Below are 72,089 nucleotides of genomic sequence, written 5' to 3' on the forward strand. Positions count from 1 at the left end.
ACACTGAGGAGATTCCCTACAGAGTCCGGGCTTCCTTTGTGAGGTGTGAGAGGGCATCTCCTGGGGCAGCACTCGCCTGAATCCCCTGGGGAGGCCGAGGCTGAGCCCCTCACCCAACGCTTGGTTCCAGCTGCAGTGCTCAGCTCTGCATTTGTTTGCAGCGGGTCTTTGCCTTTTGTATGTGTTTACTGGTCTCCATTGACATTTCAGCATTTGTATTTTGTTTTGTCTCGTGTTGTCCTTTTAGACTTAATTCCCATTCTGAAGACTCCAGAAATACAATGAAAATTGTCTTAAGCAGGAGCTATATTCTCAAGTAAGAAGGCCTTTTGGAGTCTCTAATCTACCATACTGCCAATGGTGGATGTTTCGGTGATACTTTGTGCTCTGAGTTTACAGCTATGCTCCTCAGTGCTGCGCTTGCCAAGAGTTGAAATTCCTAGAGAAATGGAGCATGGCTTAAATTACTTTAGATGTAGAACATCAGAGTAAGAACACTTAACTTAGACTTTCTTGCTCAAAATGGACCTTACATACATCAGAACTGATCTGCGTAACTGACTGACGCTCCATGCTACTGAGACCATGTGATTCAGTTAGGTTTGCTCTGCCTACAGGCCACACATAAACCTGGTACCGCTGCTGAGAAGGTTACTCAAACTGTCAAATGTATTGAATGATGAGGTCACCATATAACCTCATGTAGAAAGGCTAACAAAATTACAATCACAAATACTTGGCTGGTATGGCTTAGTACTAAGATTTCACTATAACTTCATTTATGGTAAGGACACTGCTTGAGTGAGCATGGCCTCAGCTGGCCTGCTATCAGGAGTTTGGGATTCTGATATTTATTATTCTATAATTTATCTTTTTGAGGAAAGATCTTGTCTATTAATATAATTCAGTCTTTGAACAGCACTCGGTCTTTTTCCCTCAAAACAGAAAGTGATATGGAACAGCTAGTGGGTCAGGTTTTGTGAATAAACGACTAGCTCGATGGTGAAAGTGAGAGGTGTTCACAAGCCTTGTCTGACGTTAAGCAGAACGAGTGCTGAGTAAATATCTTGATTGAAAATATTAATTCAGCAAGATGGTGAATTATAGCCTATATGAAAAACAATCACACATTCTGAAAATGTGTTAAAATCAGGATTTTCTCACCACATTAAAAAAAATTACATTCTGGATTTCAGAACTTATATGTAACAATGGCTATGAAGGTGTGAATAAATGTGACAATCGAAGCTAAGGAAATGCCCCCCCCCCACTCCCCAACACCTGGAACGAGGTAATTACTACCTTCTGTTAATAAACTCCCTAGAATTTGCCAGAATTGTTGTGAATCATGCCATATAATAAATACTATATTTACATGAGGTTTTATATTGTTATTGCCACAACTCTGAGTGCTACCCATAGGAGACTGGAAAAAAGAAATGAGTTGATTCAGGCAAGGATCAATAAATCGTGAGAATCTGAAATTTGTATGTACGGATGAGTCAGTTTGTATGCTCCCTCTCAGCTTTGCAAGAGGCTCTCTCTGAAGCTTCCTTACCCACTGTGTTTCTAAGGAAAAAGTAAATCCATTCATCCTAATTTAAACATACACGCGTATATTATATCCTTGTGCACATTCCAACCATTTCAGCTTCAGTTCAAAAGTCTGGAGATTCACACTAGGTAAATTCAAGTTGAAACATATTAAATGAAACATGTTTCAATACTTGTACTTTCTGCCTTTAGAAACCAATAATGAGCCAGAGATGCTCTTAACTATTATTTATAATTATTGAGTTCTGAATTTTTTCTATTAATATTTCAAAAGGTAACTTTGAAAAGCCTAACACAAAGGGATGATTATTCAACTTTTTAGTAATTTAAATGTATTCCTAAGGCTTAATATTCACAAAGAAATCTAAACTAAGGACTTTGAAATCTTGACATTTCTTCTTTCTCCAGAAATTATATTTTCACGGAACATATATTTAAACTTCAAATGGAGTTGTGATGGGCAATTCATGCTATTAAATTGCACTTAAAAATTCATGCTCGAAGTTTTAGTACCAGGAACTACCATCCATCACCTTGGCATCTTACACAATGTAAGAAAAACTCATCACCCTGATTTTTTTTTAAGTTAGGCAATTTTAATCTAAAAGACTTTGAGGTTATTGGGGAAAAAAGGTGTTTGGAATGTAAAAAAAGATCTTGAAATATTTCTTCTCACCTTTACTTTATTCTCTTTGTTGCTCTCTCTTTTGGTTTGAAAAATAAGATGAGAACCCATCTAAATGTATCTGGAAAGAGTCTTGGGGAATTCAGTTCACTTCTTAAAAGAGAAAAGAACTACATTATAAATAAAATATTTTCTATTTAAAATTCCTTTTGAATAATTTTTCCATCAAAAGTTGGAATGAAAGAAAGCACAATGAAAACCCCATCTCTTATGATTTGTGATGACAATAGTCAGTCACACAGGGGACAGTTTTTCAAACAGTATTGTGATGACGTGATTAATAAAATTATATAAGAGAATCATTCACTTACAAAACCCTCAGTTCGAATCAGGACTACAAACTGTTTCATATGTCTATATAGACATTTCCCAATTAGTAAAATAAGTACTCTGACAATGAAATTCTACAATGTCTTTTCATAGAAATTTTTATGATTACACTAGGATCGACTGACTCCTACAACCAGAAGTCCCTTTCTATACTTTAACTTGCTCTAACTATGCTGTTTTAGAAGCTGCTTTCAGGATGTGAGGACTAAATTAAGATTAATGTTTTCTAATAGGTGTGCAGCATGAAATTGAAAGGGAGAATAAAACTTTCCATTTTAAAAAAGGAATAAAATTCTAGAGGAAGTAAATGAGGTTTATAATATGGTGTAAATGTTTTACAGTAAGTAACTATTAAACACAAGACCATATATTTCAATTATTATTAACTTTCTAGGTGCCATTTGAAAACATTTAAGTGCATTTGAATAGGAGTAGGTGTTCTTCGTGTATTTACCAGTAAGTAGCTTTTTGTCACTTGCTTATTGCATGAAAAATATGCTTGCAAAATGTTTCATTACCTATTCAGTGTAAATCTACATCCCTTCATTTTAAGAAGCTCTGTATATGTTTGGGTTTAAGTAAGAGCAAATGTACTACATGCTTTGAGGGGAAAAAATATAAAGTGATTTTTTTTAACACAGTGTTTCTTATCTAAGAACACCAAAGTCTTATTTATGTCTCTCTGTACATACTATGATGAAATAACGACCAAGAATACAACCGAAGATTTAAAATACAATGAAACAAGAAAGACAGGCTGCGTAGTGACAAAACACGGTCTTTCCTCATGCCAGTAAAGTTCAAGCTCTGAGCATGCTCAGACCATCGGGAGGCACCAAAGTGACTCCATCAGAACTCCTTCTGAGGTGTAAGGAGGACACATCTAATAACTCAATTGCTGTAAACCTGTTGTTATTATTCTGGTATTAAACTTCTCTTCAGCTGCAGACTGACTGAAATGTTCCTTCTACTTCATTTCGTTGTTCTGATAGACGTCAAAGGTAAGGCTGCTGCTTTCTCGCTTAAATTAGTTCAATTCCAAAAGAATATAACATTTCTGTGTGGTCCTATCACATTTCTAATGGAGTCATTGCACTGTTTGATAAACAGACAACCAGTCTGTGTTGTCATCGTCATTACCACGAACTGCTTAGTTAGTGGTACCTACCAATTTCTGGGTGCAACACATTTTTCATGAAAACTTGCCTTATATGTTATTAAAATTGGAGACAAAAATATATTTTTAAAACAATGCTGAAGAAATCGATTTTAATGGAGAAAATATTTTTAACATGTGGAAAAAGGATGACAAATTAATAAATTAAAATTTTGTCTTATGAAATTTCAACGTGTTGACATACGTTCATAAAATGTAGGTAATTGTGAGTTGCTATGTTTTGTTGGTAACGTAGTTAAACTGGGAACTGCAAAGTCACAGGCAAATCAAAAATTAGTATCTCTCCCAAAGAGCAAACCTATCTAAAATAAAACCACTAAAAATGTACAAAAGTATCCCCACTTAGATAACTCTCTTTTCTGTTTTTAATCTTAAACATTTTTATTTTGGCCAAACTGCTAATTTTAAAGTTAGTGGTATTTTTATTGTAAAGCTGAGATGAAAAAATAAAACCGAATCTTTACCTGGTTTTAAAGGAAAATATATATTTGCTTTGTTATGAGTGTATACACTTGTAAATACATAATCTATTCATCATAGCCCCTGCATGTTGAGGTTTATTATTATTATTGAAAAATGTATCTATTGAAGTTTATAATCTTTCTTAGAGACTCTTGATAAACTGAATAAAAGGTAGAATTTGAAATTATTTTTATTTTCTGAGAAATTCATTTTAAGTTTTTAAAATATTCAATTTTTTAAATGAATTCAACTGAGTATTGTTACTCTTGAAATAAAATTCAGTATTTATGAAAAAAAATTCAAGAACTTCAATAAAATTTTTGTTTCAATTTGAAATGCTAAAACTTTGTTTCAAATTATTTTAAAATATTATTTTAATACACTTAGCACAATTTTTGTTTTGTATTTAAATGTCTCTTACATGAAAACTTAAGTGTTATAAAAGGAGAAAAAAATATATGAACTCATTTTGTACGAAACACAGTTGTAGAAAACTGTCTATTTCTCTGAATTAGAAATAATTCCCTTGGAAGTTCATGTCTTATGCATAATTGCAATATTCAGTTTTATGATTTTTAAGAAGAAAAGTAGCTTCTTGAATTCATCATCTCTCATAGAGGCTATCTGTACCTTTAAAAAGTTCTTTAACATACAGAAATGTAACTATAGTTAACCAATTTTACTATAGTACTGCTTATACTTGTGGTAATGCAGCTAATTGATTTTGCTTAGAAAAACAAAATCCTTATGAGATGAAAACATCTATTACTGAAATAATGTCTTAAGCTTTACCACAAAGTAATGGTGCTCTTTAAACAAACAAACAAAAAATGGGAGGGGAGGAGGAGTTTTAAACAGATGGTTTTTGTTTCTTATTTCTAAGTAAATGACATATTTTAGATCCATAGTAGCAACCTGATAAGTATTTAATGATTAATTATAATTCTCTGGAAATTTTTACTTTCTAATTTTATTATACATTACTTTTGATGGCTAATTTAAACTTTCATATTTAAAATTATTTATTTTCAAAATTAGACATATTAATAATGTTTTGATATCTTACTCTTACTTATAAAAATAATAATTTGCTATGTGATGAAGAAATTTTTTCTTTCTCACAATAAAATTATAGAGAATTAAAGCAGTAAGACTCTTTATAATAAACAAAGAAAAGTCATTTACAATTATGTAAACATAAAGATTACTTTTTAAATCCAAATAAATATTTGTGATAGATTCTTAGGCCAGATCTAAACAAAAGGAAAAGTTAGAAATTGTATGACAGTCATTTGTCTTCTGGCCATGATCACCCTTGAGTGCCTAACGAATGAACGCTATGGACTATCTAAAACTACAGGCATTAATTGATAAGTCAAGATAAAATATCTTATTATCACTTTCTACATGTATTTTATCATCAATTTATTTATTGACTGGGTTTCTTTGCTAACCAGCCTCAACTCCCTTCAAAACAACAAAAAAAAAAAAGATTTTTTTTTTTTTTTTGTGGACTATTATGGACAATATTCCAAACCCAAAACATGGGCTTCTACGGGAAATTAAAGCATGAAACATGTACACCGCTACTTGGTAATTACGAATTGCTCCTTTTCAAATAATTTGCTAACCTTGGAAAAATGCAGTTATCTTAAAGGCCTGCGCGCTTTTTGAAGTGAGCAGTATGTGACTGCCCCCTAATGGACAAGTTCAAACTTGGACGGGCCTTTTTAAAGTCACGACGGTTCACCTTGGTCGCTGTGACTTGAGAAAAGGTTTTCCGACTAAATTTTAATTTCACACAATTACGTCCATGCTGCTGGTAGCTGTGAAAATCAATTCCATCGCTGGTCAGTCAGACTGAGAGGCTGACGCAGCACCACTAATGAAGCCCGCTGTGGGGGGGAGAGGACGTACCCGATCCTCAGAAATTAAAGCCACTGAAATATTTTCTCTCTGAAGGTGCCAACTAGACATATCTCGCAACAGCTTTATTCATTTGTTCATCTTACTGTGAATAACTATGACCAATGTAATAAGAGCTTTAAGGCTTCTCACTTGAAGTGACAAAACTGGCTCTCAGCTAATTGTAGAGACAAAATTGGGATGCTGCTTTCAAATAAGTCGATATTGAAAAAATAATCACACTCTTATCCTAGAAAAATCATGGCCTGAATAAAATTCAACTAAGACTAGTTTTTATGTACATAGTTCTATAATGATAAATGCTCCTAATTTTTAGGACTATGTATTTGAGAACCCGACACTGCCCAGTAAATATATAACTTAATATTTGTCTTGCAAAATGAATGTGCTTGTTTTCCATAAGAAATAATAGTAGAATCAGGGGCACAATTATCTGAAAATGAATTATCTATCTTCTATGCTTTATTCACATGCACCCCTTTCTCACCCCTATACTTCCAGAAATTTTTTTCTACAGAAAAAAATTAAACTTGCAATAAACACAGTGCTCACCAGTGTTGTATGACTATTTCCTTCACCCAGGGATGCTCTGTGTAAATAGAATACCTGCTTGATGAGGGAAAGATAAATTTACCTAATTCTCCCTTTCTCAGATCCCAGTTTATGTTTTACTCAAGCTATAAAGTTAAAAAAAAAATTTTCAGTGACTATATTTTTCATTCCCATAATTCCAATGGAATTTAAAGTTGTCTTTCTGGGTTTACAAACTTCCATTCTGATCACATGATGTACTCCCTTGCATTATTTCTTTGAGAATTTCAATCATCCAGGTTTTAAACTGCTTTTTAAAGAACTGTCATCTCCTGGGTCCCCAGGTATAAAATCTCTTTGTTGTAAGCCCAAGGCACTGTCATGAAGTTGGAGGGTGTTTTCTCCTGCACACGTTCCCCTATGACTGGTCTCATAATTGCCTCAACAGAGCCTGTCGGCAGGCATCTGCCGAGCTGAGCTGTAGTTTACATTGGTGTCTCAGGAATTTCACCCTGTGTGTGATCTGGTTTTGAACTTCATGCCCAGTCTGCAGAGGGACCCTTTCCCTGCTGGCCACGGGCGAAGGGGCAGTACTGAAATCACAGCCTCGGTGGCCAGGCAGGGCTATGTCATCCCATTCACTGTCAGGGGCTCAGTCCCTGAGTGTGGCTTCCTGTGGGTCCCAGCCTCTGGGTCGGGCTGCATTCAGCCCCCTTCTCAGACAGGCAGGAACCCGGCTGTGTATCTGGTGTCAGCCCTCTGCCAAGCAAGTGGCTTTGCTCCTCCAGTTTTTTTCTTTGTTCATGTTCAGTGGACAGTTCTTTCATCCATGAGCTGAATCTTTTAATGAAATAACATAGTATCAACCTTTCCCTGTGTCTATGGAAAAGATAAGTTGTGGAGAGCATATTCAGGATTTGCTCCCAATAGATCACCTTGACCCAGAAGCTCAGAAAAGAAGATAGATTTTATTCTTCAGCTTTCACTTGATCAGAGATGGGACATGAGAAGGCATCCACACCAGTAGATCTGGAACCGTGGAAAAAAGCGCGTACAATGTAAGGGGTTAGGACGGGAGAGGCAGCCGAATGGCAAGGAGGCTGGACTTAGGGTTAGCGACCTGTGTTCAGGCCGCAGCCCTGATCCTTCCCAGCCTTTGGCCGTCAGCATAACAAATAACCTCTCAGCCTGAGCTGTCACACTGGTACAATGATGGAGTATGCCAGGACCACTTGCAGTGGTGTTAAACAAATACATTCTAGGACTCCAACCCCCACAGATTCAGTAGGTCTAGGGTGGGGTGTGGGGCTCTGCACCCCAGGTAATCTGATGAACCTGTCCCGTGGATCACACCTCTGCAAACACTGGTGTTGCAGTTAGCGCATCAAAGTATCGCGACACTTCTTTTTATAAGAGAGGCCAATTGGGTTCACCTGGATTACGGAACACATTAATTCTACCTGAAAAGTTTCTGTTTTAATTTTTTGGGGGGGGAGGTTATAAGGACAAATTAAGTATTCAGCAAAGGAACAGGTGAAGCTACATTTTCTAAAGATCAGTATACAACCTCTTGATGGATAATATAATTCAAAAAAGTAGAATTAATATGTAAGTTCAACTATAAAATCATCTTGATGTTAATCACCACTCCCTCCTTAAGGAAGAAAAAGAATTAGCAAACCCATGACACAAATGGCTGGGGAAGAATCTTCTGACTTGGAGCAAGATTCTCTTTCTCATTCGTCAACTGGTTGTCTTTATCCACTGTTTTGTTCAGTTATGGTCCTGCCAGTGGACACTGGACTAGCCATTTGTCTGTAGCAGGACAAGAGTGATAATTCAAGGTCCTCCCTCATCTCCCATCTTCTTCACCTCCTCTCCTCTCTGTCTCTTTTTTATTCATACCTTGCCTGAGACTTTCTGCCGTAACCACAAAGGCAAAAATAGTATATCTATTGTGATAGATGTGTGAATATTTCTCCTCTTCATTTCTTTTTATGCAAATTGATGAAATGTAAGAAACTCAAAAGATATTGATTCTTTTCCATTCTGCCTTTGAGGGCCATTATGCAAAGCTTCCCTCAAAAGCCTCAAATTCTGTCTGAAGGTGACATCAGAGAGTCTTTATGTAAACTCACACATAGGCAGGCAACGGAACATAATCCATGCTGAGGGTTCCCAGGAAACCATTCCCTATTACGAAGTCATTCTGTTATGGCTGTTTCTGTTTCCCACTTAAAAATGCCACTGTCACTGTAATAACTAAAGCTAAAATTATCTACTGGGAGACAGAAAGAAGTTGCCCTCCCTGAGAGCACAGAATTTTGAGCATGCTATGTTTTCTCTCCTCCACTGTATTGTGAATTTTAAGACTTTTGCAGAGCAAACATGAGATTACCTTTAGACGTAGAGCATACAGTAGCGTACCCATGAGCTGGGGTGGGCCACCTTACCTCACCTACATGGACACCATCAGGATTTCAGAAGAGGCCTCTCCTCTTTCATGGTAGATAGCTTTAAGCAAAAACGTCAACATAAGAATACTGAAGCCCTGAAACAAGATAAAGGAGAAAAGGGAAATGAGCATAGAGCTTCTGTATGCACCTAACCCACACAGACGTCACATCCAACACGCATACACCCAAGTTTGGCCCATGCTTCTGACGTGGATTGTCACTGGAGTACCCATGGGCTCCCCACTTCCATAAACAGGGAGTCAGGTAGATGTGGCCCAATTACGGAAACAACTGTTAAGCTTAGATGATTTTGAGGCTCATGGTGTGTGCTAAAAATTGAGAACTTTCTCAGGCATTGGGAGAACCAAAATTATTTAGTTTCCTTCCATGGGTGGGGCACAGTGAACTATGGGGAAAAGGAAAATATCTGTAATAATAATAAAAAGTCACAAATACTGCAGTAGAGGTATGTGCAAGATGCTTTGGGAAGAAACATCACACTCTGGAGCGGTCTTAGAGGGGATCGGAAAGTGTTCACAGGATGACTTCTGAGACGAATATCAGGGAAGGGATGACGTGAAAAAGGGGAAAAGTTGCATTTCACATAGAGAGAGCCCTACAAGCTAAGTCTCAGCATCTCATTACCATCAAAGTAATGAGGCTGCTGGGAACGTCCTCCTGAGGAAACACAGTCATTTGAAAAGGACAAGAAGTGCCCACAGGTTATGCTTGATCTGAGATCATCGCGAACGACTCAGTTCGTTCATTTTCAGCCCTGTATAGTAACGCTGTCGATGACTACACCACAGTTTTACCATTTGCTTTTTCCAGCACTTTTGTATTGTTTCCAGTTCAGGGCTGTTATGAGTAATGCAGCATCTATGTAGATCCCTGTCTGCGTCCTTCAGTGCACCTGTGCACACGTTTCTGTGGGCAGATCCCAGAAGAAAAACTGCTGACTCAGGAGGTTGGCAAGCTTCAAGTTTGGTGGACAATGACAAACCGTTTTCCAAAGCATTTGTTCTAATTAACACTCCCTCCAGTTTATGAGAGTTTGCATAGCTTGTCATCCTCGCTAAATAGTGTAGGATTGGTTGATGTTTTAATTATAGGGTAATACGGGTAATCTGTGGTGATATGTCCTTGGAGTTTTAATTTGTATTTTCATGGTTACTAATTAGATTTAATCCCTTTTCAGAAGTTATTTGGCCATTTGGATATCCTCTTGTTTAGTTTCTATTCACATATCCTGCCCATTTTTCTATTTACTGTTCATCTTTTCCTTATTAATTTATAGGATATATGTATATATTTATATATGTTAATTACAGACTATTTCGCAAACATCTACTTGGCAACTTCCCTTTACACTTTCTTTCTTTCTTTTCAATTTGAAAGCAGTCACTGGTTATCAACTGACCGGATTACAGAAGTACCCAGGTAGATACCTTAGTGTATCCTCCGAATAAGCCTGTTGATCTAGTCTGCCCTGTTGCCAGCATCTCCCCACTCTACAAAGTGGGTGGTCTTTTTCTTCATTCCACCTCGTGGAGGAGATCCTTTGAAGGGCCACAGGAAGTTGTTTGCTTCTTTGAAGCATTATCCAACACTATAGATCTCATGAATCAGATCCTCCATGCACATGACGCCATACTTACCAGGAAATGGAGCGAGCAACGCGTTATCTGCCAGGGCCATTCGCTTTTTGTTGATTTTGCCATAACCTCTTGTAGATCAATTCATGTACTGAGTTCAGGTTTGGGTACCCCCATGCAATATGTGGTTCCACAATCCTCAGCATGTTTTAATGGTGATTTCTTCCTCTTTTTAAAACAGAAGGTCTTAATTTTAATGTAGTCTCATTTAGCACCTTTCCATTATGATTAACGCTTTTGTTTGTTTTTTGTTTCTTGTATTCTCTTTAACCCCGAAGTCATGAAATTTTTTCCTATATTGTCTTTCAGAAACTCCATTGTTTTATCTTTCATGTTTAGATCTATAATCCACGTAGAATTGACTGTCCCTCACCACTGCCACTTGGTCGTAAATCAAATGTTTATATGTGTGTCTGTCTTTTTCTGAACTTTCTACTTTGTTCCATTGGTCTATTCTTTTTTTATCTTTGCACCAATATCATACTGCCTGAATTATCATTCCCTTATCATAAATCTTGATATACTCATACAGGTAAGTTCTCTCACCTTGTTGTCCGTCTTCAAGACACACCTGGCTCTTCTAACACATGCCTTTTAGAAACAACTTACCCATGTCTACACGCACTCTCCTGGGGTTTTAATGTAATTGCTTCGAACTTATAGATCAGTTTTGGGGAAGAATTAACATCTGTAAACTATTAAGTCTCCATTTATTTAGGCATTTAATGTACCTCCCAACCATTTTATATACTTTGCATAAATGCCTTGCAGATTTTTGTTAGATTTATTCCTAAATACATGACATTATTGATACTATAATGAAAGGTATGTTTTATTAAACACTTCATTTTCTAATTGTTTGTTGCTGATATGTAGATTTTAAATTGATTTTACAAAAACTTTGCTAACCTCACAAATACGGGTAATTCATTATTTTGGATTTTTATGTTCACAATCATATCATGAACGATGACAGTTTTATTTCTTCTCTTCCAATACTTACACCACTGATTGACTCACCTTGCCTTCCTACATTTGCTAAGCCCTCTGGACAAAGCTGAACACATGCAGTGATGATGGCCATCACTGTCCTGTTCTCAGTCTCAAAGGGAAAGCCATCAAAATTCACCATCAAGTGTATATCATATGCTATGGGGTTTTATAGATATCCTTATTTAAATCAAGTAAGTTACCTTCTATTTTAGTTTGCATAGTTATTTTAAAGTCAAGATCTTATAGTTCCATTTCTGGAGCCCCTGTCATAAGCACAGGTGAAGACAAGTGACAAACTGGGAGAAAATATTTGTGAGTTACAGAGCAGAGGGCTAACTAACCTCCCTAAAGAATTCTGGTAACATCACCAGATCCAATTTTCTCACACATACTTCCTTCCAAACACCATGTTCCAGGCCACTGCTGCAGGAATGCAGTCACCAGCCCAAGAGCATAAATGAGTGAGTAAGTTTTTCATAAAACAAATATTCCTTTCAAAGGGTTATCTTTTTTTCTGTGGATATGGTCTAAGTTTTAACAATTAAATAATATGTTTCTAATACATCATTATTATAATACATGGTAATTTAGCATTTCTTAATGTTCTTATTTGACAAACTAAAATATTAATCACTTTTGCAGGTCCCTCTAAATTCTTTAATTGACTCAATTAGTCTAAGTAACCTCTGACCTATGTGTATGGGGTATGGGTGACATTCAAGATAATGACAAAGAAAAAGGAGCCAATGCATTAAGGAGATAAGGAGGCAGGGGAACCTTTAGAAAATATGGAGAAGGAGGGCATGAGATGTCACCAAGCCAAGCAACAAAAGGTTTCAACCTGGAGACTATAGTTGTGTCAAATACTACAAAGAACTAAGTAAAATGAAGACTATAAAGTACCTATTGTATTTAGTAACAAAGAGGATATTTGTGATTCTGATGGGAAGGATTTTAGTGGAGCAGCAAGGCCAAGACCAAATGTAGTGGATCAAAGAGAGAAAGGTGGTGAGGAATGCAGACATTGACTCGTTTCTGAGGAATTTAATTTTGAAGGGAGAAGTGTTTCAGTTCTCATGTGGATATAGTAGGATCTGGGTTGACTGGTTGCTTGGTTTGTTTGTTTTGAAGATGAGAGCTGACTGAATAAGATTAATGTAAATGGAAAACCTAGTGGAGATACAGGGATATTGAAAATACAGGAGGTAAAGGAAATAATTAACGGAGAGAAATTCTGAGCAGATGAGGTTAAATGGAATACTATAGAACACAGACGGAAGGCTTCACTGAGGGCAGGAAGGAAAGCCTTCTTCTTTTCATTATGAATGAAGCATCCAGGGCTTCTGCCTAGGACATGGGGCTTCTACACAGCTCAGCACCAGCCATCTGTGTAAGGTGCCCACACCTGTGTGAGGTACATCCTGCCCAGTCACAGGGGTGCAGAGAAGGTTGGAAGTCTACGGGACTAGAATTGGGGAGACTTGCCACCAAGAGGAAAAATAACCAGCAGAAGTCCCTTGAAACAGAGCGGTCATCAAATGAGAGAGGAATTAGATAAGAGAGAGATGAAGGGAGAAAGGGACCACTTTCTCCCCGCTCCGCATTTGCCATGCTAAAGTTCCCTCAGGCTTCACGTGTCTCCTTTACTGTCATCCTTTCCACGGTCTTCTTCCTTTACCCACCGGAGTGTTCATTCTGTGAGCTCATTGTGCTCAGGCAGGTTTTAGGAAGAAAGCTGTCTCTCAAACTCATGCAGAACAAAATAGGTATTTAAATACTAAAAGACAAGATTTTAACCCAAAAGAATGCATCCCTAAAGGTGAATTTAAGCAGTTTACTGGTCAGTAGCAGAGATCTTTTTGGAAGAGAAGACTTTCTTGTGCCTTCATATAACTTAGAAGCCATCAAGGACCATGCCATTCAGTGTGTGACCCAGGTAATAGCACCCAGCCCAGAGGGACGTGGCCTGAAATACACCTCTGGTGAGGGTGATGTCGACAACTTGATTTTCTCTTTATTTCCAGTTTAAGATGTATTCCAAGATGTATTGAGACTATTCTGTTCCAGAAAATTTAGCATCATTTCCCAAAATATATCTGTTCAAACATCAGGCAATCACCTGAAGAGGGAGATGGGGTGATGGTTTCTGCAGAAAATCTGTGAGTAGGACCCTGAGGGACAGGCTGAGATGGTTGGTTTTCCCCTCAAGGACATGACAGAAAATGCGGACTTGGAGAAACTCAGGTAAGGCAGGAATCTTTGAAGTGGGAAGGAGGTGGAGTAATTGCGTGCATGGACCCAGACCTGAATCCTCTATGTACTGACTCATATGGCCACACAATCCTTTCAGGGCCTCCACTCACTTTAGCATAAAACTTTGTAAGGACGACTTTACTAGTTTCCTTCAAACGAACAGTACGTCGTCTACTCTGTAAAGGCGGGCTTTTAGTGAAGCTCAGCCTCTTCCCAGAAGTAGGGGGGCTTCTGTAGGAGGACTCAGCAGATGAGCTGGCTTCACCGTTGTATCCTGAGTGCTATTGCTGCCGTTCTCGGAGCTCCTAGCCCCTGAGCTCCCGGTGGCCATGGCTGTGGGCTGCCTTGTAGAAATAGCACAGGATGCATTCCGCTAACATTTGCTGGATATTAAATGAATATTTCTTCTGGTGCTGCAGTACTTGGCTCTTTAGAGTAAATAGCAGTGGCTCCATCTGTGTCTGAACTGGATTGAACTCTAGGAGTGGTGCACTCTGGGTAGTGTCCTCATTGATCAGGACACGGTGTGCTCCCCCGGGACCATGGTGTCAGTGTGGAAAGTCTCAGCCAGAACACCAGGCTGAGGGGATGAAGGCTCTCTTCAGCTTCATGCAGGTCCAGAACAGGTGAGAATCAGAGAAAGCAAAGAGCGATTTGCACATCTCCATGGATTCTTAAACTCAGGACCAAAAAGATAGTTCTCACCTGTTGTTTCCTAATAACACAAGGAAGGTATTGGTGCACAGCAAAAAATGTCCTTGGGCAGCAATCCAGTTGGCTTCAAAAGCCTATCAAGGAAGCATTTTCAAACCCCATTGCTCAGACATGTCCAGAATATTGACCAGAAGGCAGGAGGAGGAATACTACTGAGCAATTTTTTGTTATATATTCCAACCCTCCTCAGCTGTGTGTTTGGCAGGAATCCCACAGAAACTCCTGCAAAAGCTACCAACCTAGCTTCTCTGTAGGCCTGCTCCATTTTTATAATCCCCACATTTCCATAAAAACTATCTCCTTCTACTTCCACAGACGGGAGGAAGCATAGACAGCAGAACATGCTTTCTACGGACGGCAATTGATTCTTTTTCAGTATATATCAAATACAGCTGGGGTTCTTAATTATTTTTTAAACTGTATAATGACAGAAGAGAATGATTAATGGAGTATATAGGAGACTAATCAATACTTTGTCATCACAATAAAAACATACGCCTGCAACTTTGGGAAGTCTACATCTTGAAAGGGGCTCTTTCTTCGATACCTCTTTTATTCCTAAATGAAAACTCAAATGAAAACTTGAGAAAACTCAAGTTTAAAGAGGTTAGGTAGCTTGCTTGAAGTCACACAATGAGTGAGTGATCGAGAGAATGCTAATCCAGGCAGGTCTGATGATCTCCAGAGCACACCATCACTAATCGATAGCATTTTTAAAAAATTTTATTACATTTATTGGGGTGACATTGGTTAATAAGATTATATAGGTTTCAGGTATACAATTCTATAACACATCATCTGTACATTGCATTGCGTATTAAACACCCAGCGTCAGTTCTCCTTCCCTCACCATATAGTTGATCCCCTTTACCCTCTTTTACCTCCCCACACCCTCTTTCCCTCTGGAAACCCCCATACTGTTGCCTGTATCTATGACTTGTTTGTTTGTTTGTTCATCCATTGCTTTCTGTTTTGTATCCCACATATGAGTGAAAGCATAAATATTGGGTCACATCCCATGAGTGGATGGGTCATGAGATTCACTTAGTGGTTTGTGATCCCTTTTCAAGTGAATGAGATAGGAGAGCAATGATCAGAGTGCATCACACATAGTAACAGGCAGAGTAATATTTCCAGAAGCTTTGTTTTCAGTCTCTGTGTATGTGGGTTTGTGTGCTGAACTGTGATACAGAATATTTTTCTAACTGTAAGTTACTGTCTTAAAAAAATGTCAAAGCTACTACACTAAGATATATTGACTCTCATTCATGTTCCGGACTACTAGTTTTCATAAATCTGCCCTTTACAGAAATCTTAGGAAGAAGTTACGAGATTTACATCTACAAGGAAGAAGTTAAGAGATTTAAAAATCTACAACTCAAATGTCAACTGTAACTGAAAAATGAAAACTAAAATAAAAATTTTAAAAACTACCTCAAAAAAAATAATCTATCACTCAGTGTGTATGACCCCATGTGAAGAGACTTCACAAGCCAACCCCTGGAGCCACATGGCAAAGAAAATTTTCCTAAAGTTGTGAGACCTGACTGGTCCTATGTCTAGTTGCCGACAGTAAATCATTTACCCATCACCGCAGCGATAGTGGAGAAAATACATTTTTCTTTTGTAAGAACAAAAATCCAGAGGGTAGAAAAGTACCCAAGGGTCACTGGCCCCAATCAGAGAAGGCCCAGCATCCTCTTGGAGAGAATGGCACTGTTACATCCAGCTGTCCTTAAGAGAGGCAGACTCTCCTCTTTCACGTGTTTGCTGGAATTTGATGGTCATTATGACTAAAGCACTAAAGCTGAAAAAATCCAACACTCCACGCGTCCTCTACTGATATCACTAAAAGCTCAACAGGCGCTTGTAAATCACACACGGCTTCAGTGCCTAAAATCAAAACTCCCGCCGTAAAACAGAGGCAGTATTTGTTAAACAGTGAGGGCTGGCAGGCTTTGTCTACTTTAGGAGCACCTGGTGCCTTGTCTGGTGGGAGGGCACCTGACTGCAAGGTGGCATGTGTTAGAGGACCCAGCTGTCACAGGGCATTTCCCCAAGAACCAGAGTGCTTTCACTTCTCAGACTCCATTTCCTCACCTTCACCTAGAGAGAGTAACACCAACCATACCAAGCAGCCAGTAAGTGCAATAATTAGGAAACACCCAGCAAAAGGTCGATGGCGCTCCACAGAGGTTTGTTCTCTATCCTTCTTCTAAGTTAAAAGCCATCGTAGCACCAACCCAAGGAAATTCCTGGCCATGATGCCAACCTTCAGTGGCGTGGTAGGGACACTTCAAATACATCCGTTGCTCCCTTCAATGAGTCATGACGTGTAGCCACACCCGAGTCTACATGCTCCTATATCAATTTCTGTGACGTTTCATGTTGCACTCCTTTTAAAAAAAATACACAGCTTCCACCATTTCACTAGAATAGTTACAGAAAACACATCTCTTTATTTTTTGGAAAGTTCTCTTTCAAAATTGAAAAAAATGTCTCTTATATCTAATTTCTGAGATTTTTTGGTCATCTTATCCCAGATACAGTAATTTTGTACATGATAATTAATCTTTCCATTCTGGGTTCCCTCATTCAACCCCATAATTTTTCAGCTCTCATTCTTCTTTTCATGTTCCCTGCCCAAGAAAACTGTTTTGAATTTGTCCTCATAGGGGACTTATGCTCCTTGAAATGCAGGTGTCTGATTCAACTGATATCCTCCTAGCACAGTAGTTAATGGTGGGCCTCTGGAGTCAGAGGATAGATGACTCGAATCCAACCTCTTCCAGATGAATGACTGCATATACTCCTCAAACATAAAGGATAATATCACCCATACATAGATTTATCTCAGGAATAACAGATAAACCAGTGTGGCAACTGCCTGGCACAAAGTGAGCTCAATGACATACTGTTATTTCCTTTTCTCTCTCCTTATTCAAACGTGGTTCTGGGTTTCTCTCTGATTCACACTTAAACTGTTCTTTGCATACATTTTTTTTTATTGTAACTCACCTCAAATACTTCTTGTAAAAGATTAATAAGTAATTCAATTCATCTGTTTGATCCTTTGAACTCATGGTTTTGCTTTTCTGTTTCCAGGAGTGAGTAAATCTTTGATTTCCTAAAAAGTAGGACAATTGCTCTGGTTTTATTACTATTGCCTTCCTGAAGTGAACTCAAAATAAGCCTTGATTCCTTTCTTGGTGTAGGTAGTGTTGGGTATAATCACAATTGTTTGAAATGTAATTAAGGATATTGTTCATAGAAGTTATGCACTAAGAATAACACCAGACAAATTTAACTCACAGGTGAAAATTGAATGGGGTAACATGAAACGAGTTTGGCCATATTAACACTTTCTTGCTATTCCCTAAGATTTTTATCCCCTTTTCCACCTAGATTTCGCACTGACCGAAGGCAGTACAATCACTCCTCTGTGCCAAAAAGGATATTTTCCCTGTGGGAATCTGACCAAGTGCTTACCGCGCGCTTTCCACTGTGACGGCGTGAACGACTGTGGGAATGGCGCCGACGAGGAGAACTGTGGTGAGCCCCCCTCCAGCCGTACATGTGTGCCCCGCCTTATGAAGCCCCAGAGCTGTGGGCAGATCAGATAATTGTAATGAACTGGAAGAGATGGCTTGGTATTCTATAAGGAATCCTTTTGTAACACAAATAATTGGCCCCCAATTTATTTGTGATAATTACCTGAATTTTCAGATATAGAGGTTGCTTAGAACAGAAACGCAGTATTACGAAATGTGATAGTTGATAAAAATCTAAATTAGCTTTTAAATTCTACTTGGATACCCATATTTTAATTTCAAATGGCTTCCTATGACTTCCTCATTATGGCTTGGTCATTTGGGTCCATTGCAAGATCACCCATGACGTGAAAATGGGCCTGCCCAGAGAATTCATCTATTTGACAGACCTTTATGGATATGCACCAGGTGCTAGGTGCTCTCAAAATCATCGGGACCCTGCAGGCTCAAGGGAAACAAGAGTCTGGCCCTCGTGAAGCTCATATGGACCAAGTGAACAAGGAGGAGGATAAACTTGTAGCTAAATAAATAAACTAAATAAGTTCAGAGTGATAGTGCCATGTGGCATATAAAACAGGCTAATGCACAGAAAGTGACTGGAGGGGTGGGCTACTTTTTAAAAAAATTTAGTTTGTATCTTTTTTTTTTAATTTATTGGAGTGACAATTGTTAGTAAAATGGCATAGATTTCAGGTGTACAATTCTGTATTACATCATCTGTAAATCCCATTGTGTGTTCACCACCCAGAGTCAGTTCTCCTTCCATCACCATATATTTGACCCCCTTTACCCTCATCTCCCACCCCCCTCCCCCCTTACCCTCTGGTAACCCCTAAACTATTGTCTGTGTCTATGAGTTTTTGTTTCTCATTTGTTTATCTTGTTCTTTTGTTGTTTTTGGTTTATATACCACATATCAGTGAAATCATATGGTTCTCTGCTTTTTCTGTCTGACTTATTTCGCTTAGCATTATACTCTCAAGATCCATCCATGTTGTCACAAATGTTCCTAAATCATCTTTTCTTATCGCCAAATAGTATTCCATTGTGTATATATACCACAACTTCTTTATCCATTCATCTATCGAAGGACATTTTGGTTGTTTCCATGTCTTGGCCACCGTAAACAAAGCTGCAATGAACATTGGAGCACACGTGTCTTTAGGTATAAATGTTTTCAGATTTTGGGGGTAGATACCCAGGAGAGGGATTGCTGGGTCATATGGTAATTCTATTCGTAATTTTTTGAGGAACCTGCACACTGCCTTCCATAATGGCTGCACCAGTCTGCATTCCCACCAACAGTGCATGAGGGTTCCTTTTTCTCCACAGCCTCGCCAACACTTGTTACTATTTGTCTTGTTGATGATAGCCATTCTAACTGGGGTGAAGTGATATCTCATTGTGGTTTTTATTTGCATTTCTCTGATGATTAGTGATGTTGAGCATTTTTTCATATGTCTATTTGCCATTTGTACGTCCTCTTTGGAGAAATGTCTGTCCATTTATCAATTGGGTTGTTTGTTTTTTTGTTGTTGAATTGTATGAGTTTCTTGTATATTTTGGATATTAGCCCCTTATCGGAGACACTGTTGGCAAAAATCTCCCATTCAGTTGGTTGCCTCTTTATTTTGTTGATGGTTTCTTTTGCTGTGCAGAAGCTTTTAAGTTTCATATAGTCCCATTCGTTTATTTTAGCTTTTACTTCCATTGCCTTTGGAGTCAAATTCATAAAATGCTCTTTGAACCCAAGGTCCATAAATTTTAATACCTATGTTTTCTTCTATGCAGTTTATTGTGTATTCTTATGCTTAAGTCTTTGATCTATTTTGAATTAATTTTGGTACATGGTGACAATAGCAGTCCAGTTTCATTCTTTTGTACGTGGCTTTGCAATTCTCCCAGCACCCTTTATTGAAGAGGCTGTCTTTCCTCCATTGTATGTTTTTAGCTTCTTTGTCAAAAATTATCTGTCCATATTTATGTGGTTTTATTTCTAGGTTCTCAATTCTATTCCATTGGTCTGTGTGTCTGTTTTTCTGCCAATACCATGCTGTTTTGATTATTGTAGCCCTGTAGTACAAGCTAAAGTCAGGGAGTGTGATACCTCCAGTATTGTTCTTTTTTCTTAAGATTGCTTTGGCTATTCGGGGTCTTTTGTGGTTCTAGTTTGTATCTTTAAATAATTTTTTTATTAAAATATAGCTAACATACAATATATTAATATCAGGGGTACACAATAGTTATTCAACATTTATATACAGAAAGAAGTGATCACCATGATAAGTCCAGCAACCATCTGACACTGTACCACGCTATCACAATATTATTGACTATATTCCCCATGCTGTACATTACCTCCCCATGACTTATTTGTTTTATACCTGCAAATTTGAACCTCTTATTCCCCTTCACCTATCCCCTCCTTTGTAATTTTTCAATTACAGCTGACATTCAATATTATTTGATATTAATTTCAGGTGTACAGCATAGTAATTAGATATTTATATAATTTAAGAATTGATCCTCCCTGACTAGTCTACACTCACCTGGCACTATACATAGTTATTACCATATTATGGACTATATTCCCATGCTTTACTTTGCACCTTCATGACTATTTTGTAACTACCATTTGTACTTCTTAATCCCCTCACCTTTTTTACCCTGCCCTTAATCCCCCATCTATCACCCTGATAAATCTAGTACCCATCTGACACCAAATATAGTTATTACAATATTATTGACTACATTGGGAAGGCTACTCTAAAAACATAACCAGAGAAAACCTCTCTGAGATGATGACATTTGAATTGAATATGATATGAAAAGAAGAAAAAAACCATGAAATATTCTGGAGGAACATGGTTGCAGGCAAAGGAAACAGCAAGTGCAAAGGCCCTGAGGCTGAATGAAACGAGACAATGTATTTGTGGGACAGAAAGGCCAGTATGGCTTAAGAAGAGTGACCAAGAATATAGGGGAGTAAAGACATAAGCAGAGACCAAAGCACCAAGGGTCTTACAGGCCATATTAGGTCTGTATATTAAGACTGTATATATTGTCTAATCTTACCTATGTATTTTTCTCTCGAAGAAACTGATGCCAAGAGAGAATGACATGTCTCATTAGTCATAGACTAGACACTAGAACCCAGATCTCCTGAACCTGAAAGAATCCTGTGTGTTTCGTGCCACACAGAACGGCCATTCCTTGGCACTGCCCAGCTCGCAAAGCTACACAGCAAAGGCCAGGGATGCGGGGCGTCTGTCTTTAGAATCTGCACTCCTGCCCCGGGTTCTCGTGCATGCCTCCCGCTGATGGGACCTCCTGCCCTCACCTCCCGTGGATCACTCCTGCTCATGCCTCAGAAAGCAGCTAAAAGTGTCCCTCCGTCACCTGAGAAGCTTGGCTTCTCTCCACCCGGAAGCTCTACCACCAGTCTAGGACAAGCATTCTTCCCCTGCCGCCATGGCACAAGTGTACCTGTGTGACTGCATGACGAACTGCCTCGCCTTTTCGCTGTACTTCTCTCACTAGACATGAGCTCCTGCAGGAGTTCTTGTCTATGTCTCGTTCTGGTGGCACCAGAGCTCAGAACAGTACAGTACACAGTGGGTGCTCGATCCGGGGCAGTAACGGGGCAGCTCTTTGGATGCCAGTGTCACCTGCTCAAATTCTTGGCTTTTCCGCTTCGCTGCATGGGAATCAGAGAACATACGTGTCTATCTACCTCACGAGTATGTTCTGAGCACAAATTAAATAATTTGTGTAAAGGCATCGAGTAGAACCACTGTAAGAACCATGAAGGGCACTAGTACAAAATAGAATTAAATTTAAAAGAAAAAGAACTAAATTAAAGATTGCAAGGATCAAAGGGACCTGTGGGCAACTATTTAAATTTACTTTTCTATCTGTATTAACTTCAGTATCATACTTTACAATGCCTATCTTATTTTGTTAATAACATATACTAAAGTGGGGATATTTCAAAATCAGGTCTACTTTTTAAAAATATATATAATTTTACTGCAAAAAAAAGAGACAAAGAAACTTGGCAAATAAACAGATCATATCCTGTAACAAATTGAGAAAATATTACTGCTTTATTAAAAAGGTCAGGTGACAAATATTATGAGAACCCATTACATCTATCAAGTATGTATCTACATATACATATGTAGCAGTATGCAGATGACGAAATAAAATTTAGATTAGATCTTCTTTTGAAAACCTCAAAATTAAGGTCAAACTTTAAAATGTCAGCATTAGAAATAGGTGATAGTTTTCAGGATGTGCATAAAATAATTATCTATTTTCATTGTATGTTTTATGATACATACATTTAGAATATCTGTAATTGCAAAGAAGAGAAAAAGTCTAGATGTCTGCCTACTCTTTTCTCCCTTACTATTGATGTTATCATCCTATGATTTAAACCAATTTTTTAACTGATTTCATTATCAAATTTGTATACTTCTGCTTTGTACTTTGACTTATAGCTCAAGTGACACACATACATCACCATTTTGCAGGGGACACTAGTGGATGGGCGACTATATTTGGCACAATCCACGGAAATGCTGGTGAAGTGGAATTCACACAGGAGTGCTGTAAGTGGCATTGGGTCCAAGCCTGGATCAGCTTGCAGGCACCACGGTTTGCAATGCATGGATTTATATGGAGAGTGTGATCGATTTCCTTTAGACTTCCATTTCAGTTCAATGTATTTTAGAGGTCAACTGGTCTACTGTCTGCTTGGGGACTGAAAAGATAGAGAGGAAAACATGACATGACATGCTCCATTCGTGTTCATTTCATGTATTGGGCTATGATTGCAAGAATATATAGCTAATGAATAACTGTGAAAAATAATGAATATCTTATTGCCTTTAATTACTTTCTTCAATAAAGGTACTGAACACCAATTACTTTCCAGTCCCTAGGCTAGGCACTGAGAGTCCAACGATAAGATGTGGTCCCAACCCACACCTACCGCACATTGTAGCAGGAAAGACAGATCCTTACAGAAGCAGGAATGATGCAGTATTAGTGTCCAACCAGGGGATGGTGTTTACAGAAAGTAATGTGGAAACCCATTGGAAGAAATGATGGCTCTGCCACGAATGGGGAAAGACCCACAGAAAAGATGACATTGAGATGAACTTGGAAGTCCTTCGACAGAGGGGAGGGTAAGAGGTAACAGGATGATCAGAGAAGCAAGATCAGCAAACACGGGGATAGACAGGTGCGGCGCGTGCTTCTCAGTGCCTTTTACAGCGGTGGGGAGTGCCTGGGGGCGGGGCAGGAGCTGTACCAAAGGGTGGGGCCCGCCCACTAGTGGTTTTGGGTGCACTTTGGAGTCTGGCCTCTATCCTGTCGATGGAGTTATGTCTATGTATGGGCATATATGTGATAATATAATACATTATATTACATGTAATATATGTAATGCATGTACACTCAGACCTAATTATGTAGGTGTAGGTACAATCAAATACTTACATTAGTATGCATATATACAATGCATGTATATATATTAAATGTTACACTAACAGTACATTATGCACTTCATAATGCCAGGTTATAATTATCACTTATATACTTTATTATACACAAAAATATCCTATATAAAAATTAGAAATTAGACTACATCAAAGGATTAAGAATAAATATAACTGCAAGTTCTGATATCTTCTTCCTGAACCACAATAGGTCACCCTGCACACACCCTGTTGTGGAGATCGCTACCACACGTATGGGCAACCACTGAAGGTGGGAGCTTATTTTTCTTTAATGAAGAGGAAGAAGCACATCTAAGAAGTGTATGTGAGGATGATGCTCCCATCAGAATTGGAGAGACTGGGTTAGAACAGTGGTTCACAACCTGGGACAACTCCCCCCACCCGCCGAGAACATTTGACAATGTCTGGACACATTTTTCATTGTCGCCCCTGGAGGGAGGCAGGTTAGACACCCCTGGCATCTAGAAGGGAGTCTTAGGATGCTGCTGAACACCCTACAGTGTATTCAGTGCACAGGACACCCCACAACAGAGCATGATCCGACACAGATGCCAATGGAGCCGAGGCCGAGGGGAAAGAATGTGACAGAGATAGTGGTTATTCTGTTTCGTGCAATGCTCCAGACCAGTGTTAGGAACCTATAGTATTAACAAATTACTATCAATTGTAGCACCATTGGGAAGAGTAAGTTACAGATTGATGCAAGAGCCACTTCAGAAGAATCCACAGAGCTTGGGGAGGCCTCAGCTGCCTGGCCTGCAGCTGAGGGCGTGCAGCGCACAGTTCCTGTTCAGGTAGCAGGCCCAGCTTGGACTGTGTGGAATTCTTTTCTGGGTAAATACGAGTGTCCAACCACAGGTTTTCAATCCAATAAAGCAGCCGCTCGTCTCAATGTCAATAAATATTGAAGTAAACATTCTAAAGTTGTCTATAGGAAGGAAGTGGACTAATTAGCAAAAACCTATAAACAACATAAAATACTTTCCAAAACTTTATACACGAGAAGATACCTTTTGTACTACGCAGGTACTCAACACAAGTTTGCTGAATTTACTAAAAGTCGGTAAAATTGATTTTTAAAACAAAGTTTGGATAAAAGTGATTATAAAAGAAGCAGAGCAATTAGAAATAACTTATAGTCAGATTTAAATAAGTAATGATAAAGTTAGAAAATTGGAAATAACTCTCATTTTCTTAGCTCCATCAAAACACACATCCACGGGATCAGAGGCAATATCAAATGCTTCATAAATATCTCCCCTGACCCCACACACATGACTGTCCCATGGACCAATCTGGCCTATTTTCACCATATTTTCTCACCCCTTTACATGCCATTATCCTAATTATTATGAAGATTCCTTCAGAGTACATTCTGAAGCCTGTTTTTCCTTCTGCATGCTTCTGATAGATGGATCTTTGGTTTTCTCACCTTTGTATCCTCTCTGTAACTTTTGCCTTCCCCTTTAACTTCCTAGTTAATGAAAAACAAAGAACCAAAATGAGAGCACATCTGACTTGGTTGATTTTAATAAAGTGCAAAGGTGGCTACGGCAGAACCCACATCTAATTCTTCTCACAGATCTAAGAGAAGTCTGAAAGGGAAAAATAATTGAATTAAATTTGAATCAACAAGAATTTATTGAGCAACCTCATTGTGCCATTCGATTAAATTGAATTGACTCTGCTACACCCATTAAAGATTTACTCAAGCGGACTGTTTCTCATTGAGGCGGACTTCATCTTGCTTCACTATTTGCTTTTTCCTATTTAAACATTTCTGTGGTTTCTTTCTAATCACTTGTTAAATGCCTCTGAAATGACCACTGGAAGCTAGAACTGAGATGAACACATTAATCTGTATTTGACTAGGAGAGAATTCTTATTTGCTTTATGATGGGCTTGAATTGGTTCATTATTAACATGTAAATGTTATACATTCAGAGAAAAGAGAGCAATGTCAGTTATCAGAGATAAAGTCATCATTGAAGCATTTTTTGCCTAGTGACATCTTCCTATTTTTGCCCCCTAGTTCTAAACCAGTATCCACAAGGCTGTGACTGCAAGGAAACTGAACTGGAGTGTGTAAACGCCGGCTTACGGTCTGTGCCCACCGTGTCCAGCAACACGACGTTACTGTGAGTAGAACCCAAATCTCGATATTGGCCCCTAAAGTCCTTGGAAAAGTGTGTAACCTCATCTAATCTGCATTTGTTCTGTTTGATGCTACTTGTACATTAAAAAAAGATAGAAACTCCCTTTGAAAGCACGAGCCATGAGAGAATTCTGCATGCTGCTTAAACACTGTATGTTATTATACATTAGCCAGGTTATGCTTTAGCTCACAAACGTCTGCCGTCTGGATTTCTTATTTTCAATTGCTTTCTGACTTGTGTGTCGTTACTAACACGGCAGTACTATATCGTTAAAAATCAAACTTAAACAAGGAAGAATTCTCATTCTATCTTGTTGTTAATAGTGGTGATTTGTTCAAGACCACCAAGGTAGAAGAGATCCATGAAGCTTCGAGCACGCGTTTCTGTATTTTGCAAAATGTTTTGAGAGCCTCTGGAATCTGTTGTCCTATCATAATTTGAGCATGCCTGAGTGGCTTGGGATGCTTGTTGTTTTGGGATTTTGTTAGTTGTGTTTTGTTAGATTATCCAGAGAGTAAAAGACAAAGGAAAAACACTTTAGATGTTCCAGTCTATTATACTAACTGGCTAAGCTGGTCAAATGTCTGCAAGTTGCTTTAATTTTGCTCGACGGACTTTTCGTCATCATGTGAGAAAGTCCCCCAGTACCACATACCTTTCCTCACGTGTGCTAAGTGGCCTGCAGGACCATCAGAGACTCTCTCCTCCAGCATGCAGCTTCTACGTGAGAGTTTGGTTGGTCATAAAATCCGTAATGAAATCTGCCTTATCTGTTATTATAGGTCTCTTAAGAAAAATAAAATTCACAGTCTTCCAGATAAAGTTTTCATGAAGTACACGGAACTTAAAAAGATGTAAGTAGATATTAAGAGTGTTTTTATGGGAAAATCCTGGTGATGTTTGCGATCTAAAAGTACAATGAAATATAAAGTTGACTAACTTTATCACTAAATTTTTTTCTAAATGTAATTGATATTAGAGAATAGAGCATTAAAAAGTATATTATCTTTCCATTTCATAATTTAAAGTAAATTGATTTTATTTAAACTTTTTTAGAGTTAAATTACACTTGAGATGAAGCATCTCAATAAGAAAATACAGAGTTCCATGCTTTTCCTCCAGATCATTTGGAAAATGACATGGCAGGTTCAGAGGCACTAGATGTACCTTTGACTTGGAAGAAGAATGTTAACACGAAAACATAGAAGGTCAGATCATTTAAAACACTATGATAGGAAGGGGACTATCGCCCAGGATGACAGGAGCAAACGCAGTCTTAGTGAAAGCAGTGATATTAGCATACCCGAGGAAAGAAAATGTTAACAAACAGGGCGCAGGCAGCCATGAAGACGTGGTAGGCAAGGAGAAGCAAAGAGCCAAGATGCTTCCAGCACTGCCCAAGAAAGAAAACCGGGGTCTGGGACATAGGATCCCTTGCGATGACCTCTACTGGGGGCCAGGAGTGGACTGTCCATCTCTACCATGATTTGCATGAACCATCTTTTGACACCAAAAGATGTGTGTCCATATTAAGATGGAAATTCTCTTTGTTTTGATTCCTGTTCACCAAGCAACCATATAATGACAACATTCACTTCTCAAATTATTTATTCCTATTGAAGTATTTGGGGAGTTACTGTGCATAGGGAATAAGAACACTGCTATTAGTGGAATGGGATACCTCCTACTTAAATAAAGAAATTGAGAATATTCAATGTCTTGAGCACTTGGTTACCGTGTGTCAGTCCCCTGAGCCCAGTCACTCGAGGACAATCAAGTTCTACACTTGCCAGGATGCTCTTTAGACGAGATTTGAAAATTACGAAGGTAACACCGTGAGGCCCCGTGGAAGGACCATCATCTTATTGTTTAGTCCTTCAACATTCAGCACAGAGGAGAAAGTATCTAGAACTGTGACATGTTAACATCCAGAAATAAAAATAATCTGATCCTTTGCTGATAGTGGACCAACGCACTTGGTTTTAAATGCCATCAGCAATTCTGTGTTGTTCATGAATGTGGGTACAGACTCCCTCATCCAAGAAAGGAAGTCCCTGACGGAAGGTAGAACCTTGTGTGACTGTAGGTAACCCTGCTGGGGTTTGATTACAGCCTCTGCAAATCCCACCTGCTGTTAGGACTTTCACCTCACCCTGGAGCTTGTGGTCATGTTGTCATTGCCACGTGGGAGTAGCTATGCATTGGCTCTTGATTCCCAGATTCCTCTAGAGAGGAAATTCTACCTTTACTACTGCTGGTCTTACTGGAAATTCTTAGAATCACATCTTATTCATTCTATGGATCAGTATTGTCCTTATGCTGCCTGAATAATGCTCAAGGGAGGAAAAATAAAAGAGCGTTAACAGAAAGGAACAAAAAAGATTCATGTTTTAGAGTAGCTGTTTAAATGCAATTATCTAGAGCACAGAAGTTTTACGAATTTTAAATTAAATCTTATTATTCATGAGGTAACTAAAGACTGTGACTGTTAAATGATTTATCCAAGATCCACAGCTAGTTAGCGGACAAGCCAGAATTAGAGCCCATTATCTTCTGATGCTCAGTGCAATGTTTGTTTTACGATAACCAGAAACCAGAGATAGAAAGAAGTTGTTCTTACATCTAATTGAATCTTCTACCAACATAGCCTGTCTCGCTCCATGCAGCACTCCCTTCTATACCTTCTGCCCCCTAATTTGAGGGAAGCTGACTTCTGGGGAGGCAGAGGGATCACTACAGGATTAAGCAAAGAGAACAGACTTCTCAGGCCACGTCCTTTCTTGGACCACTGGTCCAGGCCTTTATTCTATGTCAATACTTATCTCTCGTAATATCTGCTAGCCCACTGAAGGGGCAGATTATGGAAGCACTCATTTTGATAATTCAGGCCCCAATTTTTCCTAGTGAAAAAAGGTAGGAATTACTGTAATTGCCCAGATCAGCAGGAAATGTCTCCAAGTAAATGTTTAATTCTACTTTGTCTGAGAAAACTTAGGTACAACATCAAAACCTGATATCAGCCAGCAGGGGTTCTCCCCATGCAAGCTGCTATTTGGTGCTTTCTAGGCAATTTGATTCTCCTAGAGAGTTAGAGAGAAGAGATTATAGACTCCTATCAATAAACATTCACTAAGTGTTTATTATATGCAAGGGACAGCACAGGGGATAAAACACAATTCCTTATAGTTATATATCACTTTTTAAAATCTACAGAGCAGTCCAACATTCGGAACTCTCATTTGGACTTTGGTCCTCCAAGTCCGTGAAGTAGGGCAGACATCATTAGACCCCTTTCAGGAATAAGGAGACCCACCCTGGGAGAAGAGAGGTCGTTTGCTTAGTCAGCCAGGTGACAAGTCTTGGTGCTTGGCCTCAATGCCCAACCTCTGACAACGGTCCTTTGGAAGTTCACCCACGTGGTCCAGTCTCAGAATATCACTACAGTCAGTGATGACATCCAATAACTCGTCTTTCACCTGAAAACAACTCCAGTTCTTTACAAACATTACTCAAATACCCTAGAGCAGCTCATAAGCTCAGCAATCCTCCCTTAAATCTCCTCTCCTCTCATCCCCTTTCCTCAGCTCCTCCTGCCACTTCTCCCAAACTCCCAGAAAAATCTTCTCCAGCTTCAGCCAAGCCCATCCCTCCTCTTTCTACTCTTACCCTTTTCCTCCTTACTCTGCATTACAATAGCCCAAATAACCAAAGTATCAAACCCAAACTATCCCCAGGAAGAGGTGAGAGGGAAAGAAGAAATTAGATGGACAACCCAGAACTCTCGGAAGCAGACAGCAGGAGGTTAAGAGCTGGGACAAACCTCATGCTTACTCATTCCTTCAACAAATCTTTAATTTGCTAGGCACTGAGAATACAGCAATACACAACACATATGACAAGCCTTCTCCTCATGGAACTTAACTTCCAACAGAGAAAGATAGATGATAAAATTTAAAAATAGTGTTAGATATTGATTAGGGCTGTGGAGAAAACTAAAGCAGGAAAGGAATTAAAGGGTGCTGAGGGAAAGGAATTTCCAATAATATGCTAACAAACTGTGTCCTATCACATATGAGTAACTCTATTACTGCCCAAGGTACCCTGAGGCTCCCCCTCATTTTGAGGTTCACCCCATGAGACTGACCAGAGCAGACCCAATCGGTCTTGTACACAACTCTTCAGATATTAAAAACTGGCAGTCAGCCTGCAGCCCCCACAAGTCTCTTCTCCGCGCAGCCTTGAATCCTTCAATTCTTCCCCAAAGGCCCTTTTCAAATCTGGTCACCATTCTGGTCACGCCACTCTGCCTTCTGCATAATACCTAGAATAAACATAATAAGATCACTGTGACACAAACGGGATGGAACAGGAGGAAGCCAGCAACCCTTCCTTTCTAAAGGCCACAGCCCCTAAGCTTACATTCGCTCTTCTGGCTACTTCATCCCCTTAACTCCTAGTGAACATTCCTCTAAAATTCCTAATTCTGTGCCATATGTGTCACAGCTAGTGACGACTTCTCCATCCCACACATGTGCATTGGAGAGCTACCTGTGGGTCCCTAGATGCATCCCTATTCAGTTTCATCCTGATGGGCTCAGCAGACTGTGAAGATCTTTTTTCGATCATTGAACGCAATTCACAATTCCTCCTAGCATTGTGTCATCTGAAAATATGATGCACAATCTTTACCCAAGTCACAGAGTGAAATATTGACAAGGACGGTGCCAAATCGTCGCCCCAGATCCCTTCACCACCATCCTTCAGATAATGTAAATCTTTCTTTATTTTGTCCATAAAAACATCATAAAACCACTCGATCGATGCCTGGTAGACATCCACGTGTTTTTGTCTGATTAGTCTCTCAAAGAAGAAAATAAAGTTGGTGTGACTGCCCCATTTCTCGTGAGCTACCCTAGTCTCTTTCTCTTTGAGGTGCTTATGAAGAAGCATAACGATAGCCTGTTCTACGATCTCACCCAGGACCAACGTCGAGCCCCTCGACTGCAGCTTGTGAAATCTCCTTCCCTTTTTGAAAAATCAGAACTGCATGTGCCACCTTTAATTTTCCAGCTGCCTTTCCTATGTCCAGATTCCTCAGTTACGGATCATGACCCAGTGTTCTCATTTCTGTGTTTCTCAGGTTCTAGGAGAAATCTTCCAAATCAGGCTTTAACTCATTTGGATTAGCATGTTCTACCATCGTAGATTTTCACGCCCCTGCCCTATATCTTTTCTATTCACTTCAGTCCTGACATCATCTTTTTTGACTGAGAAGACAGGAACTATGTAGGAATTAAGAATTTATATTTTTATATTATTTGATAATATTATAACACAGGTCCCATATAGCAGGTTTGGACTTCCTCTTAACATTTTCTTGTTTCTAAAATACAACTAGAAATACATTTCTATTGACCACAGTATTTGTCATTGTCTGAGTTTTGAACACGACTTAGGTCATTCTTTCAACATTGCTTTCATTTTTCATCCTTAAATGTTGAAGAACCCCCTTACTGACCACCACACCCTCCTTCTGAGTTGGATGGTCCTTCCGTGTACCAGGTGCCACCACCACCACCACTCCTCATGGTTGCATGTGTTGAAACATACATGAGGATCAATGAGTACTTGTTGAAGGAATGATGTGTAGAACTAACATGCAGGACTAAAGAGAACAAGGGGAGAACAAACTAACATAAACAGTAACATTCAAAATATATGGGGAAGAGAGTACCAGGTTAGTTTGTCTAAACAAAAAGGGTGCCCACAGGAAATGATGGAGCATATGATGGAGAGATCATTGAATCATGATTGTAGAGCCTTTGAATGCCAGGCTAAAGAATCTGGGTTTTATTCTGTTTGACCAAGGAGAAATCCAGCATAAATATATGTTTTAGATTGTTTTGAGCTAATAAAGTTAATATGCATTCTTAAGTTGTATTGGGATTTTCTTAAGAGATACCAAATTTAACGTTAAGTGACTCTCTGATCTGGAATGCTCTAAATATTCATAGTGGAGTTGAGGTCATTTAGGCACCCAGAAAATTAAATTCCTAAATCAAAATAAAATTTTGATTGCCAGATGCATAAATGTTGTTCAACTTAGCCAAATGCTTTTTTTGTATTGATCAGCTTATTCATTCTAATAATCTTGTAAAATATCAAGCCTTTCTAACTTTGGGGGGAACAATGTAAGATGACTTTAAGAGAAATAAAATATAATTTATGAGATTGACTATAATACTTTCTCACTGCTACCGTGGAAACTAATAGTAGTTCCCTTCATTGTAACATAAACCTGTACAAGTTAGGAATTCCTTCTGAAACTGGGTTCTTATTCAACACAATCATTGGAAACACAATGTAATTCAAGGAGTCACCTGACTCACGAATACACAATGTTACATTAAAAATAGCCTATACACACGCATGCCATTAAGGCATATATTTGCTTTAGTTTCAGGTACATAAATTCCTGGCGTTTTCTGCTTGAAAAGTCCTGACAGCTGAAACAGCAGGAATTCATGAACCAGTAAGTTATTCACAGAAAAGCCATTCGGTGTAAAGCATATTAAATGGACTCGTATCTCATATCTCAGACACCACTTGCCAAATTGTCATGTTTTTAAATCCCCTTGCATATTCACCAAACTACCATCCTGCAAAGAAGCAGATACCAGAGGATCGAGTTAAAATTCAATGGCCTGAGTCTGAGACAAGGGACTTGGGACTCCAGTTCTCCCTGGGGTGCCAACAAGCTGACTACATAGACTAGAGGCTCTATTACTTAAGGAGTTGGAGTCTTAGCTCGTAGCAATGAAGGCAGATAGGCTGCACACATCAGGGGAGGTGTGCAGATCGGATGCACAAGGTCAAATTCACAATTTGTGACTGCACCCGCCTCTTCAAGATTGGCACGTGGGCAAAATGTGCATTGTACTCTTGAGTTAATTGTCTTGAATAAAATATAAATAGCACTAGTTAGGCAGTAAACTTTATATTTAAGAGGAACTTCTATATGCCCATACTATAGTATTATATTCTATTTCTTTTGCTATTATAATACAATTCACCGTATCAACTTTCATACATCACTCCAAGGGCTCTGGAAATGCTAACAGATATTGATCTGCACGCATTCATTCTATTCATAGAAGAACTAAATCGAAAGCAAAATGTGTGCTGCAATGTGAAGGGTCTCCGCAGAGACAGGATGTGGGGGGAGAGCGTTGGAATAGAACCAGGTCTCTCTGGGTTTCAAGTCTACTTTGTAGGATTGAAGTCGATGCTTTGTGTATCACTATGGGGTAATGCACATGCTTTAGGATCAAGCTTTTCCACATGGGGGGGGACACAGAAAAAATTACAATATTTTTTCAACACTTGGGGTAAAAGATGGCTTTGCTGATAAATGGAAGCTGATCTCGGCTTTACCTAGCTACCTGGAAGGCGGAGGGTGTCGATATCCTGGCACACCTGTAATGCATTCATGACTCAAAGGCTTTGCTAGGTAATAATCATGGCAAAGCCGAATTCAGAGGACAGCCAGATGCTCACCGAGCATGTGTTCTACCAATAGTTTTGCAGAGCAAGATCATAAGAATTAAGAGAGGGTTGTACAATAGTTTAGGAATCAAATCAAATCCAAATAAGAGGTAGGGACATCATTTAAAAGACTATGTAGTCATTAGATACTATTATTAGTGTATTTTCTGCCCCTAACGGCCTTTAAAAATGTGAGTTCAGGGCTAACCTCCATAGTGTGATGAGCACAGAAATGGAAATTATTTACATGGATACTCGACAGTGCTCTTGTTAAATCAACACTGGATTACTGACTTGCTTGGCAGGTTAAGCACATCATGACCACGAGCCGATGTTGGTGAACTCGCCCCAGTTCAACTACTGGTGTCGTTTGTGACCTTGAGCACCTGGCTAACGGCTTTGTGCTTCTCACCGTGCATGTCCACATAGAAAAGAGTAGACTTGCACCCTCATTTTTTTCACGGGAATAGAATGAAGAGAAATGAGGAGTTCGAGGTGGAACTCAGTGCTACAAGGGTGACAAATCTTGGCCGTGAGAGGCTGTCTGGTCCCAACAGTGAGTGCTGCTGCATGTCAGAGCTGGAAGGCTGCCATAGTTCCAGGTCACAGAGTCAGGACCAGTTCTCTCCTCACACACGTCATACCATAGCTCAGTTGTACAAGTCATAGATTCCCGAATCACTGCACGGGTGCTCTGGGACAGCAGGCATCGGCTAGCTTCACGGCCATCTCTCCTTGGCAAGGCCTTCACCTCCCAATATGGGAGTGGGACCTGGAACTTTATAAGCCAGGTTTACAAATGATCTTTAGGGAAAGAAAATGGAGCACACACTAAATAACTAATGAAAGACAGAAACCACAATCATGTGTCTCTTCTATCTTTTTCCTACCAGGTATCTTCAGCATAATTGCATTAGACACATATCCAGGAAAGCATTTTTGGGATTACATAATCTGCAAATATTGTGAGTAATTTCTTTTTAATTATATTCTGAGTACAGTTTTAAGTAAAGATTAAAGGGGCTCAATGGTACTTTCTTGACTTGGTTGTAGAGAAATGGGAAGATCAGGTTATGATAAAGTACTTAGACTAGTTATTACACTGAAAAAATTTATTAAAAGATTTCTAGCTTACCAGACGAGAGATAAAGGCTCTCCTCAACCTTGTCTTCTCAAGTTTGGGTCATTTCTGTAATATTTTAACTTTTTATTTTTTCTAACTCTTGCTAAATCACCTACCTATACACTTTCTTAAAATGTTAGCCTACTAAGAATGGGACTAAACAGGACAAAAGTGAAAGCCATCGCCCGTATTTGCTCTCCTTTTTGCGCTAACGTTACTCCATATCCTCGACACGCTCTTTCAGGCCACTTTCCTGGTCCCGGCCCTGGTGTTGCACATGCTAGACTTGTGCTATTCCTAGGCTTCCCCCTCTGCTTGCCCAGGAGAATGCTTTCAGAAACAGAGGCCCATACTCATGGTCTTCGTCAGTGGCCATGACACAGTCTAATGACATGTGACTACAGCGGAGTCTTGAGCTTGCCTAATTCACCCACTCGTCATGTTTGTAGATATCTCAACCACAATTGCATTACAGCCCTCAGACCTGGAGTATTCAAAGACCTACACCAGCTAACGTGGCTGTAAGTATTCTAGCTTCTCCTGACCCATAGAGGACCCTAGTCTTAATGATACACATCAGTGTCCACGGTTTCCATCTATTTATGTATCTTGTTTACTATATTTGTTTTTTTGGTTGTCACATAAAATTTCCTCAAGCAATTCAGATAACGACATACCAAGTGGTGGTTGTGAGAAAAGAAACTGGCACCATGCCCTTTTTAGGTGGCTCTCCGAGCCTGCCCCCAGGCTTGCTAAGCCATGCACGCAGGCCTTGTTTACCAGTGCTGGGTTTCTCACCTCAGCTCTCTTGGCATTTGGACCCAGATAATTCTTCAACTGGGGGAGGGGAACTTGTCCTGTGCATTTTAGGATGTTTAGCAGCATCTGTGGGTTCTACCCTGCAGGATGCCAGTAGTACGTGCCCCTAGAGGTGTGGCGACCAAAACTGTCTCCAGACATTCTCAAGTGTCCCCTGGAGAAAAAACTGCCCCCTTGGAAAATCACTGACCTAAGAAAGTAAGCAAGTTAAGGATGTTTTTGATTTCCAGAGCATCCATAGGAAAGTCTGAACACATACATGGTGGCTTGTGGTGTTCTAGCACTTTCCAGGCTGAGCCACCAGCTCTACCCCAAGGGGTCTCACATCAGACATCTGTGTTTTCACCAGGAAAATGAACTAAGGACAGTCAGAGGGCTCTCTGTGTCGTTTGCCTGATTTCTGTAGGTCACCTGGCTTGGTGGGAAGGGCCAGGCCCTCAGCTTCTCTCAGCCCTGTGTATGCCATGGCCCGGCTGACTGCTGCAGGTGACTCTTCCCTTCCTAGGCCTCTGTTGTTCATCTGCAAACTAAAATTATAATTTCTTTTTAAGAGCAATGCTGTGAGGATCGACTCTCATGACATATAAAGTGCCACATGCAGGGCACCTGGCGTACAGTAGGTGTCACTCCCTTCTCCAGATCCTAACCGCAGGGTCCTGTGGGAGTAAAGGGATATGGTATCTGGCTTCAAATGCAATGAGAGAAAAGAAGGCATAATTCCCCTAAGTCTACTTTTTTTCTAGGAAATACCATATATATTTAAAAACAGTGATTTGAATGTATATTTTCACTCTTTCCCTTCTCCAAAGCTCCCAATGAGTTTTTTTTGTACAAACATCATTAAATACAGCATTTAAACACTGTGAGACCACTGAACCATTTCCTAGGAATTCTTTTCATTCATTCTTCATTTAGTCAAGCAATGGGTTTTTATGAATTCCATGTTCAGCTAACAAATACATAAGAGCAGCTGGTGTGGAACCCCACTGTCCACAGGTGAAGGGTAAAACTTGGGTCTGTAAGTCCAGGGGGAGGTGGACGCAGGGGAGAAAACCATCAGGGTGGACTTGCTAAGTGGTGGGGCAAGCTTCTGGAGGAAAGGGCCATCCCACCCACAGGGTGGAGGGAAGACCCTCAGGAAGGAGAGAGTAAGCAAGTTTGGACAGACAGAAAGAAGAGCAGGTGTGTGGGGAGGCAGGTCCATCACGGGCCTTTTGTTTTTTCTTGGTTTTATTTCACAACTGTCTCTAACACTGGAAATGTTGGTGATGTGTTTTGTCAGAATTCTAGACGACAATCCAATAACCAGAATTTCACAGCAGTTATTTACTGGATTAAATTCCTTGTTTTTCCTGTAAGTATTCCCCTCCCTTTCAATACATCTGTCTCTGCATTGCAATGACACATACCACCAGCTTATAAAAAGAACTTTAGAAAACTCAAGCCCACTACAATTTTTACTAGTCAAAAACTCTCCTGTATTTCTAGTCACAATTATTGTTGCTACTTCCTGGCCAGGGCTCAGGGTATATCCTAAGCCTACCAATTGATTTGTTTTGGATCTTCTTTCGTTTCCTTCAGTCCTAAGGCATACTTTTATTTGCAGTGGTTGACCAAAGATAGTGATTTTTTATCTCCACTTAAGCTACATTTAAATCTGGGTACCCTCTCCCAGGAGTTCAGCCTCAAACTACATTTTTAACAAAGGAAAGTGTGCCTTTGCCCAGCAAGAGTCACTGGAAATTCCAAAATCTTTGTCTTACCAACAAAGCCATTCTAGTAATTATTGTCACTGTTTATTAATAGTCTGGGATGATTTATCAGCAGGGGACTGTTGTGTTCCTTTTCAGTTGATTACATAGCATCACTATTCTATTTGTCAAAAGGGACCACAATATCACAAATTAATTGTGCAGTTTAACGACTCAGGAGTTTTCTTTCCCAAATGCCCCCGTATCACATAGATTTAATGCCATTTCCAGGTGGCCTTTTAACATTGTAAAGGATTAATGTTTCCCTTAAGGAATTTTGGAGGTATGATGTTGGAAATAATTGCAAATTTGGACTTTACAAGAAAAATTATCATGAACTTCAGAATTATCACCTAATACATATTTTTGTTTCATCTCATAAAATTAAACTGCGTAATGTGTATTCCTAGGTTATATGTCATACTGATGCAATCATAGTTGCTTTGACATCTGCTCCTTAGCTGTGTCACGCACATATCTAGATACCATTTTGAAGAGGAAATTATGTTTATATTCTTCATCCTAATTTAGCGATTTCAGCATGCAAGTTTCCACACTATAGAAACAGTAAAAATACTGCTCTGAAAGTGGCATATCATTTTATTTCTAATTAATATCTTCTTTGTTTGAAGGTCTATGGTTAATAACTACTTAGAAGCCCTTCCCAAGCAGCTGTGTGCCCAAATGCCTCAACTCAACTGGATGTGAGTATGCCTGGAGGAGCTAAATTGCTATTTGTATGGCTTAAGGAAACCAGCCCTGAAGTTAATTCATGGTTACGTAAAAAGCCTATCTATGCACCCTGTTTCCCCAAAAATAAGACCTAGCCGGACCATCAGCTCTAATGCATCTTTTGGAGCAAAAATTAACATAAGACCCGGTCTTATGTTATATATGACCGGGTCTTATATTATATATTATATTTTATTATACCTGGTCTTATATAATATATTATATTAGAATAAATTATAATATAGTATAATATAATATAATACCCGATCTTATATTGTATTAAAATAAGACTGGGTCTTACATTAATTTTTGCTCCAAAAGACACATTATAGCTGATGGTCCAGCTAGGTCTTATTTTGAGGGAAACACAATAAGCTCTCCTTTCCAAAACCAAAATCTGATCACCTTAAAAATCTTTTGAGAATTCCCATGGGTGTGGCGGTAAAGTTCAAACTTCCCCCTTGAGCACCCGAGACCATCGCTTTCTGTCCCTCACCCCACCGGGTCCCTTTCCCTGCCCCTCCCCTCACGTACCTTCCTTCCAGGTGCACCAAACTACGGCTGCTGCAGTAGATTCCCTGAGCACATGCTGTCAGCTTGAAAAGCCTGCTCGTTTATTCTTTTGGTTAACTCCACCTTACGTTTTAGTTCACTTAAACATCACCTCCAGGAGGCTGACCCTGACATACCAACCAACATCAGTGGCGGCCTTACACCACGACCAGACTTCCACTAAGCCACCTACTTCCACCCTGTACACGCACCTCGCAGTGCTACCATCACAGAGCCGCGCGGGTTTACCTGTGTGTCCACTACCCTCCTAGAAATTCTGTGAGCGCAGAAACCTACTCATGGTATTATGCTCCAGCACTGGCTCAATGATCAGCAGCGAACCTTTGTTAAATGAACGTGCTGAACCATTTCCATTCCTGGTTAGCTTCTAACCAGTACTTGTTTAAACATTCATTTGAGTTCCTTCATGGCTCCACCACCACTACCCACCGTTCCCTGTTATGTCTTGAGCCAGGCAGATGGTCACGGGCAGCGATTTCTTGCCCCTCGAAAGGCTCCCAGAGCTCTGCTCATGGCAAACCAGGGGATGTAACCCCTATAAGATGATACAATTGAGCACCTCAGCTATTAGTCCTCTCTGAAGTTCGTCTCTGAATTACTTGTGACAACACTATTAGATGGCCTTGTGGCTACTTACTGACTTTTATTTTTTGTACTTGTTTATATACCTGTTATCCAAAGACTTTAAGGCATAGAGGTCTCATTGAGACATGGTAGGAAGAGGAGTCACTCTCACTCACCCAGGTCGAGAAGCAAATCTGACGCAGCGTTCAGGATTTGGAAGATAACTTTGGCCTGAGTTTCTCCTCCAGCAAAATAAAGACAAATATACCCACCTAATGTTGGCAGAATGTGAGATCTGCCCATCTATTATTATGCCATGGTTAAGTGTCTAGACTTTAGAGTCAGAAAGATCTGTGTCAGAAGGTCGATTTTACCACCTGCTAGCTGTGTGACGAGAAGAAAAGTGAATTTCGAGAGCCTCAGATTCTTCACATGTGAAATGGGCAGTGGGGAGGGTGGTAACACCAATTGGCAGGAGGGCTGTGTGACACACTCAGAACAGTACCTGACAGCATGAAGCCCAATAAATGGTAGTTATTGCGATTATGGTGGCAATATCATAATAATTAATACATGGTACCCATCACAGAGAGAGGGGGACAGTCACCAAGTGTTGGGCTGCCATTTTCCTCAATTTTATTAAGTTCTAACATCAATCCAAAGGGGCAAAGAAGTATACCATGAATTATACTAACTCTGTAATACTTGGAAGGAAAGCATAAAAACTGGAATGAAGTGAAAATGAAACTCAGAACTGTTATATCAACAAAAAGTGCCTCTAGACATATGATTTGTGCAAAAACATTAAAAATATTTTTCCTGCATGCCTTTTAGAGATTTGGAAGGCAACAGGATAAAGCGTCTTACAAATTCCACCTTTCTGTCATGCAATGCACTCACCGTGCTGTAAGTATACAATGGACCCTGGTAAGTGAGGGGACACACAACAGATTTGGAAGTCAAAGGAAAACATTGACAAGAAATTTTAAAGTAGTGTTTTATTTACAGCCTTGGTCTGAAACTGTGATAGTAGAAAATGCACACGTGGAGTTGTTGATTTTGACAGCGGGGACAAGGCTTACCTTTAGCTGCCATTCTTTAGGTCTCCAGCTGCTCTCCTTGTTTGCGAGGACAATCACTATTTCTGTGCATCCTCTCAGCTGAACTGGTACCTAAACCCATGATCAAGGCAATGGGATAATGTATGTGAAAGTGGTAGCTACACAGTGATTAATTGTCACTGCCAATGACACTTCCCAGTTGATGTACCTACCTCTCCAAAAAAAAAAAAAAATTATTCTAAAAGGAAAAACATCTAATATGTTTTGAACGGCAATTCTGATTATGTTTTTTACGGGGGCAGGAAGGCAGATGGATCGGTTAATTGGCACATTTGCATTGGTAAACTTATGATTAAAACTCACATATTTTGCTTTTGCTTTAACCATAGTTTTCCATATATAGCAATCACAGTGTTGATTGGTCGGAAAAGAAAAATCGGAGTGTATCCATTGCTAGCAGTGTAATCACTTTTCTCCAATAAACGAAGACCTAAGACTATTGTCAGGTTACATATTTATCAGTCAGGATTGCAGATAAGCATGTTTGATGAGAAAAGAGGCGATCCCACTCAGGGATGCAAAGAGTTTATTCTTTTTCTCATGGATAATGAGAGAGAACATTGGAAAACTAAACCAGTTATATCAACACCTTGTATTTTGTGATTCCACATCGCTTTTGAATCACTTTCACACCCATTATCTCATTCGGCACCTCTGGGCACCTCTGTAAGGCAGCTGGCTACCAACCCCCTCTTTCTGGCATTTCTCTTGGAGCGTTCATTTCTAGACAGAGGGAATGTAAAACCACTGTGACACCACCATATTTAAAATCTGTTTGTGGCCCTAGATACTGCTATGGGTGGTTCAAGCTTTGCTCTTTCTTGTCTTTTAAGGATCATGCCTTACATGAGGTCCTCTCAGAGCCTTTTCGAGAATTATTAACAGGGTCCAAATCTGACATTACTTGTGTGTATCTGGGAAAGAAACACTTTCTAAAATGATGAGACTCTAAAGACCACGCTCAGTATTTCAAATTACTTATGGCAGCATTTTCTGGAGAGAACATGTGGATATCCTCAGCGACAAACTCCTGCCTTATTTCCACGCCAGAACCCTTCTCGCTTTGAGACTTCAAAGGATGCTTAGTGAATTCCACCTGCATCAGGGTCTCTCCCAGTGAGAACTGGTTATTGCAGCAGACACAAACCAACTGTGCTGACTCTCACCATGTCTTACAGGTTTCTGCCTAAAAATCAAATTGATTTTGTTCCAGAGAAGACATTTTCTTCATTAAAAAACTTAGGAGAACTGTAAGTAGCATTGTCTTGTAGGAAACTATGACTGCTTCTTTCAAGTGATAAATTTAATTGACTAGTGAGACCGCTTTTACACTAGTAGCAATGAAAATCCTGTAGACCACTGGATATTCAAAATCCATTAAGAAGACCAACATTATCTAAAAGTCAAAAGCAATTTAAAATCAGTGAGCTTAATATGGATTTAGCCTACTCTAATTTCCCTGCCTATTTTCTTTGGGTGATTTCATGTGCATGTGTATTTGGGAATAAATGACTTTTTATAGCTTTAAAGTCAGGGACCCTTCTCTCTAATGGCTAAAGGATAGTTAATTCTCAATAAATGCTTGCTGAATGAATAACTGACTGAAATAATAATAATTAATTATAATTGAACAAAGGAATAGAAATGTTTGTTATCCCTTGAGAAATTATGACTTCTAGAGCAGATGAAGCAAATACTGAAGTTTGAATGAGGCTTAGGCTCACTGAAAATATTCAGAGAGCTCATGGAACTTTTTCTGTTCAAACGTATGTCTTGTAGATCTAAGCCTTTTAAAAAGCATCTGTCTTGCTATTAATTCATTGCTACCCAAATAATTGTGTATCATTGGAAGTTAAAATTAAGTATGTTATATTGCAAATAGTGGCGATTAGGGTCCTGATGTGAAGCCTAAAGATGGAAGTTTATTTCTTAATTAACCTCTCCTCCATTCTTTATACCTCCTTTTGAAATCCAGAAAGGACTGGGGAAAATAACTCAATAAGAGTAATTTGAAAAATAATTCATGAATAAAGATACTTCAATCTAATTAATGAGAATCACAAACCAAATCCACAAACACTTATTAAATGCCTACTGTGTGCAAGGCACTGCACTAGAACTAAACATATTACCATTTTATCATGGAAAAATGAAGGGCAACTCACTCGGAAGAGCTCCCTCATTTCTCACAGGGGCCTTCCTCATCAGACCTCGGCGGAGGGATATGGGTTTGGTTTCCGGGAGGAGAGGAGAAGCAGTTCAGGTCAAACAGGGTGGGTTTTATATACAAATGCCAGGAAACAGTGGTATGAAATCCATATCCTGAAAAATGTCCTAACCCTCCTCATACCCTACACTTGGGCAGAGCCACCCCCCAGCCCAAATAAAAGAGCCCAATTAAGAGACACGAGCTTGCTTTTCTAAGACCACAATAATCCATTCCAGTCCGTATAGTACCAGTAAGAGAAGAGAAATTCAGAAGTTGATAGAATTAATTTCAACAAGGCATCAATATTTCTTGAGTTTACAAAAAGGTTAGATAATTTTACTGTGCCTTCATGACAACAAAACCCTCCTGGACAGGAATAAGCACGCTTACGTGAGGTCACTGAAGAAGTCCTTTCCCCCTTTATTTTTCAAAGGAACACTTTGCAGGACATTTTCTAGGTGTACAAGGTCATTGTCATCTTGCTCAGTTGTCACGCTCTCTGACCCGTGCACCACTGCGGCTTTCTTCTGCACGTGCGCTCCTCCCGTCTAGAGGACCAGGTCAGAATTCCTCACCCACAGGACCTCTACACTCGGAGGTCATGACAGCCTCTCACAAGCAATCTGTTAAAACTACACTTACAGATGACCCTTCCCCCTGCCGGCTTCTTCCCCTAGACTTGCCATCTCAGTGGTATCAGCATCCTTCTGGCAGCCAAGCTCAAAGACTGCTCCTTTTCCTTCTGATTCTCTTTACACTTCATGACCCGTCAGACCATAAGCCCTGCCTGTGCCTCCTCCCTTAAGCCCTCATCAGCTTGTCTATGATCAAAGCCTCCTGCCAGGTCCCGTCCTCTGACTCTGGCTTCTCAGACTATCTTTCATGCTTCCGACAGAATTATCATCCCATAACTCAGAGCACATTATGCCACTGTCCTACTTAATGTTCTCCCTCCTTGTCGCATGCCGTTTAGCAAGGTCCTTGACACAGTTCTCAACTGCTAATGTTCAGAAGAATCATAGCTTTGGCTTTAAATGCATGTTCCTTCCCACCCCCAGAGCTTCTGATGTGATAATTCTGGAATGGGACCCAGGAATGTGCTCTTTTGATAAGCAGCCTCCTTGTTTCTGATGCCTGGGCTCTACTCTGGGAAATACTCCCTCAGCAAGTATTCGTGGCCCTCCCATTTTGTCTGCATGTGCTTGTCCAGGCCTCTCCATCTCCCTATACTTTCTATCCACCCCCCACGCTGGACCACTGGCTGACTCCTAAGGATGTCATTGACTTCTGAGTGTCTGTTCCTCTGATCCTGCTTAACCCTCAGCTGAAAAGCTGCTCTCCTTTTGTTCCATCTATGGAAATCATTAAGCTTTGTTCAGACACTTCCTAATTTCCCAGGCCAAGTTCAAGGACTACTTCTTCTGTTTCTTTAAAAAATTTTTTAAATTTTCCAATTACAGTTGATATTCAGTATTTTATTTTATATTAATTTCAGGTGTACAGCATAGTGATTAGACATTTATATAATTTAAGAAGTGATCCCCCTGATAAGTCTAGTACCAACCTGGCACTATACATAGTTATTATCATATTATTGACTATATTCCCTATGTTCTACATCCCCGTGACTATTTTGCAACTGCCAATTTGTACTCCTTAATCCCATCACCTTTTTCATCTGTCATTCCCCACCCCCTTCCCCTCTGGCAAACATCAAAATGTTCTCAGTGTCTGTGAGTTTATTTATGTTTTGTTTGTTTGATTATTTTTTGTGTGTGTGTGTGTTGTTTTTTTTAAGTGAGATCATATGTCATTTGTCTTTCTCTGTCTGACTTATTTACTCAGCACAATACCCTTTAGGTTCATCCATGTTGTCACAAATGGTAAAATTTCATTTTTTATGGCCGAATTGTATTTCATTGTATATATATACCACCTCCTTTATCCAATCGTCTATTGATTGACACTGGGCCCCATTTTCTTATCCATTCAGCCACCCTATGTTATTATTGGAGCATTTAATCCATTTACATTGAAAGTAATTATTGATAGGTACGTAGTTATTGCCATTTTATTATTCATATTTTTCTTCTTCCTCTTCCTTCTTCTCCTCCGCCTCCTCTTCTCCTTAAAGAAGTCCCTCTAAGATTCCTTGTAATACTGGTTTGGTGATGATGAACTCCTTTAGCTTTTTCTTGTCTGGGAAGCCCTCTATCTGTCGTTTGATTCTAAATGTTAGCTTTGCTGGGTAGGTTAATAATGGTTGTAGGTCCTTATTTTGCATAACTTTGAATATTTCATGCCAATCCCTTCTGGCCTCTGTTTCTTATCTGTACTTCTGTAATATCACTTGTTTCATTCTTTCCTTGTTTTATAATTGAGCTGCTTACTCTAATTGTAAGTTTCTTTAGAGAAAGAACTCTTTGTTATTTGTAATTCCCACACATCCATCAGCAGCTCCAAGGCATCAAAAATAGATAATATCTTTTGTTCAACTTTTAGGCAATTTCACATCTGTTTTACTTCTAACATCTCTGGCTCAGAAGGATATTTTGGACTCTTAAGGATTCCTGATTCCTTCTGATACTAACAAATCTCTTTTCCTCATTTTGTGGAAACACTTCATTATGATTCTTTCTGGATCAGACAGCCCTATTATATTTAGTTCTAAATTATCAATTTCTTCTAAAAAAATAGTACCATATAAAAGTAGATTAAAAATGTGGGAACGTACCTATTCAAGATTATCTGGGCAGATACTGTGTATACAACAATACTATCTTAGTTGGGATGCAAAATAAGTAGAAGACATAGGTTTTGACCTCAGAAAGCTTATAATATAGTGGATAAACAAGATATCATATATATGAACCAAGCAGGGTCATGGAAACAATGAATGGTAGAAGTGTACAAAGATACCTAGGACAGAGAAAGTTAATCAAAGTAGATATTGAAGCCAAGTTGGGAATGTGTTGGAGAGGGGCTAAGAGGAAATTCCAGACAGGAACCAGATAAGCAAAACGTCACATGTCTCAAAGTGATGGAAAACATATCCATTTGGGCAACTCACCCAGCCTGGTTGTGTAACAAGTTATCAGGTTGGTTAAAAGGATCATATTTTCCATTACATCAAATGGGATGATAATTGTGAGGAGTAATGACCTTGTCATTTATTTCCAATGTAATTGCTTTGGGATGTCACTGTCACCAACAGGGACCTGTCTAGCAACATGATAATGGAGTTACCAGCCTACATTTTTAAAGACCTGAATCTTCTACAAAAACTGTAAGTTCTTCTTACCACCATCATCATATATAAATGGCAATATCTTGAGCTTCCAAAATAATAACATCCTGCTGGTTTTTTCCTCCTTCCTTCTAATGGTACAAAAGGAATCTGTCGTCCAACCCTCTTTTGTATCTCCACAAGAACCAGTTCGAAAGTCTTAAACAACTTCAGTCTCTGTAAGTGAACTATGACAGTATGTTGATTATTATTTTAGTGGACGTACTTCACTTGGAAACACATCTATTTTGAAACAAGTATTTTACACACAGGATGGCTTTTAATTTGAGCACACATCCTCCGATAGTTGTGAATGTCATTGTTACCATCAAGTATGTACTGAATGACAACAAAGCCTCATTTTTAAACATTTAATATGCATAAAGACCATTTCTGTGTTTGAAGCTACACAGAGCTCCTTCCTGAGAACTGGAATCATGGAAAAATCACATCCTACACTTTTCACAAAGAATTAAATTTGCAATTGTTTTCTTACTAAACTGTTGGTGAAGAACAAAAAAACACAGTGAATGTTTAAATCAAAAAAGTTTATTACAGTAAAGGACACATTGCCATTAATCCCCCTTGCTTCGAACACACTTATCCCATCGTTCTTGCCACTTTCTGAAGCGGTTCTGGAATTCTTTTTTCATGAGTGTCTTTAGTTGTGCTGTTGTGGCTGCCTCGATGTCCTGAACCAATTCAAAACATTTACCTTTCATGGTCATTTTGACTTTTGAGGAAGAGCCATGGTGCCAGATCCGGTGATTAAGGTGGATGAGGACACACCACAATGTTTTTATTTGGCAGAAATTGCTGTATACCAGAAGTGATGTGTCACACGGAGAGTTCTCATGATGGAGGATGAAGTAAAGATATTCACGAAATAGGACTTCCAGAACTGTTTCAGAAAATGCCAAGAATGACGGGATAAGTGTGTTCAAAGTGAGGGGGAGTATTTTGAGGGCAATTAATGGCAATGTTTCTTTTATTGTAATAACTTTTTTAAATTTAAACATTCACCATATATTTTGATCACCCCTCGTAAGACTTACCTGCTTTTCCCCTTTCCTATAGCCATCGACTTGCTATCAGTCTACAGAGCATGCTCTGTAATTTTCAATCATTACAGAAGAAAATTATCCCACAAAGATGAACATTCAATTAATTCTGTTTAGCATTTTAAAATTCCAAACATATTAGGTTGCAAATGGTGTCAAAAACTGCCAGTTATCCCTTTGAACTTCATTTCCTTCCCATGAGTCACCACTGTTAAAATGTATTTGCTTCTACACAGAGAACCGACATTACCCAATCTCAGCCTAAAGCCTTTCTTCATTTAATTCCAAAGACCAAGTCTTAACATTACTTTTTATTCTTGCTAAATAATTTTCTATTGAAAGTAAATGCAACATTTAGGTTCTCTTTCAACAGGTGTTAGTGAGCATCCACTGATGAACAGGACTTGGTTCCTGCTCTCGAGAAGCTAGAATATAAAAACCAAAAAATACAAAAATACATTGTTTTTAAATATAAGAATAGACCTCAAAATGTGGACAAAATAATTGTCTTTTTAGATTGTCCTCTCTCCATCTGTGGTTCCTGAGAACATGGCAGCCTCCCTTAATTTATGCCATCCTAAAGAGGTCTTCAAAGAAGCCATATTTGAAAAAGCTTCTGGATGAATGAGTAGAAGGGCTATCTTGGGAGCCCTCTGAGGACATATGGGACTGGGTGAATTAAAGAAAGTATGCTTTAATTATGAATTCAAGGAATTATCTTAGAAAACAATTATCCTCAATTGGAGCCCTTCCTTCTGCCTCCATGGTTTATGCCCTAAAGACACAGGAGAAAAATAATTGTATTTAAATCCAGATTCTCAAAAACTCACTTCAGTGATGTGCTCAGGTTAGAACACAGCAGCTCCTGTCTGAAAGCCTCCAACTCACATTCCATGGTTTCTAAAATAGAACTACTGAGCCAATTTCATAATCACACATATCACCACTGCCATTTTTAAACCAAAGACATGAATGAAAGTGTTGTGATAGAACATAATTCTGCATATGAAGTGACAAAATCAGCACCTGTGTACAGGAAGTATCAATAGAAATGGCAATTGTCTAGGACAGCTTACTGCAAAATTCTCATCCTCCTCTGAATTGGGAACATAAGGTTTTGAAGTATAGTATTTAAGATGTGACAAAGAATGCGATTACTAAAAAGTGGAACCCTAAAAATGTAAAACCTGTTATGCCTATTTTCCAGAGACCTGGAAAGGATAGAGATTCCAAATGTAAACACACGCATGTTTGAACCCATGAGGAATCTTTCTCACATGTATGTATGTATGTATGAAACAATGGTAAAGACTGCATGGGGAAATGTTGCAGATGTTCTAATGCTAACTGTCTAATGTGTCACTGCAGTGTGTTTTTGTGCACGAAAAGCATTTTTATTGAGAGCTTTTTAATTTTGTCACTTTTGGTCCCTGTTCAAATAGAGTTCAGTATTACGATGTGCCGACATGAATGATACTTCTCTCTGGAAATATGCTGTTTATCCAATTGAGGTCCAATAAGAGATCAGGGTACCAGAATGCCACACATTACACAAGATGAAGTCACTGGCTAACTGGTACTCAGAGACCTGGGAACATTAAGTCACCTCACATGAATGAGCAGTCGGCTGTTCTAAGATTTGAGCCCTTAGGAAGAAAGGTGCTATGTAAATTGTAGGTGTTGTTACTGTAACTAAGTGCACTTCACAATGGAGGTAATTAACCTTTATAGTAGCTTTGATAAGTCACTTTAAAATATTTGGCTAACATGCACTGTGTCAGTTGTGTTAATATATGTGTTTACGACATGATCATTTCTTTATCAACTGTGTAATCTATGTGTTCATGATTTCCAAAATTCATCATGTTATCCACAATAATAGGGAGGATTCAATATAAAATTACAAGTTGGGTATCGCAAGTGGCTGGAGTGGTTGGTGTGAAGGTGCTTTCTTGGGAAAACGCCTTGTGTCTCTCCAGTAGGTGTGATCACTAAAAGACAAGTGTTTGATGCATGGCCATGTGGCTTTCACATTTCTCTTTCTGTGGAACCAGTAGATAAAGATTTAAGGAGGCTATCATTTCCTTGTTACAGGCAGAATGTGAGGTCTACTTAGAACATAGAAATTCAACCTTCTTAGAACTTGATCGAGAAGCTGCCACTTTAAATATGAACCTTAGGTTGAAGTCAAGGACCCAACAATTAACGGAAAATGTGTGAACTTAGTCACGGCCCTACCAAGTGCCCTAGGTCTTTTTTCATGTTCCTTGCCCACCACTTACTGAAACACCTCCACCCCTTAACCCCATCCCTTCCACCTGCCAACTAGTGCCATGGTCACAGTGAGGAGAGACCTGGGCTGGCTCTGTCTGAAGACAATGGACATAATGGAATCCTGAAAGACCAAGAGGTCAAGTGTGTGTCAGGGACTCCAGGGAAAAAAAAAAAAACAAGAGTTCCTTTAGTTGAGTAGATGGCATGGGGAAGCCAGGACATGAGCTGCTTGGGGCAGGTACTGACTCCAGTTTCTCTAGCTGACATCCCAGCACTAAATTACTCACCTCTCACTCCTCATCTAAGAAGTGTTTGTTGAGTACTCCCATGTGCCAGGTGCAGCTCTGAGAACACAAGGATGAGCAGGAGAGAGAAGTCTCTGCCCCATGGAGCTTCTGTGGAGAGTTGGGAACCAGGAAGTAAACAAGTAAACAAATAAATAGTTAATAAATGCTGTGAAGGCAAGTATGGCAAGATAAACAGATAGAAGAGAGATGTGACATTCTAGTGGACCTGAAGGGAGGGAGGGAGCCATCCTGGCCCAGGAAAGATTCTACCAGGCAGAAGGAGAAGCAAAGCATTGCACAGAAAAGGGGGTGCGCCTGGCTTGTCTGAGGATTAGAAGAAGCACAGGGTTTCTGAGGCAGGAAGGGAAGGAGGTAAGGGGGACCTCAGTAGTCAGGGTCCCATCACAGGAGTCCTGGAAACTGTGGCAAAGTCAAGCTTGCTGGTCTACCAACTGAATGGGGATGGGTGTAAGGAAAAGGATTAGAAGAGAAATGAATTAAGTAGGTGGTAAAAGAATACAAAATAGAATGAGTTTTCTGGGAGAAAATCTTAAACACATGGGTTTGGGAGTGGCAACAAGCCAGACGACCCCCCAATTCAAATCCTTGAGGACTCCACAGATCTGTGTTGTAAATACATTGATGACAAACAAACCTATGTTTTCCTCCAGAAATGAAGTCCTTCCAGGCCCTGGGAGGAAATCTGTGTTTCAGGCAGGTGCTTTCCTCCTAGCACCACTGGACGGAGTTTTCCTAGTGTCAGAGACCCTCCCTTTCTGCTGCCAGTGTCAGGGAAAAGGAGACTAGTTTAGGGATCATCTTTAAAACTAAGTGCGAAACAGGAATGTTTCTAGGGAGCTGCCAGAGGTCCTTTGCATCCCAAACCCAAGCACTGAAAGTCTCCTTGAAATCAACTGAACCATGACAATCTACTTTTTTAACAGCATAGGGAGTAATCCAATGACCGGAACCTCACGTTCTCTTGTCCTCCCCTGACTCACCTCCGACAAGCTCCAGAATTTCTATGTCCTTTAGGCTCTTCTTTAAAGGAAGCACCCTGCCTAGAGTAATGTAATATTTCACGAAGAGCTCTGTAATTATGTAATCTCTGCTGAACAAAACCCAACAGGCATGGTGAAGTTGCATAGCTAAGAGACGCAGCCCTGACGCGGTTGCAACTGTGGCTTCTGTGTCATTGCCGTAAAGTGACTCTGTGTTTCCCTTTGACTTCAGTTATTTCAAAAACTTTCGCTACTGCTCCTATGCTCCCCACGTTCGAATCTGTATGCCCTTGACTGACGGCATTTCTTCATTTGAGGACCTCTTGGCTAACGATCTCCTCAGAACATGTGTCTGGGTTATAGCTTCCATAACCTGCTTTGGAAATCTTTTTGTCATTGGCATGAGATCTTGCATTAAAGCTGAAAACACGACTCACGCTATGTCCATCAAAATCCTCTGTTGTAAGTATATTTCCTGTCTACATAGGATATCGCCCCTGGGAGCTGCTCTAGATACATTCTGGCATTTACTAGGACTGTATATGCCGGGCAATTGTTTTAAAAGTATGCTGATGCTGCTCTCTGTGTGGCTGCTGTGTTCTAAATTGTGTGAGTTTTCAGGGATCTAGTGCTCCCCCCTGGGGGTTATGTCTTGGAAATGGGGTAACAGAGAGCTGAAGAGTCAAGGGGCAGATTCTGGAGGACAGGTTGTGGGTTATAAAACTCAGCTTTGTTTAACCTTCAATTACAATAACGCCCATGCTACTCAAGCCCAGAAAATTATTCTTTTTATTAACTCTGTAAGTAATACTTATTTACTGTTTAAAAACTAGCATCCCTACCCCCCACAAAATTACCACGCCACCATTTTTTAAAATTATAAAACTGAGACGCAGAGTGGTGCTTAGAAGTAGTATACCTTTTGAAGTCTATTGGCTTCAGGTACTGCTGCAGGTGTTTACATCAGCTCATTTCATAGAGGATGAAGGAAGTAGACCAAATCAGAAAACGCAAACAGAGACGCTGGGAACTTTCCACATACCCTGTATCCATTCCTCAACAGGTGCGGACTGCCTGATGGGCGTGTATTTGTTCTTAGTTGGCTTTTTCGATATCAAATACCGCGGACAGTACCAGAAGTACGCACTGCTGTGGATGGAGAGCTTACCATGCCGCCTCATGGGGCTCCTGGCTGTGCTGTCCACCGAAGTCTCCGTCCTGCTGCTGACGTACTTGACTTTGGAGAAGTTCCTGGTCATTGTCTTTCCCTTCAGTAACATTCGTCCCGGGAAACGGCAGACCTCGGTCATCCTCACTGGCATCTGGATTGTGGGATTTTTAATAGCCGTGATTCCATTTTGGAATGAAGATTATTTTGGCAACTTTTATGGAAAGAATGGAGTCTGTTTCCCACTTTATGATGACCAAACAGAAGAGATTGGAAGCAAAGGGTATTCTCTTGGAATTTTCCTAGGTAAATTGTATTTCTCATTTCCAGGACAAATGTAATTTTGATAGAAATACCATAAGTTTCAGCAAAGGCATATGTGCTCATTTCAGAAAGTAAATGAATATAGTCAAGACTGTGCCCTTTTTAAAGGAAAGTTCTTGATGTGTATTTATAGAATTTTTTATTAAACTTTTTTTATAGAGATTTAGCGAAAGAAAACATAGTGTCAGGATTTCTAGATGGCTTTTTTATTATCTAGCACACTCTGATTTCGTAATCAGACGTAGTAGCTGTGAGCTGGAGAAATTCTAGGCCCTACCTGCCCTTTCACGCTACCTACGTACTTCAACACATTTTTTTTTTTTACAATCTAGATATGAGCTAAATAAATATTAATAATAAAATTCTGGAAACTCACTCACAGGAGATTATCTGAGTTGAAACACCAGGAAGATTTATTGCCTCTGGTAAATGCAGCTCGAAAGTCAGCAACATAAGGATGCTTCAGTCTCCTTAATCCTCCCTATTTTTTTAGAAAGACCATACCTTCTCTGTTATAAATAAATAGAAATTTAGCCCTTCAAGGTTGATAAACTTTTTTATTGTCGAATAGGTATCTCTCTTGCTTAAAATTAAGGTCAGTCCCATGTGCTCTCTTTAGGGCAGTATTATCATTTCAATTTTCCCCTCTCATCTTTTCCCCTCATCTAACTGGTCAATAAGCTGTATCATCCTTTCTTTTTCACAAAGATTTTTCATCAGAGTACTCCTCTGCTTTCTATTTGCTCCAGTCTCTCTACCCACAGCTACCACTTTTGTTTAAAATCTTACTACCTGAACCCTGAATTAGCCCTCCTTGGTCTTTTGTCCTCTGGGCCCTTCTCGCCCACTTACATGGCCACTGTCACACGACATAACTTCCCTGAGGGCTGAAAGAACTGTGTGCCTCTGCTCAGAGACCTTCGATGATGCCTTGCTACTCACAAGGTCAAGTCTAAATTAGTCACTTAAAGCCCATCACAAAATGGCCTTACCCACCGTCCCTAGCTCTTTTCCATCTAGCCCTTCTCTTCTTCCTCTGAAAAATAAAACACGCTATTTGCACAATTTTAATAGTTCTTCTCACATACTATCCTGTTTTATAGCTATTTTTTCATAGATATGTGACTCTCAGGATACTGTAAGCTGTTCCTCGCATAGGTGCACTTCACAGAGCCTCCCTCACACACACACACACACACACACACACACACGCACGCACACACACACACTGTGTTAGGTTACAAACTACGTTACCTTATGTTACCTTCATTGATTCGACATGGGTTTATTAAGCACCTACTATAGGCCAAGCACTATTTTGGGTCCTGGAGATACAGCAGATTGGTCCTCACAGACCTGCAGCGAGAAAGGAGGGAGATGACAAATAAAGACATCCTTATGTCACAGGCTGACAAAATACGAAGGAGGAGTACAGCATGTTCTTGGCGCCTTAGATCTGAGGCCCAGGGGAGGCTTCCTGGTGGAAATGAATCCATACTGAGGCCCAAAGGATGAGGAGGTGTTAACGAAGTGAAGGCAGAGGTTGTGCTCTGGGAAAAGACAGACAGCAGACTGCCTTCGCGGCCCCAAACCAGGGAATGGGGAATTGGCCCCGGTGAAGGGCATAAGAGGTCGGGGGTGGCTGCCCGTACATTAAGGCATGGAGCTGGGCTAAAAGGGTTTTAGCACCTGTGATATATTCCAGACAGATGAAGAGTTAGTAACACACACACACACACACACACACACACACACACACACACACACACACATATATATATATATATATATATATATATATATATACATGTCTTACCTAGGAGAGAAGGAGTCCTAGTTGCCTTTTCTCTGCTTGAAGGATACAATACACAATTCTTAAATTAATTTTTAATTTTGGAATAGAATTCGACTTGGAGAGAAAAGTGTCAAAGGTAGCATCACCCTGCGCCCACCACCATTTTCCCCCTGTTGTTAGCATCTCACACTGAGGCTGCGCTCAGAACACACGCTTCTGATCCTTTCTGCAAGTCTGTTCTCAGGACCTGTACCAGAGGGTCACCTTTTACTGTCATTTTATTTCATTCTTAACTTTCTGACAAGAGTTGATAAACCTATTTTATAAAATTCTCTTGTATGACTTTATAATGAGATTCCACAGAATAGAAAATGTTTTGGATAAAAACAACAGAACACCTTGAATTTATAGTATTTTCCCCTAGAGGTCACCAGTCTTACATACAGTCTGATTCAGATGAACATTGCTTTTAACAACTTTGGTATAATATGCACATTTTATATTTACCATAAGGAATAAGATGGTCACTCAGGATTTTTATTATAGCAAGATGATAACAAAGTGACTACAAAATCAGCACTATAGGATAACGATGTTAAGTGAGAATCTTCTGAACATATTTAACCCTAAAAGAGTAATTCATATGGTTGAATTTAAATTTTTTTCCTATTTCTTTTTTCTAGTTTAAATATTTATTTTTAGTTTAAATTATTGCAAGCAATCTGAAGAAAATAAAACAAAGATAAAGGAGTGGGGTCATACTTTTTTTTGAGATGTACACATGATTATAGTAACCCCTTATGCTGTGATTTTAGAGAGCTAAACACAAAAATAGCTCTTTTCCCTGCTTTAAAAAAGCTAAAATTCACCTCACGATACCTAAATCTGAATTTCAGAAGTCTAGAATTCTTTGCAAACAGTTTATGACCTTGGAATCCCTTTCTGATCTGGCAAACCCTATTCCTTTAGCTGATTGCCAACTTACAGCCTCAAACTCAGGGTTTCAGCCGAGTACTACTGAGCTGATACAAAAGAATGTCCCTTGGAAGAACAGGGTACGAGGTACCACACTGAACATGTAAGTAACAGTATTTTTACTGTTGACGTAGACACCCGAGATGTTAAGAGGTGTGCTTTTCCCAACAGGTGTGAACTTGCTGGCTTTTCTCATCATTGTGTTTGCCTATGTTATTATGTTCTGTTCCATTCAAAAAACAGCCTTGCAGTCTTCGGAAACGAGGAATCACATCGGAAGAGAGGTGGCTGTTGCCAACCGTTTCTTTTTTATAGTGTTCTCTGATGCCATCTGCTGGATTCCTGTATTTGTAATTAAAATTCTTTCCCTCTTCAGAGTGGAAATACCAGGTCAGTCCCTCCTCTTCTTCCCAAGTACACTGTGCTCTCTTATGCCCTTTGTTTGACAGGGTCAGAATACGGGGCCTTATAATTCTCCATAAATCCCTACAACTTCAATACACACAATCATTTCCCTCAGAATTTTATAATCAGTATTGTGAGACTGAAGCCAGGCTAGATAAGGACAGTAGAAAAACGGGCTACAGAAAAACTAACCCGAGGAAGACAGTGGTGGTTAACAAAAAGCACACCTGAAAAGTAAAATATCCACGCCCAGGTTCTGCCCAGGCTCTGGATTTCGTCGATAGGAGCTCGGGCCTCTAACAGGTGTTTTGGAAAAGGCTCCCAGGATTCTGAGGCCCACGCCCCTGGTTTGGAACCAGTGGTGTATTTCACGGTCCTGGCCAAGTGGGCGTCACACTGGGCTCTGTGGAGTATTAGTGTCCTGTGGAAATGCCTCATCCAAAGGCCCAATTCCCCACTCACACCCCTACTTCAACCAGAGGACACCACCTCTCATTAGTTAGCGGTATACTTGAAGCCCATTCTGGGACCCAGAAATCATAGCCATCCAGGGGCCACCCGGGGCTTTAGCCTGACTCTCAGTGGGGACAGGTTCAACTCATTGTGTCAGCCTTTTGCAAATCTATCTGGGGAGTTCATCCAGAGAAGGAATTGTGTCTTATTCACCTGAGTACCCCAGGGTCAAGCACAGAGTTGACACATCAGAAACCCTTATAAAAAAGTGAGGCACATACAAGTACCAATCTATTTCCTCTGGCTTGTACACAAAGTCCTGGGAGGCCTTATCAAATGCCTGACTGCCAAAAGGACATGTGACGTCCATAACAACCCTCCACCCATCAGCTTAGTCCCGCAACAGGGCACAGATGCAGACATGGAGGCCAGGAGGGAGATCAAGGCTGACCACGTGGGAGCCTTTGCTGAATGGTGAGAGCAGAAGCCACAAGCTATGTGCCATCCTTCCAGGATGGCCAATTGTACAGGAAGAGCAGAGTTAACTGAATCTTACTGGTCACAGATGGGGACCTTGATGATCAGTCTCCAATGTACCACACTTCCTGAACATTCCAACTGCTATGGCCTCACATTTCAAATTCAACAGGCCTGAAATGTCCTTTGGCCTCCATTGCTCATGGAATACAGTCCCAGTGCTGGGACTGTATTAGCATTAAGACGGTCCTTACTCCCGACCCCATCCTCATGTACCCTGTGATCTGGGCCCATGAGACTTATTGGGCATTTTTTTATGTCTCACTTTGGCTGAAGCTATTCCCTTACGTGGATTATACTTCAACCTGTAAAGCTCTAGCCTATTAAACACCCCTGCTTATCCCTCAAGGTACAGCCCAAGCACTCCCTCTTTCATGGCACCACTCCAGACCTCTTTCCAACCTACTCCCATCCAACTCCGTGGCTTAAACATCCATTCCATTTTGTTCGCACTTCACGTATTAGCCTCATATAAACAGCTTCATATCAGCATTATCTTTTAATGTGTCCATTACTCCCTTCAAATCCTAAACTTCAGGAGAGTAGGAACAATGTCTTATCTTTCCACAGTAATTTTTTTAACACAGTCTCATTTAATAAACGCTTTTTCGATGAAAGATGCTCAGTGGGTCCGAGACGGGTGGAACAGGTGGGATTTGTCTCATCAACCTCCCCAGCTCCTCCTTCTGCACCTTTTGACTTCCTTCCCCACAGCAGGCACACATTTTGATGATGTGGGAGGAGGCAGGTAACAGTGTGGTAAGGTTGTAAAGTTAGTGCTGAGGAGCAATGTCGACAGAGCTGACTCTGGCCCGGCCCCACGTCATCATCAGCCCCTTTCCCAGATAAGGCAGTGGAGCTCCGGGGAGCCGAGGGGATTTGCACCTGGTCACACAGCTAAGAATGGTCTGACCCTAGGAGCAGGCTGCACGTAAGCGGCAAAATACATTTCACCCCCACCAAGCCAAAGATGTACTTGGAAAGGAGTTACCATCCCAGTTTCCCCTGACAAAGAACTTGCAGGCATCCTTTCCTTCTATTAGCATTTGTAAGGCTTCACACAAACGGAATTCATTAGGTTTGGAGATGTATTGTTTTTTAATCTTCAAATTGTGAGACTCCACTCTGAGCAGCACAGCTGGAATATGAGGGCAGTAAGACCTCCAGGCCTGAAGTTAGACCAAAGTCTGATCTGACCCCGACCAGAAGTTTCCTGACCACTGTTCTATCGATTAAGAATTATTTCCTCATTTTCTATAAAGAAAGTCAACTCAAATAAGAAAAATACGTTGCATATCAATTTATTATTTATGAAATGTTCTCACATATTTCCTCTCATTTGGCGTCACAACAACCTACAAAGTAGTTGCTGGAATTCAGAAAAGGTAAATGGTAGAACCTTGAATTTATGGCTCCTATGCTCTCCCGACAAAGAGATTTTCAATACGGTGAGAGAAAACATAAGTGAACAAGGTAGCCCTCTCAAAAGTAGCATGGACTACAAAATATGTGTATTGGGTGTCTATTTAAAATGTCAACTTCCACTTTTCACTCTTTGTTTCCTTCTCCAGTCACTATCACTTCCTGGGTCGTCATTTTTTTCCTGCCAGTAAACAGCGCCTTGAACCCAATCCTCTACACGCTCACAACCAGCTTCTTCAAGGACAATTTGAAACAGCTGCTGCACAGGCATCAGAGGAAATCGGTTTTCCAAATGAAAAAAAAAAGTTTATCTATATCCATTGTGTGGACAGATGACTCCTCCTCTTCCCTGAAACTTGGGGTTTTGAACAAAATAACCCTTGGGGACAGTATAATGAGACCGATTTCCTAGTAATGGTTGGGGCTTGTTGGACTTTCCATGGACTACTGTTAAAAAGTGCTGCATTTGGAAGATGACATCTGCAATGCTTTTCATCTTTACCAGCCAACCTCCCTGCATGGAGAGCACAGCAGAATGATCCCTGGCACTGCACTCCAATGGCAGCTGTACTAGTTATCAACTGTGCTGACAACAGCACCTAAGCTTTCCTCTCACCCTTCCATTCCTGAAATGCACAAGTGGCTCCACACAGAGAAGGCTGACATGCAGCTGGTCTCCCGCCATCAGCACCACCAGGCTACCGGTGAAGGGCCACATGCTGGCACTGCACGGTCTGCCTTTAAATTGAGTTGCACTGTCCATAAAATAAAAACATTCCTGACATCTAATTCCAGTGTGGGCAAAGTAACATAAGCCTAACATGTTTTCCTTTCCTTTTCAACGAAATCATCAGCTTCCCACTGAATTGGTAGCACGGGATTTCTGAGATGTTCGTCCACCTCAAGGCCTGCCCTGTGGAGGCCGGTGGAGATGCATCTTTGACGGAAGAACTTCATACAAAGTTCTTCTGTCAACAGAAAGGCACACTGACAAAGCCTAGTGCCATTCACCTTCTTGGCTTTTGATGTCAGAGCGCTGAGATCTCAAACAACATATTTTTTTCTTAAGGTTGCCCAGGCTACAAGAGAAAGTTGGGCACCCCAACCACCAAAAACTACATTTTAATATTGTTTAAGTATCCTTTCTTTAGAGCAGGATCTCTATTGCTGGCAAATTCTGCCTTCATAGAACACACAGATAGGAGGTATTGAAGAGCATTTAAGAATAGTGGTTGGAAGGGACCGCTTGCTCACAGATTAAAGTCCCATTGTTTTTAACAAAAAGGCCAGTAAGGTTGGATTTCTTTTTTGGAAATGAAAAGTGCTTGTGAAGGCTGGAACATGTTTTTATACTGAAAATTTATATGTTAAAAGAAGAAGAAATCAGGTAAATAAAATTCTATTTCTCATTTCTCTATACATTGTTTTAAGTTTAACGAAGACCACAGAGAGGGTTTATTGACAGTTACCCACGTTCCTCCTGATGGAAAATAGTTATGAAACACCACACCCAAGTAACAAGACACGTTACATTTCCCTTTCACTCCCTCCTTTGTCCAAAGCATGAGGCACTAACTTAATTTCTCCACTGTTCACTTCATTCTGCATTCCCTTAATGAGATGAAATGTAAGCAGCTGACTGGGAACACCCAACCACCTACTATTTCACATTAAATGGGATGCCCTTTCTTCCAGCAGCATCCAGGAAAGAATCCCAGAGTTTATGTGCCACAGAGGTCCTGGAAATTTACCTGTTCCTACTTAACATTGACTAACACCGTCATGTGATTCCTTTATTTTGATCAAGTGAGATATTCATGCATCCGTGAAATGTCTCCATGAGGATTCTGCAAATAATGTTCCTCCCCATTGATGTGGCTGCTGTTTTCCTGTGGTTTCCAGCTTCTCTCTGTCTCGTCTCTTCACCATGGTTAGTTGCTTCCCACCATGTTTTCTCTATTCACGGACCTTTTATCAAATGTCCTTTGCTAGCCCTTGATCTTGGTAGTATTTATTTGCTGATACCTCTGTGAACATCGGGAGCACATACGAGGAACAAACCCAAACACAGCATATCTCAGTCTCAGCACAATGTGTCCCTGGTTCTTGAAGAGCATCAAACACGGCCCGTGAACCGAGCCTCTGGACGTGGTGTCTGCATTGTCACTGTTCAGCTGGGGACATGAGGAGAAGCATAAGGTGATCTAAGATTGAATTCTAATAGCTTAGCGGTTTCCAGTCATATTCTGGACTGCTATATACATAGAAAACCATCAGAAATATGTTGGATTTTAGCAAATAATAGCCTTTATCTGGATTGAGTGAGATCTTCTGTGTTAGGTCAGACTTGTTTTCTAAACCCAGGATTCCTGTGTGCTGATGAAAATATGACCTCTGTGAACCATTTCCCATGACAATAGAAACAGCAATTAAACATCACTCCAGAATTTAAGAAGCCACAGATGGTGCCACCTCTGAGCAGGAGGGGGTGATGGCAAATTACCTCATCCTCATACGCACCATGCTCTGTGCATGACTGGGGTCTTGTCTTGGAAAGAAAGAGAAAAGATATTCTACAAAGTCAATATGAAGCTCAGACATAGGTATATAAAGAAGGTATGTGCTTTATCTGGGTTAGACATAGCTAAGCTTATTTACATCACTTTGCTTCGTTCTTAGGTTTTATTTCTAATTCAAATTAAAATAGTTTGTGCCCATTGCAATTGCTGAAATGGCTTCTTGATGGGGCTTTAAATGAAGCACACCTGACCTTTTGTACACAGGTAGCAGTTTCCCCTTCCCCCACCTTGCACCCAACTATGCAGCTCCGTCCACCTGGTGTCTATAGCATCAGAGAGCCCCAAAAGCAGACCCCTCGCCTCCATGTTTGTCGCTTAAGGATGGCTCTGGTGCCAGATCAAGTCAGTGTTGGTAATTTGCTATACACGTACTCATGATGCATTTTCAAGAATTTCTCTCACCCAAGGAAGCTCCTCAGTCTTTTTTTCCAGCCTAAAGTTCATAAGCAATACACAGATCCAAGAATGAACAGGATAGACGTGAGAAACGATAGTGTCACCAATCATATCCACCCTAGCATTTCATAAAGGCTGCAACGGGGTCTGAAGGACGTGTGTCTTCCAAAATTAATAAGAAAGACAGATTTCTTTTTAGTTTGTGCAGTGTAGCATAAATAGCATATTGTTCTATTTAATAAATAGCCGTAGGCAACTTTACTCAAGAAAACAAAGTAGTGAAGATAAGTATTTGTGTTTTCTTAGTTCCTTACTCTGATAAATATGAAGGAGTGATTACAAAGATCTTCCTTTATATTATCCGTTTATAGATTTATTTGTCTATATCTCAGTTGACTGATATTATGTTTGTGAAAGATGGAAGATGCATATTTAATAATGATAATGTTTATATCTGAACCAAGAAAAGGAAATGAAATTAGACTAGTCTCCTTTTAAATGGCTTTTCAGTAGATCTCAAAATCCCTGAGAAATACTTCCCAAAGCCATAGAAGCTGATAGAAACCTATTACTCAATGCACGTCATTCAAATAGTCTCCAGAATATTTTTCCACATGACAATATGGGAGAAGTAATTTACAAATGAAGAAATAGAAAACAACAAGGCCAAGAGAAAAAACTGCAGACCCAGGAATGGGCATCTTCTGTTGTCTGAACAGCCAGGCCCTAGCCCATGGCGACACCTCCTACCTCTACCACCTGAGCAATCTCATATCTATTTTGAGTTATAAACTCATAATTAGTTTAGATGCAAGAAGAAATTATTTCTGGACTGTCTAGGAACTTTCACTTGTTCACCAATAGAGCTTTCTGCGTTCATGGATTTGTAATGGCAGCTGCCATGTTTCCCTGAAAAAAAGACCTAGCCGGACAATCAGCTTTAACACGTCTTTTGGAGCGAAAATCAATATAAAACCCAGTCTTATTTTACTATAAGACCGGGTATAATATAATATAATATAATATAATATAATATAATATAATATAACATAACATAACATAACATAACATAATATAATATAATAATACCAGGTCTTATATAATATAATAAATATAATATAATATAATACCGGGTCTTATATTAATTTTTGCAACAAAAGACGCATTAGAGCTAATTCTCCGACTAGGTCTTATTTTCAGGGAAACATGTATATACTTTCCTGCTACAGACAACAAACACTAAAGGGCAAAGAAATGAAGGTTCAAAAGTCAGGCTGCTGGTGCCATAGTTCCAGTTCAGCCATCAAATACTTACAAGACCACAGACAAATTACTATTAAATCTTTTCCTTTCTCTGTCACTGCATCTCCTTAGGCTCATATCACATAAACTGCGTCTTGTCCCATTTCTGGGAAGATCTATAATGTGGATTAAACCACTCGCTAAAGGTCTATGTGGACTGAAAACTCAAAAGTTTACATAATATTCAAGGGTCATCCAATTCTGAATTTCCCTTTTTCATTTCTACTGTTCAAATATCAAAAAAAATAAAGTACCTCAAAGTTTGGTCCTGAATAGGAGCTAACTCTAAACCACACTGCACTGGGTTTGATTTAGGTTCACAATCAAGTCTCTCCCACCATAAGCCCTGCCCTTTGCCCCACAACATGAATCACCACCATCCTGTGAGCCCTGTCCTGCTCACCGTCAGCCACTAAGAAGAGAGTGCAACAGCAGGTATGACTCTAAAGTAATAAGATTTTTAATGAAGTGAATCACTTCAAAAAGTATACATCTAAACTTCTATTGCCATCCATTCACTCATTCATTTATTCAATCAACAAACAGGCCTGTGCAGCTACCTGGAGCCAGACACAGTGCTGTTAAACAAGGGCATCTCCAAGGGCAAGTAACTGACACTCCAATGAAACGGCCTTGGGAAGACAATTGGGGGGTTTCTTTAGAGTTGCTTTCAGAGATTAAGTCCCACATGTGTACTTGTCTTCTCACTTGTATTCATAAAACACTCTTAATATCTTTTTCTCTCTACTTTTCTTCCTTCTTCCTTCAAAACTTTGCTGACATTTCTTGCCTTTTGTCTTGCTCTGTCACCACCACCACACACACACACACACACACACACACACACACACACACACACACACACATCTCTTTACCTCTCTCTAAATCTGCTTCTTGGCCTCCTTATTTCTGTTCTATTTCTCTCTCTCTAATGCTCTTTCCCTACCTTCCTTCCTCCTTCCCTCCCTTTCCCTTTCTCCTCCTCTCCCTCCCTTTTCAGTCTCTCTGTCTCTGTCTCTCCCTTTATAGACAGTGTTTGGAAAGGGGATATAAGGCCAGAGTGAGGCCAAATTAAGATGGAACCTTCTGTTGAGCACATCAGGAAGCAGACCAATTTAAGTTTATTTTCAGGCTCTCAGTCGACTGTGAGTACCCTAAATCGATATGGGTCTAATTGTCTGACCACTATCAGATAGCAACAGAATAATAATAGAAACATCTTACATCTGAACAGTGTTTTATGGACTGTCAAATGCTTTTACATAGTCTTTAATTTGTTAGATGTCAAGTATTATTTATTCACAAGTTCATGCTTTTGAAGACATGTGCATACACATAAACACCTCACTATGTTGGAATTAATTTATTTGGCAGCCTCACCTACCTGGACCATAATTAAATTTAAAAAAATAAATTCATAATTTTTTAAAGGCCTTTAAGGAACTAAGGACAAAACGATGATCAACGATTCACAAATGAAAGCTCAGAAGTGCATAGGAAAAAGCACAAAGCATCTCATTTGAGTCATTCATTCATTCACAAATATTTATTGAGGGTCCATTACACCAGGCAATATTCTAGGTGATAGAAATCAGTAGTAAACACACGGACTGAAAAAGAGTGCCTATCATAATGTGGCTGACAATCTTAGGGGGCTGGTGGGTAGGATGCAAGGGATAAACAATAATAAAGGAAAATGAGTAAAATCTACAATGTACTAGAAAGTGAGAAGTTCTACAGAAAAAAATAAATAAATCAGGAAGTGGGAGAAAAAAATAAATAAATCAGGAAGTGTCCTTGTTGCCAGAGCAAGGACAGTGGCAATGGAAGTCCTCAATGAAAGATGACATTTGAGTAAAATAGCCAGATGCCACCATTTCTCCTCACTTTACTTATGTTTAAAATGGGAAAAATAATAACAATCTTACAAAATTACTAAAAGTTTTACATGAATAAATACATATCCCAGCACATAGGCTGAAGTGCATTACTCAACAAACAGTAGGTATATCTTAATCTCATAAATTTCACTCATCACAGAAATCTTTATATATTCGGAATACATTTTCCTAAAATTCACATATAATTTTAGTAAGATTTATTTTCTTATTTCTAAACTTGTATATATAGATATCCAAGAAACACACATATTGATACACTCTCATAATAAAGGAAACATCTATAAACAAACAGAAGATGGTGCTGTAGGTAAACACTGTGCTTACCTCCTCTCATGACCACATCAAAATTACAACTAATCTACAAAACAACCATTACTGAGAATCGCGTAAAATCTTGTTGAACCAAAGCTCTATAACTAAAGATGTGCAGAAGAAGCCACCTCAAGACTGGTAGGAGGGGCAGAGACGCAGAATGGGCTTGTCGCACACCTATGTGTGACCACTGAAGATTGGGAGGGATATCTCGGCTGTGGAGGTTCTCCCCACCCCCCAGAGGAGTGAGAGGTCCCAGCCCCACCCCAGCCCAGGGTTCCAGTGCCAGGGAGAGAAGTCCCCATAATTTCTGGTTGTGAAAACCAGTGGCTGAGTGAGACTGAGGGCGGCTGCACTCACAGGTGCTCCTATTAAAGGGACCACATGCAGACTTACCCTCAACGGAATCACTGGCTCTGAGCTCCAGTACTGGGGCAGCAGCTGGAAAGGTAGCAGGGACATATGGTGGGGAAACGAGTTGTCTGGCTTGGGAAGGGGGCTGGAGAGGCGGCTTTCTCCTGGATTGGGGAGCTGGTGGAGGCCATTGTTTCTTTGCTGAGTCCTCCCCCACCCCTGTGTGCGGATGCAGGCAGCTGAGTCTCCACCATTCGTTCACAATGCCCTGGCAATTCAAGACCCCCACCCCGCACAACTTTTAGGCACACTCAAACCGCTTCCAGTGGCATTTTCATAAAAACTGCCTGCCTAAACTCATGCTGCAGACTTTCCTTGGATCTCTCAAAGGTTTGTAGAACCCAGACAAGCAGCATCTGGCTTAAGCATGTCCTATGCCTCTGGCTAAGCAGCCCAAAGCTGGCACTAGCAGCAGCTGGTCTTGGTTCGTGGCTTAGCCTCTCAAGGCGCTTCCAAGCATATCATGGGTGGCAGCCATCTGCAGATTTCTTTCTGGCTCCCATTGGGTGACCCTGGGTGGGGCACGAGCTGTGGCTGAACTAGACCTATAGCAAATCCCCTCCAAGGTGGTCCTGGGGCTGGTGCCCCCAGTGGCCAGCTTCAAAATGAGCTGGAGCATACCACCCAGCTGCCTCCAAGTACGACACACCCAAGAGGAGGATTGGGCAGGTACCAGAGTCCTGCTGAGGCAGATCCTGCTCTGTAGGGTCAGCCCCTGCACAACAACTCTTCCACTGTAGTCAAGTCCAGCCCTCACAACCAGTGAACCCAAGGATCAATCTCTCCCATTTATATGTAATTATCAACCAAGGTTCAACTATGAAAGGGGGGCACACACAACCCACACAAGGGACACACCTGGAGTGTGTGGCTTGGGTGACCAGAAAGACTGTGCCACGGAGCCCCACAACACACCTACTACATAAGGCCACTCTACTAAGACGAGAAGACATAGCAGCCCTACCTAATACATAGAAACAAACACAGGGAGGCAGCCAAAATGGGGAGACAAAGAAATATGCCTCAAATAAAATAACAGAACAAAGCTCCAGAAATAGAACTAAACAAAATGGACAAGCAATCTATCAGACACAAAGTTCCAAACACTGGTTATGATAAGAATGCTTACTGATCTCAGGGAGAACTTTAACAAAGAGATAGGAAACATAAAAATGGGGATAGAAAACATGAAAAAGAGCCAATGAGAAATAAAGAATACAATAATGGAAATGTGAATATATTACAGGGAATCAACAGTAGATTCGATGAAGCAGAGGATTGAACCAGTGATGTAGAAGATAAAGAAGCAGAAAACACCCAACCAGAACAGTGTAAAGAAAAGAGAATCCAAACAATGAGGACAGTTTAAGGGGCCTCTGGGCTAACATCAAGGGTACCAACATTCACATTACAGGGGTACCAGAAGGAGAAGACAGAGAGCAAGGAATTGAAAACCTATTTGAAGAAATAATGACAAAAAACTTTCCTAATCAGGCAAAGGAAATAGATATAAAGTCCAGGAAGCACAGAGTCCCAAACAAGATGAACCCAAAGAGGCCAAAACCAAGACACATCATAATTAAAATGCCAAAGGTTAAATACAAAGAGAGAATCTTAAAAGCAGCAAAAGAAAAGCAGTTAGGTACCTACAAGGGAGTTCCCATAAGACTGTCAACTGATTTTTCAACAGAAACTTTGCAGACCAGAAGGGATTGGCAGGAAATATTCAAAGAGATGAAAAGTAAGGACCTATAACCAAGATTACTCTACCCAGCAAAGCTATCATTTAGAATCAAAAGACAGATAAAGAGTTTCCCAGACAAGAAAAAGCCAAAGGAGTTCATCATCACCAGTATTACAAGGAATCTTAGAGGGACTTCTTTAAGATGGGAGGGGTTAGGGATGGGTGATGGGGTTAAGGATGGGTAGTCGTGGGGATGTAGGGTATAACATAAAGAATATAGTCAATAATATTGTAATAACTATGTATGGTGCCAGATAGGTACTAGGTCTATCAGGGTGATATATGGGAACGGGGTTGGGGGCAGGGTGAAAAAGGTGAAGGTATTAAGAAATACAAATTGGTAGTTACAAGATTGTCATGGGGATGTAAAGTATAGGGAGTATAATCAATAATATGGTAATAACTATGTGTAATACCAGGTGGTACTAGTCAGGGGGATCACTTCCTAAAGTATATAAATGTCTAACCACTATGCTATACACTTGAAACTGATATAAAATAATATTGAATGTCAACTCTAATTGAAAATTTTGAAAAGGGGGGGAAATGATCAATAATATTGTGATAGCGTGGTACAGTGTCAGACGGTTGCAGGACTTATCATGGTGATCAGTTCCTTTGCATAAGGAACAAAATCAATAATGTGGTAATAACACTGTATAGTGCTACATGGGTACTGTTGAATAACTATGTACACCTGAAACTAATATAATATTTTATGTTAACTGTATTTTAATAAAAAATCTTAAAAAATAAAATAAACAAACAAAAAAATAATAAAGGAAACATCTTATAAATGTATATGAATAATGTTTGTGTGTCTTGGATATCCATGTGGGTTTCCACTACAAATTTTGACTTCCTGTGGTCTATAAACCCCAAAGCCAAGAAATTTACCTAAAAATTAATCTTAGGATGATGATAACCCTGAGATAACTGGAAGAACCAAACGCCAACTTTTCTAGAACTTATGTCCCCAACTCAATGCTCACAAACATCTCCAGAATGTCATATTCTTACATCAGCTTTTATAGAATTCCCACAGTAATGTCCAACACAGGCTGAGCTCATGATGCAAAATTAATGAACCATGAGGAAATAAAATCCAACAGAAGTGGGAGTCAAGAAACACACAAAAGGGATTAGAACCAAAACTAAATGATAGCAAAAATACATTTCTAAAAAATATTCAAACAATAATAAAGAAATTGAAACCATAAAATGTACAAGACACTATGAAATGTGTCTTTAAAAACAACTTACCCCAAATCAGACAAAGACACCACAAAAAAAGAAAACTACAGGCCGATATCTCTAATGAACATAGATGCAAAAATCCTGAACAAAATATTAGCGAACAGAATTCAGCAATACATTAAAAAGATCATTCACCATGATCAAGTGGGATTCATCCCCGGTATGCAAGGGTGGTTCAACATCCGCAAATCAATTAATGTGATACACCACATTAACAAAATGAAAAATAAAAATCACATGATCATATCAATAGATGCAGAAAAAGCATTTGATAAAATCCAACAGCCATTTATGATAAAAACACTTAAGAAAGTGGGAATAGAGGGATCATATCTCAACATAATAAAGGCCATATATGACAAACCCACAGCTAACATCATACTCAATGGGGAAAAGCTAAAACCATTCCCCCTAAGATCAGGAACAAGGCAAGGTTGCCCACTATCTCCGCTTCTATTCAACATAGTGCTGGAAGTTCTTGCCACAGCAATCAGACAAGAAAAAGAAATAAAAGGCATCCAAATTGGTAAGGAGGAAGTAAAGTTATCATTGTATGCAGATGATAGGATACTATATGTAGAGAACCCTAAAGACTCCACCAAGAAGCTATTAGAGCTGATAGATGAATTTAGTAAAGTAGCAGGATACAAAATTAATATTCAGAAATCAGTTGCATTTGTATATACCAATAATAAAACATCAGAAGGAGAAATTAAAAAAACAATCCCATTTACAATCACTCCAAAGACTATAAAATACCTGGGAATAAATTTAACCAAAGAAGTAAAAGATCTGTACTCAGAAAATTATAAGACACTGAAGAAAGGAATGAAGGAAGATATAAATAGATGGAAACACATATCATGTTCATGGATAGGAAGAATTAATATAGTTAAAATGTCCATACTGCCTAAGGCAATATACATATTCAACGCAATTCCTATCAAACTGCCAACGTCGTTTTTCACAGAAATAGAACATATAATCCTAAAATTTATATGGGACCATAAAAGACCCCGAATAGCAAAGGCAATCTTGAGAAATAAGAACAAAGTGGGAGGTATAACAATACCTGACTTCAAATTATACTACAAGGCTACAGTAATCAAAACAGCATGGTACTGGCATAAAAACAGACACATAGATCAATGGAACAGAATAGAGAGTCCAGAAATAAATCCACGTCTATATGGCCATTTAATCTACGACAATGGAAGCAAGAATGTACGATGGAGTAATGACAGTCTATTCAATAAATGGTGCTGGGAAACTTGAACAGACACGTGCAAAAAAATGAAGCTGGACCACCTCCTTACACCATATACAAAAATAAATTCAAAATGGCTTAAAGACTTAAATGTAAGATCTGAAACCATAAAATACCTAGAAGAAAATATAGGAAGAAGCTTCTCAGACATTACCCGGAGTAAGATTTTTACTGATATATACCCTCGCGCGAGGGAAGTAAGAGAAAAAATAAACATGTGGGATTATATCAAACTAAAAAGTTTTTTCACAGCAAAGGAAACCATCAATAAAACAAGAAGGGATCCTACTGAATGGGAAAAGATATTTGCCAATGATATATCTGATAAGGGATTGATATCACAAATCTATGAAAAACTCACTCAACTCAACTCCAAAAAAACAAACGATCCAATTAAAAAATGGGCAGAGGACTTGAAGAGACATTTTTCTAAAAAGGACATACAGATGGCAAACAGACATATGAAGAAATGCTCAACCTCACTAACCATCAGAGAAATGCAAATAAAAACCACAATGAGATACCACCTCACCCCAGTCAAAATAGCTATCATCAATAAATCAACAAACAACAAGTGCTGGTGCGGATGTGGAGAAAAGGGAATGCTTGTGCACTGTTGGTGGGATTGCAGATTGGTGCAGCCACTATGGAAAACAGTATGGAGGTATCTCAAAAATCTGAAAATGGAACTACCCTATGATCCAGTAATTCCACTCCTAGGTATCTATCCGGAGAAATCCAAAACTTCAATTCAAAAATCTTTATGCACTCCTATGTTTATTGCAGCACTATACACAATAGCTAAGACATGGAAACAACAAAATGCCCATCGGTAGATGACTGGATTAAGAAACTGTGGTACATTTATACAATGGAGTATTACGCAGCCATAAAGAAGAAAGAAATCTTACCATTTGCAACAACATGGATGGACCTAGAGAACATTATGTTAAGTGAAATAAGTCAGACAGAGAAAGATAAGTACCATATGATCTCACTTATTTGCGGAATCTAAAGAAAAGAATAAGTGAATGAACTAATCAGAAACAGTTTTGGAGACAAAGAGGAAAAACTGAGGGTTGCTAGATGGGTGGGAGGGGTGGGAGGTGGGGGGCAGGGTGAGGGGATTGGAGGGCAGTCAGTGACCACAGGATGGCCACGGGTTTGAAAATTAATCTGGGGAACGTAATTTGGTGGTTACCAGAGGGTAAGGGGGTTTGGGGGTGGGGGATGAGGGTGAGGGGGATCAGGTGTATGGTGATGGAAGGGGAGCTGACTCTGGGTGGTGAACACACAGTGTGATTTATGGATGATGTGATACAGAATTGCACACCTGAAATCTATGTAATTTTACTAACAATTGTCACCCCAATAAATTAAAAAAAAAAAACAACAACTTAAACGAAAAAATGTATTCATTAAAATTAAAAACTCAATGGATAGTTTAAAGATCAAATTATACAGCTGAATGGAAAATTATTGAACTAGAAGTTAGACATGAGGAAACCACAGAGAATGGAGACTGAGAGGTTTTTAAAAGACATAAAAAATGATGGCTATTTAAGAGTCACAAAGAATAGTACAAAAAGATCAAGTGTACCACCCTTTATTTTTTTGTATAAAAAAAAGGAGTCCCATGTCCAGCATGGCGACTATAGTTAGTAATACTGTATTGAATAACCTGAAATTTGCTACAAGAGTAAATCTGAATATTGTTGATTATATTCCCCATTCTGTATTTCATATCCCCATGACTATATTGTATTAATATCTACTAATTTACTCTTTCTAATCCCTTCACCTTCTCTGCATCTCCACTCCCATCTAGCAACCAACAGTTTCTTTTTCTATAACTCTGAGTCTATTTCTGTTTTGTTTGCTCATTTATTCTGTTCTTTAGATTCCACATATAAATGAGATCATATGGTATTTGTATTTCTCTGTCGGACTTAGTTCACTTAGCATAATGTTCTCTAGGTCCATCCATGTTGTTGCAAATGGTAAAATTTCATTCTTTTTTATGGCTGAGTAATACTCCATTGTATAAATCTACCACAGTTTCGTCTATTGATCGGCATTTTAGTCGTTTCCATATCTTGGCTATTGTGAATAGTGCTGCAAAAAAACCATAGAGGTGCATATAGATTTTCAAATTAGTGTTTTGGTTTTCTTTGGATAGATACCCAGGAGTGGAATTGCTGGGTCATAAGGTAGTTCCATTTTCAATTTTTTGAGGTACTTACATACTGTTTTCCATAGTTGCTACACCAATTTGCAATACCCAACAGTGCATGAGGGTTCCCTTTTCTCCACATCCTCGCCAACACTTGTTGTTTGTTGATTTATTGATGACAGCCATTCTGACAGGAGTGAGGTGGTATCTCATTGTGTTTTTTATTTGCATTTCTCTAATGATTAGTGACGTTGAGCATTTTTTCATATCTGTTGGCTATATGTATGTCCTCTTTAAAGAAATGTCTCTTCATGTCCTCTGCCCATTTTTTAATAGGGCTCTTTGTTTTTTTGGTATTGAGTTATATTAGTTTTTTATAAATTTTGGATATAAACCCATTATCAGATATATCATTGGTAAATACCTTCTGCTACTCGGTAGGATGCCTTTCGGTTTTACGGATGGTTTCCTTTGCTGTGAAAAAACTTTTTAGTCTGATGTAGTCCCACCTCAGAGGGATCACTTCAGAGACTGTGCAGATGTCTGACCAATGCACTGTACACCTGAAGCTTAAGTAGAACAATATTGTATGTGAACTATAAATATATATGTGTATATAGTAAATATATATGTGTATATATATATATATATAGTCATGGGAGGTGGAGTATAGCATAAGGAAGATAGTGGTACTATAATATAACAGCTATATAAGATGTCAGAGGGATAGTAGCTTGGGGGAGGGGGGTTATCACTGTGTGAGGGGTGTAAATGTCTAACATTTCTTTGTATACCTGAAACTAATGATAATAATTTTAAAAAGAGTAGATCTGAAGCATTCTCACTACCAAAAAAAAATTAATTGTGATGATCATTTTACAATGCATACATGTATGAAATCACCATGTTGTACACTTTAAATATATAATTTCATTTGTCAATTATACCTCAGTATAGCTGGGGGAAATTTTTTAAATAAAATAAAATAAGTCCCAGATAGAAAGAACAGAAGGATAAAAGAGAAGCAATATTGAAATCATGGCTCAAAATATTTCAGAGTTAATCGATGTGTCCTCATATGCGAGAACCAGTTGTTGAAGAAGCCAGGTGATGTCACCTAAAAGTGCAAGGTGACTTACTCCCTTTGGAATGAACTTCACCCACAGAAGAGGGAAGAAAAGTGGGAGCCAGCAGATCCATTTCCATGTTTCCTCCTCCAGTGGACTGTTCCAGCCAGAGCCACCCCACGTGACCGGGGGTTCACCTGCCCAGCCACCAGCTGTGTCTCTTTGTGGCCTGTTGTGAAGCAGTGGCACTTACACAGACCTTGCATCTGCTTCTCACCCTTCTC

At 39.6% G+C, this 72,089-nt stretch overlaps 1 protein-coding gene across 6 annotated transcripts; it reads left to right on the forward strand.

The window, feature by feature from the left end:
• The first annotated feature begins 3,395 nt into the window (after positions 1 to 3,395).
• RXFP2 (relaxin family peptide receptor 2) lies at positions 3,396 to 58,265 on the forward strand. 6 transcript variants are annotated; one of them, XM_033104607.1, is made up of 18 exons: positions 3,396 to 3,570; positions 18,142 to 18,288; positions 22,823 to 22,900; positions 25,845 to 25,950; positions 26,751 to 26,822; positions 34,407 to 34,478; positions 35,086 to 35,157; positions 36,738 to 36,809; positions 37,839 to 37,910; positions 39,910 to 39,981; positions 41,375 to 41,446; positions 45,620 to 45,691; positions 45,799 to 45,870; positions 47,960 to 48,031; positions 50,547 to 50,776; positions 51,378 to 51,788; positions 54,748 to 54,966; positions 57,543 to 58,265. In XM_033104607.1, exons 1-18 carry the CDS (start codon positions 3,528 to 3,530, stop codon positions 57,803 to 57,805), a joined length of 2,217 nt encoding a protein of 738 aa, XP_032960498.1. In that variant the 5' UTR covers positions 3,396 to 3,527; the 3' UTR covers positions 57,806 to 58,265. The 6 variants fall into 6 exon arrangements, with proteins under 6 accessions (XP_032960498.1, XP_032960499.1, XP_032960500.1 ...); XM_033104608.1 differs by having other exon boundaries at positions 54,820 to 54,966; positions 57,543 to 58,166; XM_033104609.1 differs by lacking the exon at positions 45,799 to 45,870 and having other exon boundaries at positions 57,543 to 58,166.
• The last annotated feature ends 13,824 nt before the right edge of the window (positions 58,266 to 72,089 follow it).

Source organism: Rhinolophus ferrumequinum, chromosome 4 (assembly GCF_004115265.2).
Source record: "Rhinolophus ferrumequinum isolate MPI-CBG mRhiFer1 chromosome 4, mRhiFer1_v1.p, whole genome shotgun sequence".
Taxonomy (NCBI): Eukaryota; Metazoa; Chordata; class Mammalia; order Chiroptera; family Rhinolophidae; genus Rhinolophus; species Rhinolophus ferrumequinum.

Coding starts and splice junctions, on each gene's coding strand:
- RXFP2 (XM_033104607.1), top strand. CDS start 3,528: ATGTTCCTTCTACTTCATTTCGTTGTTCTGATAGACGTCAAAG. Junction 22,901..25,844: donor GGAATTCACACAGGAGTGCT/GTAAGTGGCATT, acceptor TTTGCCCCCTAG/TTCTAAACCAGTATCCACAA. Junction 41,447..45,619: donor TTAAAAAACTTAGGAGAACT/GTAAGTAGCATT, acceptor TGTCACCAACAG/GGACCTGTCTAGCAACATGA.